General features: G+C 43.7%; 6 protein-coding genes across 14 annotated transcripts; 4 read left to right on the plus strand and 2 right to left on the minus strand.

The window, feature by feature from the left end:
• Positions 1–13,033: 13,033 nt before the first annotated feature.
• Positions 13,034–23,437, minus strand: LOC135261856 (uncharacterized). Its single transcript, XM_064348519.1, has 8 exons — positions 22,861–23,437; positions 21,334–21,541; positions 19,653–19,763; positions 19,313–19,381; positions 17,067–17,192; positions 15,111–15,227; positions 13,917–14,015; positions 13,034–13,581 (listed from the first exon to the last, which is right to left on the minus strand). Exons 2-7 carry the CDS (start codon positions 21,496–21,498, stop codon positions 13,917–13,919), a joined length of 687 nt encoding a protein of 228 aa, XP_064204589.1. The 5' UTR covers positions 21,499–21,541; positions 22,861–23,437; the 3' UTR covers positions 13,034–13,581.
• Positions 23,438–23,589: 152 nt separating this feature from the next.
• LOC135261853 (uncharacterized) lies at positions 23,590–27,590 on the plus strand. The gene is made up of 4 exons (XM_064348511.1): positions 23,590–24,552; positions 25,057–25,497; positions 26,004–26,100; positions 26,505–27,590. The coding sequence occupies exons 1-4, from the start codon at positions 24,144–24,146 to the stop codon at positions 26,740–26,742; spliced, it is 1,185 nt and encodes a 394-aa protein (XP_064204581.1). The 5' UTR covers positions 23,590–24,143; the 3' UTR covers positions 26,743–27,590.
• A 157-nt stretch (positions 27,591–27,747) lies between these two features.
• LOC135261852 (protein rapunzel-like) lies at positions 27,748–30,881 on the plus strand. Its single transcript, XM_064348510.1, has 2 exons — positions 27,748–28,043; positions 29,074–30,881. The coding sequence occupies exon 2, from the start codon at positions 29,119–29,121 to the stop codon at positions 30,319–30,321; it is 1,203 nt and encodes a 400-aa protein (XP_064204580.1). The 5' UTR covers positions 27,748–28,043; positions 29,074–29,118; the 3' UTR covers positions 30,322–30,881.
• Positions 30,882–31,533: 652 nt separating this feature from the next.
• si:dkey-266f7.9 (uncharacterized protein LOC100006223 homolog) lies at positions 31,534–38,511 on the minus strand. 5 transcript variants are annotated; one of them, XM_064348515.1, is made up of 5 exons: positions 38,293–38,511; positions 37,030–37,077; positions 34,531–34,633; positions 33,080–33,653; positions 31,534–32,370 (listed from the first exon to the last, which is right to left on the minus strand). In XM_064348515.1, exons 3-5 carry the CDS (start codon positions 34,596–34,598, stop codon positions 32,104–32,106), a joined length of 909 nt encoding a protein of 302 aa, XP_064204585.1. In that variant the 5' UTR covers positions 34,599–34,633; positions 37,030–37,077; positions 38,293–38,511; the 3' UTR covers positions 31,534–32,103. The 5 variants fall into 5 exon arrangements, with proteins under 5 accessions (XP_064204585.1, XP_064204582.1, XP_064204586.1 ...); XM_064348512.1 differs by lacking the exon at positions 38,293–38,511 and adding an exon at positions 37,634–37,832; XM_064348516.1 differs by lacking the exon at positions 37,030–37,077 and having other exon boundaries at positions 38,293–38,510.
• LOC135261855 (protein rapunzel-like) lies at positions 37,939–40,556 on the plus strand. Its single transcript, XM_064348517.1, has 2 exons — positions 37,939–38,092; positions 38,937–40,556. Exon 2 carries the CDS (start codon positions 38,996–38,998, stop codon positions 39,692–39,694), a length of 699 nt encoding a protein of 232 aa, XP_064204587.1. The 5' UTR covers positions 37,939–38,092; positions 38,937–38,995; the 3' UTR covers positions 39,695–40,556.
• A 9,942-nt stretch (positions 40,557–50,498) lies between these two features.
• LOC135261857 (trichohyalin-like) lies at positions 50,499–67,800 on the plus strand. Of its 5 annotated transcripts, none has more exons than XM_064348524.1 (6): positions 50,499–50,669; positions 60,133–60,255; positions 61,171–61,246; positions 61,431–61,653; positions 65,550–66,504; positions 66,541–67,800. In XM_064348524.1, the coding sequence occupies exons 3-6, from the start codon at positions 61,181–61,183 to the stop codon at positions 66,851–66,853; spliced, it is 1,557 nt and encodes a 518-aa protein (XP_064204594.1). In that variant the 5' UTR covers positions 50,499–50,669; positions 60,133–60,255; positions 61,171–61,180; the 3' UTR covers positions 66,854–67,800. The 5 variants fall into 5 exon arrangements, with proteins under 5 accessions (XP_064204594.1, XP_064204593.1, XP_064204590.1 ...); XM_064348522.1 differs by lacking the exon at positions 50,499–50,669 and adding exons at positions 57,286–57,940; positions 58,077–58,472 and having other exon boundaries at positions 65,550–67,800; XM_064348520.1 differs by having other exon boundaries at positions 50,500–50,669; positions 65,550–67,800.
• The last annotated feature ends 1,288 nt before the right edge of the window (positions 67,801–69,088 follow it).

Below are 69,088 nucleotides of genomic sequence, written 5' to 3' on the forward strand. Positions count from 1 at the left end.
TGGGAAGTAGGCCGAGTGCACTGGGCATTATTTGAAGTTTTTTCACATAATACAAGTGTCTTGGATGACAAAAAACAGTGAAAATATTTTTAAGAATATTGTCTAATTTATCCTTTTTGAATGTCCCTTGAAGTGTAGGTTTTAGGATAGTAGGATATGAATTGAGATTAAGACCAGAGTCTCCTGTCCCTGTCCCTGTATAGGTGACAAAAATGCTGGGAAGCAAGAATTGCTGGGAAGATATCTGTCGCTTCGCATTAGCAGATTCTATGATTATCCTTTAAAACACTATCATGCTTTACTTTGCTGTAATTCATAGTAAGATACAGCAAAAAATATGACTTGATTAAATATTATCTGAAAGTAAACTTTTGAATAATAAAAACTCGTACAGACATACAACTTTCAAACAATATAAGACAGTTGCAGTGCAGTATGTACCATTTCACAACAGCTACATGGATCTACATGTATCCATACGTTTGAACAACTTGTGAAAGCTTGGAAACTTCCACCCTCCGAAACGTGGAAACAAAATGGCGTCTACAGAGGGAAAGCCAGAGGAAACATCAGTATAATTTTCTTAAATGTTTTTAATGTTTTATTTGCATCCGTTTGCCTGTTTGGCCATCCTGTTGGAGCTGAGCAGTATTTGCTGAGTTTCATTTTGTATTAAAAATCGAAAAAGGGGCCCCTTTGCGTGCTTTATAGCAGGACCCCGACCTGTGTCAATTACGCCAAGTGCACGTCAGACGAGATCCCCCACTACCCCCCCCCCCAAAATGGAGAAAAGAGGACCGTCTGTCACGCCTAAGTGCCCTTGTCTCATAATTGGGTTCAAGGCCAAGTGACCTGATCCAGGGCTGAGGTCGCGGTGTCAGGGGGAAAAGGCCATTTAATCACGGAGAGAGGAAAGAAATCAAGCCCCAGGCCTCAGCTGTCCAGGTAGGCCGGACTGGGGGGGTGTTGGCTGGTGGGGGTCGACACGGTTTGGTCGCCAGGCGATGCACACTGAAGCCAAGGTCAGGCCGGCTTTTAACTTCGGGGGCGGCGAATCGTTGCGGTCGGAGACGTGGCTAACACTCGGGGGCGCAGACGGGGTCGTCCGCTGAGAGGCACTCTTTTTGTTTTGGTTGTTTTTTGTTTGTTTTTTCCGGAGAGGGAGAGAGATCACAGGCCACTTCGAGGTCACTCTGAGGTCACAGGGGGCTTGTAATTGAAATGCAGAGGAACTGACGCCTCGAGTGTTAAACCGGACTGACAGCTGATCAGCAGTACCCCCCCCCACCGGCCCAAACCCAACTCAGAGGACCCCTATCAGTTTGAGATGGGACAGCTCTAACCCAGGATCTCATCTTCTACAGGCTTTCCAAAAATCACCAACTGCCCTCCCCGCCTTCCCTCCCTCTTGTCCCATCGAGACAACAGTTGATTTTTGGCTTCATGTTACGATTCTGTGGGCCATTTCTGTTTTGCCAGACCAAAAATTAATCAGTGCCTGAGCCCTGGTATTCCATCTAAAAATGTCCTTAGCGTTGACTTACAGGTAAACACACGCCACTCATTTTTACACTTGCCAAACTGTTATTATTAAGGAAAACAAATCATTCTTGCCTTTTATTGTCAGTCACAGTTAAGGACGAATGTTGATTGAATGTCAGCATCAACAGTGTTCAGGAGTAGGACTGGATATTGTTTTTTTTATTTTCAGTGTTTTCCAAAACTGGTTCCAAACTGGTTATTTTTTCTGTTTTTTCAGTTATTTTTTCAATTCCCACTGTAAAAAGGGACCAATTTAATTCTGATTTATTTATTGATAATGCATTGATTCATTTTTTTTATACCATCTAAGACTCCACTCCTCATCTACTTTATGTAAAGGATCCCTTCTGATTTTGTCATATAGATGGGATCTCAGACGCATCGAGAGTATGTGCTTTGTGCATGCAAGTCACCTTTTTTTTTTAACGTTGAAAATATTTTCTTACATGCACCATTGCATTTCATTACAGGCGTTTGGCGGACGCTCTCGTCCGGAGCGACGTACATAGCGTTTACACTGCATCCATTCATACAGCTGAATATATACTGATGCAATGCAGGTTAAGTACCTTGCTCAAGGGTACAACGGGGCAGTGCCCTACCGGGGTATCAAACCTGTGACCTTTAGGTTACAAGCCTAGCTCCTTACCCATTATACTACACTGCCGCCCCATTCTCAGTGGTTCCACCTCACATGTCCTATCCCCTTTGATTCCATCTGACAAATATGATCCTTTATCATAGCTCCACTTCCCCTCCCCTTGTAAATATGGCCCCTCTGTCCTTCAGCTGCTGCAAGAGGCCTCTCTTCTACCCTTGACCCCGACGTCATAAATCTTCTCAGTCACAAGCCCCGCCCACAATTCCTTATCAGGTTTCTTTGTGTGCAAGAAAAAAAAGTTAGAAAAACATTTGATTTTCAGGGACACCGAAGGATGTTGGCTGAAAAAATGACCCTGAAGTTACCGTTAAACGTGTAACACCTAATGGGAGACAAGACTCCCATTAAGGTTTTCAACACAAAGCGAAATGTGCTGAACACCAGCGAATGTGTGTTTTGAATGGGCAAACACTGGCCAACTCAGTATATGCTTTTAACTTTGACTCAACATTAAATGCAAATGTTCATTAAAAACACACACACACACACACACACAGTTTGACAGTGACCAAAATTAACCTGCAAACTCGAGTGTCTGGAAAAATAAGGGTCAAAGTTAAGGATAAGACGTTGATTGTTGGCTGGACAGCACTTACAATTGAACCATTTTAAGGTGCAAGATCACAATGTGATTAACTGAACATTCTAGTGCGGAGGTAACAATCTCTACTGGTGACTGAAAGCAATGGAGTTCTAGAACACTGGCTTCAGAGGGTTAGGTAAACTCACTCTTCAGAGAGTTAAGTGTTATCTTTGTATGTACAGGAAAAGTCCCTTACACCGGGTTTGGTTTTCCCAGCATTCTCCATAGAGACGCTCTCTATTAACAAAACGCCAACACAACACCAATAAAAGATGTTCAGTCACTTCCTCACCAAATCTATGTAGCAGCCATCATCGAATGACTGTTTTCTAAATGCTACACATTACCTACGGGCTTTTCTGTCTTTACTCGTTTGTAAAATCTCTCTCTTTCACTGTCTCCGTTGCCGCTCTCTCTCTTCTCTCCATCCACTCCATTCCCATCTTCTCCCTCCAATTTATTAGCTGCCATCTTTGACCTAAAAAGTGACCCCCGTCCCAAGAGCGTATCGATGAAGCTGAAGGATTTATGCCGCCGATAAATCACAGCTGGCGTTCACTGCAGAGACAAGGTCAAAGTCACAGAATGGATTAAATAAAAAATATAATTGTAAAGATGGGTGAGCCCAGATCACAGGTTGCAGCATTAGAATCGCGAGCATCCATTTTGTGTGATGATGTCACCACCACAGCTGTGCTTCAGTAAATGGTTGTCAGTTTACAAAAGTGTGGAATGTTATTAGTGGTTCTATAGAGGTTGCAGGTTCAAATTACAAGGGGGCATTGCAGTTGTGTCCTTCAAATGTACTTAACCTGAATTGCTTCAGAAAAAATATTTTAAATAAAAATGGCATGTACAAAAATAAAAGTGGTATTTGCTATACAAACAGTTGATGTTAAGTAATATCACTAAAAGACAAATGCAGTAAGAGTGGACTGGTGCACTGTGGAGCAAACAGGGTTATTTCATTTGGACAGGCCGAGGTTTGTCTGGACTGATTTTGTTTTATACTGCAGAACGTGTCGCTGCTTCTGTAGCACCAATCACACTTGGCCGGCAAAAAAATGAATGGATAATAAAATCACTGTTATTTGTGCTTATTCTGTTCAGCAGGCAGTTATACAGGGAAACGTATGTCACTCATATTTTGCTGTACAGTTCCTGTGTGTGGGTGCTTCCTGGATGCACAGACGACTCTCCCCCCCGCCCAGACAGGAATCAAACTTACAACCATTCCATTTCCCAAAGCCCATCCGTCCGTCCCCCATTTCACTGTAATGGGCTCTAAGAATGTGAAATGTGCTGCATGAATACAATCTATTATTATTATTCAAACTCTTGAAAGTCACCGGAGTGAAAAGTTCCAACAAATACATGTGCACCTACCTGGCAGGGCTCTCTAGGCGGCAGTGTAGTATAATGGCTAAGGAGTTGGTCTTGTAACCCAAAGGTCGCAGGTTTGATTCCCTGGTAGGACACTGCCATTGTACCCTTGAGCAAGGTACTGAACCTGCATTGCTCCAGTATGTATCCAGCTGTATAACTGGATACAATGTAAGTCGCTCTGGATAAGAGCGTCTGCTATAAATGCCTGTAAACTCCCTAGCATAAACAAGACTTGAGCTCTCCAGGATAAACATCCATACTCTTTTTTAAAATTTTTTACTCAGATAAATACGCAGTTGTATAAATCTGTTGACTGGTGGCATGAACTTAACGGCTTTTCCTATCGGCTATGAACCCATGATTAATTCACCGACAACGGAATGCTCCTTTTAAAGAATCTACTGTTAATTACTTGTTTGTGAGGGGTGCCCTCACAAGAAAAATTCACATGTGATCAGGCTAACACACCACCAGCTTCTTATAGGAATGCCTTCAGGGCCGAGTCCTACGGAGAGCCAATCACTCTTTTGTGTTTATTACACAGAACGGGCAATTTAACTGGGGGTGGGGTTATGAACAGATGAACACATGCAAACCTATTTTGTACACATCTGGATGGAGGAAAGTTCAACGGAGGTTAATTGGGTTTGTGTCTGCCCATTTGGCCAACTGGACAACACAGCTGTGACCTCTGAACTCCTTGCTTTCCGATTGGCTGCGTTGGGGGGCCCCACTTTCCCTTAACCCGAGATCCCTGAATAGTAATTCTATTTGGGGGGAGGAAGGACAGGAAGGGTACCGTTTTTCTTCTTTTTTATGGTTTTACACCAATTTCAAAAAATATTCTTCCACTTCATGTTTAGTAGCCTGTGCAGCAGTGTTTCATAGTTCTGATTAATTTGTTTATCGTCATTCTGGGGATAAATGAAAATTTTCTTGAAATGTTTGACCATTTATTGCAGTCAAACAGTCCTTCAAATCCAGCAATCAGCAAAAAGCCCCATGCATACATCTCATGCATACATTTATATCTAAACAGGAACATATGGCAATTAAAAAGCTGTCTGTATTTGAATGAATGAAAATAGTACTGCCGACGGTGACCCAAACTGGCCCAGTAAAAACTGTGAAAATAGGGAATGCAAGACTCAGTCCAGAGGGAGAGATGGGACCTTTTCAAACCCAGCCAAAGACAGAGCTGCGGGATTATCCATGCCTCCTGTCCTGTAGCTGACCCCAAATCTCAGTCCAGGTGCAACACAAAGATGACACTTCTCATTAGTATTACTTCTGCCCGGTCACTTAAAATAAACATCCACTTGTCACACTACAACTGCTTTGTAATTATGATAGGGCCAAGTAGTGGAACTTGGGGAACACCTCTGACTATTGGACAGTTTCCCTTCCCGACAGATCTTATCAAGCGCATCGACCCTTACGATGGTAACGGGAGGGCGTGGCCGAAAGGGTCATTGGTGGGGGTGGAGCTTCTGTCTGACTCAGCCCTGCCAGAGACATGTAGATCCTTTAAAAGCTCTTTCCAGATGACCGGTCTGATTAACTGCTGTCCCGCGATTACTGAAAGGAAAATATCACCTAAAAGAACTGCACTGATGGATGCGTGTGCCCGCACGCATTCCAAAGGGAAGGCCGAAGGGTCGACGCGATAACATTTGGAGACGAGATTCCTCTGCGCTTCGCTTTCCGCCCCCTTCTGCACTCTCCCACTGAATCCCTCCAGGGGTTTCCAATATGGACCCATAGAAGCATACGCCAAAAAAAAGAGGAGAAAAGCCCTAAATTGTGGTTTCAGCTATTCAGTGTTTTCATTTGCGACTCGCACGCCCGCGTCTCACTGCGCCCTTATTCTTTGGTCGTCCGATAGAGCAGATAAAAAAGCAGTGTTCCAAACCGCTTTTATCGCGGGCAAGTCGCCTTGAGGACTGTATCAGTTGTCAGCAGGGAATCGTTTGTTGCGAAATCGGCCCCGGGAGGTTATCCACAAGCACGATAATCACGCAACGTGTGGCGTAATGGGCTCTGGGCCTGACAACCATTGGGCTTGTAATCGCACGTGGGACCCTGCTGTCCTTCCCTTGAGCTTCATACTTTTTCCTCAGTTGCCCCAGTTCGGAAAAATGTAAAAAAAAAAAAAAGTTATTGTGTGGGATGAAAATATGCGAGAACTGAAAATTACCTTGGCAGTTGGGCATTCATGAATATGTTTCTATATTGGGGGATTGGGCAAAGAAGACAATATCTGCATCTGAAGTTCATGATGGCTTCTGTTTCTGAATATTTAACTTGCCCAGTCATTGCCCAATCCGTTGACATTTTTTGTTAAATGTCTTCATAAGGTCATGAAGGATGGCTGAGAACTGGTTTGGAGATTCCAGAACCAAACAGAAAAACGAATTTCTCTGGCCGGCTTCGGGTCCGGTTGAGCAACGCTCTTTAAGAGCGTGTGTGGTCCCGTTCAAACCAAAATACAGAAACCACGGCAGGCAGGCCCAGTTTAAAAACCAGAAGGCCCAAAATTCTAAAGACTATTTATTTATTTATTTATTTTATATATATATTTTTTTGTCTCTTAAATTTTTTAATTTAACTCTTCCATGCATGCTCTGTTCACTGGCCTGACTTAGAACATTTGTGTAAGTACACAACAACAAACAAGGCGAATAAGGATACATTATATTACATTTATTTGGCAGACGATTTATCCAAAGTGATGGACAATAAATGCATAACGAAAGTCATTGGAACAACTACAAAATACTGGTCTGATACAATACTCATTTTGTAACAGTAATTCATAGCCATGAATACTTTAAGTCCAGTTCACAAAGTAAGCATAGGCTAGGTCAGAGTGCAATATTAAGTCAAACTAGGTGGCATGAAAACAAGGTCCAGTACAACATCAAGATAACGATACAAGTTGAATATAAGTGCTGGATGGAGGTACATGTAATATGAAAGTGGTACAGGAAGTACATGTGTGACATGAAAGTGCTACAGGAACAAAGTAGAAGGATATAAGTGATGAGTGGAATATGAACTTGATAGAATATATGAAATATGAACTTGTTACTCTGCCTCAGCGTGAAGTTCTTAATCAAAACTGTGGACTGGTCCTATCGCCGAAGCATCCTCTGTCACCTTCAGGAAAGCTGTACGCCAGTACGCGAGTCACGCCCACCAGCTGAGCCACGTGTCACAGTTACTGCGCAGCTGCTGCATGCAGAGCGCAGGTGTCCGAACGGCCAGAGGGGGCGCAATTTCCTAAATGAGGTGGGGAAATTCCTGCGGACGAAAACCCTCCCACCGTTCCTGGACAACATTCCATCTCAGCTGGGTCAGGTCCCCAGGAGCCCGTACTCCGCCGCTTAACAAAACTAAAGGAAGCGGCCTTGCCTTGCTGTCATCCCTCTCCACTCCTCTTTTCTCCATCTGTCCTCCATCTGTCTCTGCCATCACCTTCCTCACCTTCCTCCTCCCGTCCTCCATGTTTTTACTGCTGCTGTCTATTCACACATCTCCACACGTCTATTGTACCCGCCCACTTCACGCCCTCCATCTTGTTTTTCCATCCTCACGCTATTCCCCATTCACCTCTCTGTCTCTCTCTCTTTCTCTCTGTCTCTCTCTCTCTCTGTCTCTCCGCCCCCGCGTCCCACTCAGGGCAAACTGTCAGGGCTGTAGGGGCCCAGTGATCTGTGAAATCGCACAAATTGCAGCTGGCGGAGGTCTCGTCCGGTGGAAAAGGGGGGAGGGGGAAGCGATAGAGAGAGAGAGTGAAAGAGAGAGAGAGAGGAGGGAGATTTCATGCTTCATCACTTTGCTTCTGAACCCCTCGATTGGCACCCTTTCACTTCAGTGAACGGGTCACTTCCCACAGCACCTCAGTCATAAGAGTGTCAGACCTGAAATAGCCCCTATGTAGTATACACACTGGTCCCTGCTCCCTTACCATTTCAGTCTAAAACACTCACAGCCACAGCATGCATTTCAGTATTCTCATCTAAAACCACAGCATTAATTTCAGTATTCACATCCACAACCACAGCAAGTATTTCAGTATTCACATCTACAACCACAGCATGTATTTCAATATTCACATCCACAACCACAGCAAGCATTTCAGTATTCACATCTACAACCACAGCATGCATTACAGTATTCACATTCACAACCACAGCATGCATTTCAGTATTCACATCCACAAAGACAGCAGGCATTTCAGCATTTATATTCACAACCACAGCAAGCATTTCAGTATTCATATCTACAACTAGAACATGCATTTCAGTATTCACACCCAGAACCGCGATGTATTTCATGCATGTGAATTCAAGTTCCAGGATTTCCAGAAAATGTTATTTGCTTCCGCATGTATAACAGCGCAACATCTAAAAGACTGACCTAAAGACAGCATGTTGTCAGTTTGCTTTTGTTTTGTATTAGTAAATATTGAGGCCCAGTTGCATGCATGCACCTTCAGATGTTTCTCAGTGTCTTGGACCATCTCTGTGACCAAACAGGCATCCTATGAAGTGCAATGGCATGTCAGACCTGTCCCGTATAAGCACATTACAAAGGAACTAATGCCCCCTGATGGATGCTGACATTTTTCAACTCTAGATTCATCGTCGCTTTCATCTTGCATTTTTATAACCGTACATTGCCCCCTTGTGGTGGGATATCAGAGTGGCGGCTTAGTCCAGGACAGTTTTTTACTTGACGTAAATGGTTAGGAAAGAGGGCCGTATCTTTTTGTGACTCCCATGTTAATGAACTTAAATTTATGCCAACTGACATTTTAGCTGCAATTCTTGGCTAGCCCACCAATGACAGCGCATGACTGTTCTCGTGTCTCCATGTGAAACATTTTTACTGCAGTCAAATCTACAAGTCAGGAAGTGTACACAGCTAAATGAACCAAGGCAACTGGCGAAAGCAAAGTCCTGTACTGGCCAGGTTTGGGAAGCCCTGCACTCACAGACTTTAGTAAGTATCAAAAAAGAGTAAAGATAATGACAAAGCGCAGACTCTGCCAGCACAGCTCGGCCACTGGCCGGTGGGGCCAACAGACCCGGCTTCCCAGAGAGGACAGGCTGTGCTCAAACAGCATTGAGCAAGACGCTGAGAGGGAGCGGACCTTAATTCTCAGCTGTCATAAATATTATGAAAGCCAGAAGCACAAGGTTCCCAGAAACGAGAGGAACCTTCCCAAACAGCCCCATATTTTCAGGCACTGACAAATTTCCAGCCCCCCCCCCCCCCTCCCCCAACTATAACCCAAACCCTAACCCCCCCTCCCACCACCAGTAATACGGTGACACTTGTGTGATACTGTGTCAACATGATTCATAATTGTACATTTTACTGCTTACTGCTTAAGTACCTTTTTTTTTTTTTTTTTTTACTTAAATAGCTTTTACACGTAAGCTATTACTTGGCCTACTTTAGGTTATGTGTGTACACGAACAGACACAAAATCAAATCATGTTTTTTACTCATTTTTATTAAATACATGTTTATTACATCTATTACATACATATTACTAAATAGCAAATACACTGTAATGTAACTTCAATGTGATATAGATAACATACACATCACACAACATGTAGAGAGCCTTCAAAAAGCACTGAAATCCTTTACCATTTTTGGTGCACCTTCATATTTTAATACGTTGTAATAATTTCCCCTTCATCAACACAATACATTCAATACATTAATGAAGTAAAATATTATTTTTGTTCATCAGCATTTTTCTTATAGCCTTACTTACTTACTCTTATTTAGCCCCGGAGTCAATGCAGATGGGCATTCGGCAGCAATCGGCTCAGACCAAGTCTTCTTCGGGAAGTTTGCGCTTCGCACATTTAGATTTTTTAATTTATTCCCAAATATTGCTCCATGCTAATTTTTTTTTCCAATTCTGCATTGCGAGGAGACAGTGGCAGAAATTTTCGGGACACGCCACAAATTTTAAATGGGATTTTAAGCCTCGGCTTTGTCTGGGCCATTCCAGAATACTGGACCTTGCTTTCAAGCCATTCCTTTTGTAGTTTCTGCAGGGTGCTTTGAGACACTGTCCTGTTGGAACATGAATCTTCACTCTGAAAACGAGACCTCTTATCGAGAATGCTCTTGTATTTGGCTCTATCTATCTATCTGCTCAATCCCATTGGCTGAAAACAATCTGCAGCATGGTGGCGTTACCCGGACGACGGGTTGTGTTTGGTTTATGCCAAATGTTTTCAGTCCGAAAAAAATTTAATCTCCTTGGAACCATAAAAGCTTCCTCCAGAAGGTCTCAGGGTTTGTTTCATAGCTTCTGTCAAAGTCCAGGCACAAAGTAATGTTGGTCTTTCTCAGAAGTACTTTCCATCAAGCCACTCATACAAAGATACCAAGACTTTCAAAAGGCACTGTATGTATATATAGTATAAAATGGCCTTTACATTGCTCAAAGCTGCGTTCAACAAGGTGGATGTGCCAAGTTATATTCATTGCTCAGTAACAGTGTTCATTGAACTATTTTAAAATAACAACTTTACTTTTCCATTAACACATTTTAAATAGTGTTAAATTCGAATAAACTGAGGGTCATTTTTGTAGCAGCAATATTCTAACACTTTATAGAACCCCAATAAATAAAAAAACATATAGCAGGCTATAAAGCCAGAAGGCCGAGCTACAGCCTTGTTGAGGTTATCAATAACTAGCTAGCATGGCATTGTTACACTGATCAACAGCTAGCTACAAAGTAAACAAGTAGCCAGCTAACTAATATACAGAATTGATGTAGCCAGTTTTAGTGTTGCAGCAATCCTAAAAAAAACATGAGAATTGGCTATATAGCTATCTGAAGAACTAACTAATACTTAAATGACAATCGACTTACCTGTTTCTTTACTTTCCCTGGCTAGCCCCAGCCTTTTCCGTTCATGGCACACTACATTTTCGGACTGTTGGCAAACATTGGTGTCGATCAAAAGCTAACAGGAAAATTTTTAATAAGTTTGCACTTCTGTCTTTTTGAACGCAGCTCTGAAATAAAGGAGCAGAAACCACACTTACACTGAAAGATAACTTTACAACAGTTGTTAAATTGTAATAAAATGTCTACCGACGTGAAGACATCAAGAAACTAGTAGGCCTATCTTTCTCTAGACTAAAAAAAAGCAGTCACTTTTTTGCAAAAGGGCACTTCCCAAATAAATACTTCCAGCAAAAAAATGCACAAATATAAATTTTCATATCTCATAATGTTGTTTCATTTAAGTCTATTTAATTTAATACAAGAGGATATATAGCGAAATATATTTTTATGTCAATAAAAACCATATAAAATTCTAGATAGTAACTGGGACCTGTAATTTTTGCCTTGCAACAGGAAAGTGACTCTTCAGTGGAGTTTGCAGGTGTACTCCAATAAGAGCATTAACAATGAACACAAAAACTGCATTGGAATATTTAAAATTGAAAACAGTTTTTTTTTGTGACACCAGCACACGCTAGTAGTTTCAAAGATCCTGGACATCTTGACAGATCATATAGAAAAATACTACTGTTTCGAAAAGTGTAATACTAGTGGTAATACAATCTAAAAAGTGCCAAAAACGATTATATAAATACAACAATAAAGTGCAAAAAAAAGAAGAAAAAAAGAAACATTCTCAGTCTTACTACACAGTGCATTACAGCTGGATCAGCTCTGATTCGGGTAAAAAGGGGATGGGTAAGCTGATATTACCAATACAATTATAGGGAAAATTGAGCTTACATCAACAGCACATATAGGCCAAAAAGAGGTAGGCTGAGAACCAGGCTACTGTAATACCACATAGCGGCACAGGCTAGGACAGTACCACAGGCTACGGTAGTGCCACAGGCTATGACAGTACCACAGGGTACAGTAGTGCAACAGGCTATGGTAGTACTACAGGCCATGGTAGTACCACAGGCTAGGACAGTACCAGGTGCTATGGTAGTACCACAGGCTAGAACAGTACCACAGGCTATGATAGTGCCACAGGCTAGGACAGTACCAGGTGCTATGGTAGTACCACAGGCTAGAACAGTACCACAGGCTATGATAGTGCCACAGGCCATGGTAGTACCACAGGCTATGGTAGTACCACAGGCTATGATAGTGCCACAGGCCATGGTAGTACCACAGGCTAGGACAGTGCCACAGGCCATGGTAGTACCACAGGCTAGGACAGTGCCAGAGGCTATGGTAGTACCACAGGCTAGAACAGTACCACAGGCTATGATAGTGCCACAGGCTATGGTAGTACCACAGGCTAGGACAGTGCAACAGGCTATGGTAGTACAACAGGCTATGGTAGTACCACAGGCTAGGACAGTACCACAGGCTATGGTAGTACCACAGGCTAGGACAGTACCATAGGCTATGATAGTGCCACAGGCTATGGTAGTACCACAGGCTAGGACAGTGCCACAGGCTATGGTAGTATCACAGGCTAGGACAGTACCACAGGCTATGGTAGTACCACAGGCTAGGACAGTGCCACAGGCATGGTAGTCCACAGGCTGGACAGTGCCACAGGCATGGTAGTACCACAGGCGTACCACAGGCTCAGGACTAGTGACCACAGGCTAGGACAGTACCACAGGCTAAGGTAGTGCCACAGGCTACAGTCGTACCAGAGGCTATGGTAGTACTACAGGCTAGGACAGTACCACAGGCTCCGGTAGTACTACAGGCTAGGACAGTACCACAGGCTATGATAGTGCCACAGGCTAGGCAGTACCAGCTAGAAGTGCCACAGGCTATGAGTAGTACCCAGCAGGACAGTGCCACAGGCAGTTACTCAGGCTGGAAGTGCCACAGGCTATGGTAGTACCACAGGCTAGGACAGTGCCACAGGCTATGGTAGTACCACAGGCTATGGCAGTGTCATAGGGCAGAAAATGAAAACTGGGGGAAACGGTGCAGAGCTTTTCTCCTCACCTGTTCTAGCTGCACTCCTCTCATTGGCCAATGCTGCCCTATTGAGTAGGATCATTGGCTGAGAGACACAGTGATTTTTTTGTGAATGAAACATCACCCCCTACCCCCTCCATTCTCTTCTCCATTCAGTGAAAGAAGAGAAAAAAGCCTGAGAAGTGAAAGGTGTAGCCACCGTTTTGTAAGCCTCGATGTCGTCCTACATATTGCCCTCACCACGCTAGATTACACTATTCTGATTAACAGTCCTGAACTGACTTGGAGGGTCGCCCAGGAGTCCAAGTGTATTTAGTGGCAGGCAGTGAAATGGCCGCCAGCTTAAGAAATAAATGATTAAAAAAACGAGGGAATTCTGGGAAATTCGGGTTGGGCCTAAACCACCAGAGGAAGGCAGAGACGTCGCAGTTGTCATCTTTAATGGGTCTATAAAAGGAAACAGAAAAAATCAGAGGTTAACAAATGCAGGTGGTTTACTTACACCAGTAAGCACTGATGTAATCCCTCACATCAGAAAGAAGCAAGATGTACAAGGGTGAGCTGCACCAGGCATTTGGAAAACTCATGAAATCTCAGCGAATCTATCTGGATAGACAGTGCGCCGAGTGAAAACACAGCTTTATTTAATTTCTGGCTAAACTGTCCCTTTAATGTGAGAACACACTTTGTTTTTGCTGTCGGTAATCTGCAGGAACTTTACTGTTTGTACTTTGCGCTGAGTTTGGCCCAGGTCTAGCACGGGTCAACCAGTAGAGACCAACCTAAGGACTGATGGAGGAAGAGGTGGCCTTCAGAGGCTTCCCGTTGCCGTCCCCCCTCTCTCCATCCCTCCATCCTTCTCGACTGAAGGCCACAAGGTCCTGTTCAAACCAGAGAAGGGGGGGGGGGGGGTGGAAATAAAAAATGCTTCTGTAGATCAGCGGTAACCAACTCTGTTCCTGGAGGTCTACCATCCTGTAGGTTTTCCACTACCACCCTGACAAAGCTCTCCACGTTCAACAGCTGGAGATCTTGTAGAGCTGCTATTCAGTAGAATCAGGCATGCCAAATTAGGGTTCAAATGAAATGCCTACAGGAACAGGGTTGGTTACCACTGCCCTAGCCTAACCCCTGACAAAAAATAAACAAAATAAAATAAAATAAATTCAAGAACTTTAAAGTGTCCCTGGGGTGGGGTGGAGTGAACTGACCCAAACCCTGCGGTCTATGATCAAAATATGGATATACCCATTCTTGGGGAGCGAGAGAAGTCAAACATCACTGTCTGGTTTTTTTATTTTAAACAACTAAGACGTTATTTTACTTTTGTTGCCCTCAGTGGCTGACAGTGGCTGTTATTTTTATATTTGGACCTTTGCCTTTTTTCAGGCTGCTTGGTAAAACTGAAAGGAAGTACCAGAATATGACCAGCTGTTAACTGTCAAAAGATGGCATTTTGCTCATGGCTATTTCTTGTTGCTATGAAATGGGCAGAGGGATAGAAATCTGTGAGTTCCAATGCACCATAACTCACTACCAAGTGCCACAGGAAATAGATTTTTTTTTTGCTCATTCATTGTTGGGCTGATCTTTTATTGGGCAGGCTTGGTTTTGTGGCATTTCCATAAAATCTTTGATACACAGCCACCCAGAAAAAGGAGATGCTAAATTAAGAGACCATTGGTGTTTGTTTTTTTACTCAATAAAGAAAAAATCAGGTCCTGGATTACTGTGATGGGACTGATTGATCATTTTTGAATTGAGGGTCAGCATTTTGACTTTTTCTGTTTTTGGACAAATTCATCCTCTCGGATACTGAGTGTTAGTCATCTATACGTCCATCCTTGTAAGGGACCTTAATTAAAAAATGTTTTAAAGCCAACAGTAAAAGCGGCAATAGCTATGCAGCCATTGTTTCCATTGCCGTGGAAACCTCTCACTCAGACTGCTGCGTTCCGAGTGGTTTGATCTCTCACCGGGTCCTCCGTGTCTTTGAGGTGATTCCAGCCGAAAACGGTCGTCATGACGGCGAACCCCAGCTCCAAGACGGACAGGGCCAGCAGGATTATCAAGGCTGCCGTCGGGTTTTTGTCCTATGCGGCATCGCCATGGAGACAGTGCAGTCAGGGTAGGCTAGATGGGTGAAGGGCATCAACGCCTATGTAACCTTTCTGAATGACCTTACCTACTTCCCTCATTTCAGAGCAATTATGCCATATCAGTCTATCTAGTATCACAGATGGTATGCTAATGGCAAAGGCCAATAGGAAAGGCCTACTTCTCTGGTTTCAGTTGTAGGGGAGCCCTATCCACTGCCTTTCTAACCCCTTCCAATACACAGTTAAATTTTTTTGCGCCGCGACACAATGTTTGTTGTTTTGGTTCTATACTCCAGCACACTGAAATAAAACACTTACTATAAGATTAAAGTGCAGACTGTGAGCTTTAGAATTCAAATATTTATTCAAATATATCAGTATCGGGTGAACCATGTAGGAAACAGCAAAACTTGTGTCCAACTAATTACAGACTACACTATATGCACGTATGTTTACACTACATTAAAACACACATACACTACATTGTTCATCAACATTACAGGTTGATGAACAATCATACACAATTTATACATTTTTAGATTAAACAAAAGATTTTTTTAAATACCCTGCACAGGACATTAAATTAAATGAAACCCCAGTGAAATATATTTATCTCTTAATACTATGACTATGGGCTTCTGTGGGTTATCATATTAAAGCGAAAGAAAACAGGCAAGGCTGAAGCTGGGCGGCAGTGCAGTATAATGGGTAAGGAACTGGTCTTGTAACCTGAAGGTCACATGTTTGATTCTCGAGTAGGACACTGCTGTTGTACCGGTGAGCAAGGTACATTTCTCCAGTATGCATCCAGCTGTATAATTGGATATAATGTAAACGCTATGTAGAATGCTGTGTTAGTCGCTCTGGAAAACAGCATCTGCTAAATGCCTGCAAATGTAATGTAACGAAGCTAGCTTTGCACTTGTCCGTTAACCAAAGTAAAATCTGCATGCAGAATCTGTGACCGGAGTCCGAGTGTGTTTGGATCCTTATGTATGCGCAGTAGTGTTCAGATCTTTACGTATGCGCAGTAGTGTTCGGATCCTTACGTATGTGCAGTAGTGTTCAGGTCCTTACATATGTGCAGTAATGTTCGGGTCCTTACATATGTGCGGTAGTGCTCAGGTCCTTACATATGTGCAGTAGTGTTTGGGTCCTTACATATGCGCAGTAGTGTTCAGGTCCTTACATATGCGCAGTAGTGTTCAGATCTTTACGTATGTGCGGTAGTGTTCAGATCTTTACGTATGCGCAGTAGTGTTCAGATCTTTACGTATGCGCAGTAGTGTTCAGATCTTTACGTATGTGCGGTAGTGTTCAGGTCCTTATGTATGTGCAGTAGTGTTCGGATCCTTACATATGTGCGGTAGTGCTCAGGTCCTTACGTATGTGCAGTAGTGTTTGGATCCTTACGTATGTGCAGTAGTGTTCGGATCCTTACATATGTGCAGTAGTGTTCAGGTCCTTACATATGTGCAGTAGTGTTCGGGTCCTTACATATGTGCGGTAGTGTTCGGGTCCTTACATATGTGCGGTAGTGTTCGGGTCCTTACATATGTGCGGTAGTGTTCGGATCCTTACGTATGTGCAGTAGTGTTCGGGTCCTTACGTATGCGCAGTAGTGTTCGGGTCCTTACATATGTGCAGTAATGTTCGGGTCCTTACATATGCGCAGTAGTGTTCAGGTCCTTACGTATGCGCAGTAGTGTTCAGGTCCTTACGTATGTGCAGTAGTGTTCAGGTCCTTACATATGTGCAGTAGTGTTCAGGTCCTTACGTATGTGCAGTAATGTTCGGGTCCTTACGTATGCGCAGTAGTGTTCAGGTCCTTACGTATGTGCAGTAGTAGTTGCTGTTGCAGGACTCCAAGCGCCACATTCTGAAACTCAGGCAGTAGATGATGATGCTGACGAGGGCCACCAGCACCCCCACAGTGTTTGTGATCACAGTGGCTCGGATCTGCAGCCAGGACACACAACACAAACCAGCGCAGTTTCAATTCATTACTCATTCATCCCAAACAGCGAACCTGTCTACAGCACATGTCTGTCAGTCTATTTGTCTGTATATCTCACAGTGATTGGCCAACCAAACTAGTGTGAAGCAGGAAGTAGCCCATGCAATTACACCTTATTGGGCCATTGTTTATCACTGATGCCACGCTATTGAAATTCGACAGAAAGACAAGTTGAAGCACAACTGATAAATAAAATAATCTGTTAAAGTCAACAGTGCTTGAGATAAAGAAGTGCTAGAAAAAAAGATTTAGAAAAGAGGCCAAAGACTGCTGGACTGGAGGCTTTTTAAACAATAAGACTAAAATAATGTACTGGAAGTAATGCCGTCAAATAGAAAAGGATTAAGTACTGAAAATCTTAAAATGTGTCTACTTTGACATCACTTTCCAAGTTATGTACATGTTCTTCTGTACATTGCACATACAGTGCCTTCAGAAATTATTCAGACCCGTTCACTTTTTCCACATTTTGTTAAGTTACAGCCTTATTCTAAAATTGATTAAATTCATTTTTTTCTCATCAATCTACACACAATACACCAATACCCTATTTTTGAAAATTTATTAAAAATAAAAAACTGAAATATCACATTTACATAAGTGTTCAGACCCTTTGCTATGACACAAATTTGAGCTCAGGCGTATCCTGTTTCCATTGATCATACTTGAGATGTTTCTACAACTTGATTGGAGTCCACCCGCGGTAAATTTAATTAATTGGACATTATTTGGAAAGGCACAGACCTGTCTAGTTGACAGTGCGTGTCAGAGCAAAAACCAAGCCAAGAAGTCAAAGGAATTGTCCGTAGACCTGCAAGACAGGATTGTGTCATGGTCCTCCATCATTCTTAAATGGAAAAAGTTTGGAACCACCAGGACTCTTCTTCGAGGTGGCCGCCCGGCCAAACTGAACAACTGAGGGAGAAGGGCCTTGGTCAGGGAGGTGACCAAGAACCTGATGGCCACTCTGACAGAGCTCCAGAGGTCCTCTGTGGAGATAGGAGAACATTCCAGAAGGACAACCATCTCTGCAGCCCTCCACCAATCAGGACTTTATGGTAGAGTGGCCAGACGGAAGCCACTTCTCAGTAAAAGGCACATGACAGCCAGCTTGGAGTTTACCAAAAGGCACCTAAAGGACTCTCAGACCATGAAAAATAAGATTCTCTGGTCCGATGAAACCAGGATTGAACTCTTTGGCCACAATGCCAAGCATCATGTCTGAAGGAAACCAGGCACCACTCATCACCTGGTCAATACCATCCCTACGGTGATGCATGGTGGTGGCAGCATCATGATGTGGGGATGTTTTTCAGCGGCAGGACCTGGGAGACTAGTCAGGATCGAGGGAAAAGATGAACAGAGCAAAGTACAGAGAGATCCTTGATGAAAACCTGCGCCAGAGCGCTCAGGACCTCAGACTAGGGCGAAGCTTCACCTTCCAACAGGACAACGACCCTAGGCACACAGCCAAGACAACACGCAGGAGTGGATTTGGGAAAAGTCCGTGAATGTCCTTGAGTGGCCCAGCCAGAGCCCGAACTTGAACCCAATCGAACATCTTTGGAGAGACCTAAAAATAGCTGTGCAGCAACGCTCCCCATACAACCTGACAGAGCTTGAGAGGATCTGCAGAGAAGAATGGGAGAAATACCCCAAATACAGGTGTGCCAAGCTTGTAGCATCATACCCAAGAAGACTCAAGGCTGTAATTGCTGCCAAAGGTACCTTAACAAAGTACCAAGTAAAGAGTCTGAATACTTACAGTATGTAAACTTGATATTTCCGTTTTTTATTTTTAATAAATTTGCAAAAATTTCTAAACCTGTTTTTTTAGCTTTGTCATTATGGGGTATTGTGTGTAGATTGATAAGAATAAAAATGAATTTAATCCATTTTATAATAAGGCTGTAATGTAACAAAATGTGGAAAAAGTGAAGGGGTCTGAACACTTTTCGAAGGCACTGTACCACTAGAAATACCCAGAACTCTTGAGTGTCAATCAAGAATAAGTAGGCGGGGCAAGATATATGCTGTAGGTACACAACATTTTCAGACTCACCACCACACGACGACGCTTCACTCTTGCCCATCTCCATCGCGAACAAGACGCGACCCCGTTAGTGATGTACTGAAAAACATAAAATCGGTTTCTAGTTTCTGAACCACACGTTTGTTTCATTACAAACTCGGGGTGTTATCGAGTATATGTAATTATTAGTTACACTTTAATCTACATTTGACTCTTTGAGAAATCTTTGTAAATGCTCCAAAGCACCATTTTTAATAATCCACATAGTTCAGACAGTAAGCCCAAGGAATTTTGAACAGGAAATAACACAAATCTTATTTGTTCAAGAACACATCTTCTACAAACTCTCAGCGCACCACGCAGGACTCACCACAAAACTAGAGGTCACTGACAACACAATAAGGGGGAGAGTCAGTTCGCTGGCTAGAACTGTAATCAGGAACGTTACGAGAATGCCCAGACCGAGTGAAATCTGGAAACACTGCAAGACAGAAGAAAAAAAGAAATCAACATCACACGAAGAAGCCCCAGAATGAGGAAGATAAACATGTCAATCTTTTTTTTTTACTTTGTGAACATATTTGAATTATTAAAATGACACGCACACACACAAACCTGGTTCACCCTCTCATTAAAATAGTACGTGTTAAAAGCGCCAACACTAATGAACTGCAGTTCACTTTGTCATTCAGGTCAAACTGCATTTCGCTTATGACTAATTCTTCTCAGGAGACTTTCAGCGGCCAGTCACCGCATTGGGATCAGGCAGGGCCAAGAAGAGATACAGGAAAATTAAATAATGCAGGAGTCCATTTCCCTTTCCACAGGCAGTGAGACGGAATTAGAGGGACTGGCTGATGAAACTACAAGGCCAATAGATGAATGAATGAATGAATCACTGCATTTATATAGCACTTTTCAGAACGCTCAAAGTGCTTTTACAGTGATGAGTGGGAACTCCGCTCACCCACGACCAATGTGTAGCACCCACCTGGATGATGCACGGCAGCCGTTTTGCGCCAGAATGCTCTTCACACATTAGTAAAGATGGAGAAGGAGAGAACATTTTTTTTTTGGTCAATTAAATTAGGGAATGATTAGGTGGCAATTTGGAGAGAGCCAGATTGGGAATTTAGCCAGGAGGGGAACCCCCTGCTCTTTGCAACAAGCGTCATGGGGTCTTTAATGACCACAGTGAGTCAGGACCACGGTTTAACATCTCATCCGAAAAGACGGCATCTCCTAAAATACAGTGTCCCTGTCACACTGCACTGGGGCATTGGGGTTTATTTTGACCAGAGGGAAGATTAGCCCCCTGCTAATCCACCAACACCACTTCCAGCAGCAACTCAGTATTCCCTGGTGGTCCAAGTATCCAAGTACTAACCAAGCTCACACTTGCTTAGCTTCAGCCATTCAGCAGGAGCAGGGCGCATGGTGGTATGGCAGCTGGCCATGATGTCACACTGTTTTGTTTTTGTTTTACGATATATACAATTAAATGTTAAAGTAGTGGGACAATGACATTGCACCAAAACTGCACCAGAACCACAGGAAGAACTCAATGCAACTGGAGAGAAACCAGTTTCCCTGACTACAGTGAAATGGCGACTACAGTCTGCTGGTCTAAAAGGACTGCCCAGTGGCAAGTACATGTTGTTTGAAGTACAGTAGTCATACACTTTGATGGAGAGTGGGCTGATTTTTTTGCGATAGGGTTGATCAGTTTCAATTCCCGTCCTTTTGAAGCTTTCGGCAAATACAATCATTTCACTTTAAAACATGGCTTTTTGTGATTAATACATACAGTATATTTCGGGAGGCCAGTACTGTCCATTACCACCCCCAACATTCAAACAATATGGTCGGATTGAACATGTGCAGTTTGAATAGTTGGAGGCTCTCATCTCCTCCCAGTGCTCTCGGCCTTCCGTTATGCTTTCGATACCAGACCACGCACTCAAGCGATTCCTTAAAACGCCGCGCCGCCCTGAAGCGCCGCCATGACCGCGCGCGCCTTTGGGAAGCAGTAACGTGCCGCAAGCTCTCACCCCGATCGCCTGGTTAGTCCCTTTGGCGAATATCCCTGGCACCTCCGACTCCTGCTCCTCCCTCCGTTGCCGGGTTACGGTGCGCGTGGGCGGTGGGTAATACAGCTGCGGGTACACCTGGCTGGTGATCATGGCGGAGATGGCGGCCGCAGCATTGCTGGACATTTTGAACCCCCGGGGGCCCCCCTGCCCCGAACCGCTGCGGGAACTTGAGACAAAGTGACAACACACCAGCTTACACACTGCAGGCTAAGGGGAGGGATATGACCGAGTTTTTAAACGGACAAAACGGGGTTTAAAAAGTGAGACAGTGACTGAATTCCGTCTGTCGAACGAGGGGGCATTGTGACTGAAACTCCCACCTCTTCCATAAAATTCTGCACTTACGTCAGGAAGATTTTTCTTTTCTTTTTTTAATTTTGTTAACAGAGAGATGATGGCAATGCATGGAACAGCTTTCCATGTCAAAAAAGGAAGCAGAGTCGGGAAAGCGAACGGAAGTTACCGTGACAACGCTCTGACGACTCAACTCTCAGATTTAAAAAATAACGACGTTGCCCTTGGCTGACTGGCAACGCGTTTGCCAATGAAACAAATGGCATGTGGGGCCCGGGTTCAAGTTAAGAAAAATTTGCCACCCTTTCTGCCTCCCAAGGCAAGTTTGCGAACCGACGGGGACGATGCTGGACAGTGATTGTGGGCAGCCATTTGGTGCCGCCCCCCAGACGGATGGAGACCCATGTTGTCTATGCCTGACACAACACTGTAAAGTCCCCGGCTTCACGCAGTACACTTCTGGATATTTTTTCAGACGGTAAATGATGTCCCTATACGGGGTTAACAATGGCCTGTTCTTGGCATTACATTTTCATCTGGTTTACAGGCTACAGTTACAGTTGTGTGGTTTAACTGACCGTACCCCTTTCGATCTAGAACTGGATTCGAGCGCTACTCTCGAATCCTGGGGTGAGTGGTCACCTTCGCGGGAGGTGACCTACATCACCTAAAAAAAAAAAAAAAATTTTAAAGGGGGGGGGGTACTGGTGTATAAATTCGCCACACAAATCCAACAAAGGGGGGCTACTCTCGACGTGCTGGCGAGTTTAACGGCTGCAGGGGCAAAAAAATATTTGACAGGAATTACAATGCGATGACGATTCAGCTCCAGCATTTCTATCCGGAATGTAAGGAACGTGGATGTATTTCATTCTGCGTTGTTCGCTACTTGCTTTCTACCACTCTGACCAAAGGCCTCCCCCACCAAACAAGCTAATAGAATTTAGTTTCTTTCTCCCTGGGAAAAAAATGGCTGCGAGGATTCGGAGATGAGCGAGTCTCCCGATATATGGAATACATCTGTCAGACCCCCAAGGCATTCCCAATATCATTTTTGCACTTTCTATGATTTTGCGCCCGTTGACTAACGATATAACTGTGGTAGCAGTTGTGATAACGTGACTGGAATAATGCAAACCGTGATACCTTCAAAAACTTGCACAAAAAAACAAATAAATTATTTTTACTTACTGGATGTTGTGCGAATCCGTATACTGTGGAGTGCGCGCGCCCTGCTGACTTAAAATGGCACGTCCGTTCAATACCAAAATATTTCGAGCTGCCTCTGTCCTTTTAAAGGCGTAGGCTTCTACAACATCTAGCTAAGCTGCGCGTAATTGTTGTTCAAAGATCCAACCCCTCTCCCCAGCCCCAACAATCTTTAATATAATTAACATTGTGATTTTGGTACGGTGCTATATCAGTGATCCAATGTTGTCCTGTAAACAAAATTATGAGATCAACGCTTAGACAAGTTTAATGAAAGGTTCATAAAATGAGTTGTTCGCTTCTACCAAGCCAAACAGGGCTATTTGAGCGCACAGAAATAAACGAGTGAGCGCAATGGGAAGCTTCTTTCGTTTCTGCATAAATAGAGAGACATTGGGTGATGGAACCTTTTTCTAAAAATAAATATAATCTTTGCGCTGAATTTCTTTTCATTGTTATTATGTATTATTACTTTTGGCGTAGTCAAGCTGGGAAATAATACATCTCCACAAAACCAAAACAAATATATGAAATTGTTGTATAAAGATATGTAGACTGATAATTTGGCTAAACATGATAACTCAAACTTGCAGGAGGCCTTTTTTTTTGCTCAGTGACATTATTATTATTATTATTAGTAGTAGTAGTAGTAGTAGTTGTTGTTGTAGTAGTAGTAGTATCCCAATAGTATTTAATTATTCAATAATTGTAATTTCTGTTACTGTAGCAGTATAGTAGTATTCGTGTTATAACCCTATTTAACGAATGTATAGACCTAATTCATCGTGTGAACTTTTTGTGACTAAAGTTAGATCTCAGCGGCAAGCAACGAGTATTACGTTTTCGTAACGACGACAGTTTATAGACGTCATGATGAAATAACTTTGCTCCTCTAACGGGGGCGCTACACCCAAAATACAACACAATATTGTGGAGAAGTCGGTCACCACCTCGGAAGCACAAGCAACCCGGAAAGATACAGTATTTGTCAAATTGATACAGTCTACAGGCAATGTTAATGTTATTACTGGTACTGCAATTACACATTTATTTTTGCAATTTAAAATCGAATGGCACTGTCATCATGAATGCACCAGCTCGCTAAACCGATACGGATACGTAACGGTTTAAAATATACCTAGCTGGCTGAATCTGAATACTAGCTACCCGAATAGCAAGCCACTGCAACTTTTGTTATCAAAACAGCTGGGATCCTAAAAACCACTGTGCATTCCAGGAAAAGTCCGGTACGATCTGGCGTGCAAATGACTACACACGAAAGCTGTATGGACTCATTTCTGTCGGATGAAGAGGACGCCCGCGCGATTGAAGACGCGATTAAGGCAGCAATAAAAGCTGTCATGTATGTTTTGTGCAACATAAACAACAACAAAATACGTGCGTATGAAATGATGGTGGCCCAGAGGGACAGAGAGAACGAAAGACTGAGAATGCAAATGAAGTCCGCTGAGATGGAATTGATATCACTGCGGCGATACAGACGGACAATGGGACAGGGGGGTCTTGTGGATTCTGTTTGCAGCCTTGACTCCGGGATTTCGTCGGAAGAAAACAGCAAACAGGATTTGTGCGCTAAATCAGGGTCGTGCGACGCCGAGGAAGACATGCGCGGCCAACCCCTGTGGAGCAAGGAGTTTGCCACTGAGTGTACCGGTAAGAGTCCTTAACTTGCAATGTACTGAAAAAAAAACTACTGTTTTCTTTTTCTTGGGGCCCCAAATCCCTGGGAGCACTTCTGATTACAATAATAAAAAATCGATATCAGTAAGGCCATATATTTCAGATCTGAAATAAAAAATGGCAGAACTGGCATTTTACTGTCATTTATTTAGTTTAGTAATTGAAAGTAATTTACGAGTAGTTGACACCAGCTGAGTAAGGACACATGTAGGCACAATGGGACTCATTCATGAAGCATGCTTACGATCGTATTTGATCGTAAACTGCGTGTAAGAACGTTTCCACGAACAATTCGGCATTCATCTTTTTTTTATTATCAATTTATTCATGGCCGTTTCCTTATGTTAATCACATGAACGGGATTGCGCATAAAATCTACAAACAGCCAGCATTCATCATCTCATACACCTGGGATAAGCACAAAAACACTGCTGCCCTGACCTGGCCTGAGATTCTGTGTCTGGCCTCATTTTACAGGTCCCTGTGCAAGTGCGGCTGACCAGGCGGAGCGTGAAGGTTGGGGGACGACGGTTGACCCTTCCCTGGTCGCATTCGGCGAAGGTCTTCGCTGCAGGTCACGGGGGGAGTGGACCAACGGCGGCCCGCTGAAATCGGACGGTGACAGCGGGCACCCCGCAGCCGCTGCGGAGGGCCCCGTCCCGGTGAAGGAGGAACCCCCCGATTTTGAAACCGTATGCGTGAAGTGGGAAGTCTGCGATCGCGGTGTTCCGGTGGGTGGCGGCGCTCGCCCCGCGCCTAAAAACGGCACCGCGTCGACGTGGTCCAGAGACGGAGCTCTCCCTTGTGGCGAGAGGCAGAAGCACAGCTTCGGTTTCCCCGGTCTTCCAGGAGAGAGGACAACGCTTCCCCCGACCTGCCAAAAAAGCGCATGCTCGGTTTGGCCGGATTTGGAGATGAGTATGTGGAGGCTGGGATTCCCTGTCGTAATGTACTACACATGTAATGAATCATATTCAGCTCAGAGAACGATTTTTAAAAATCTTTATTTAAAAAGAAGCTACTGTATTGGAATTTAAACAGAGCAACAATGAGTACAACTGAATACATGGCCTATAGACACATAATGAACATCCATCTGTCCATAACACTATACGCCAGTGTGCATACGGTCGTACGTGAATCGTGCGTCCGTACAACCAATATAAGTACATATTTATCTGTGAGTTGAAAACTGGGGGGCATAGAATTCCAGACGAAATGCCATACGTCGTGTCAGCCTGAATGCTGACGTGAACATAAATATTTTTGTTAATATCGACAAAGTTGTCCCTGCTCCAGGTTTTCCAGAGGGAATGTCCAACAGGGAAAAGCTGTGTTCGTATTTCGTGTCAGCTGAAATGCCGACGCAAATGTAAATTTTATTTTTAATATTGACAAAGTTGTCCCTGCTTCGGTTTTTCCAGAGAGAATGTCCAACAGGGAAAAGCTGCAACGCTACAGAGCCAGGATACGGGCGGACCCAGACAAGTACCGGGTGTACCGGGAAATGGACCGTCGTAGGTAAGCAACGGAGACTGCCGTGCGTTTTTTTGGGCTTCAACCGCGGGTTATACTAACCGACTCGCTCGCGTCCGCTGGAACACTGCGTCTGACCACTGTCGAGAATCTACACGTCCGTTATCTGTACCCGCTTATTCCTGGTCAGGGTCACGGGGGTGCCAGAGGCCGTTGCCCTCATACAGTGATTGTAAATCCGGCACACAGTAGCAGCCTGTTAGTAGACAGCATCACTCTGCACCAAAATTACTTGGAAATAGTTCTACTAAATAAATGGTATTGTCATAACCGTTCTGTAACAGCAATACGGCACTCGGCACCCCTGACTGTGGTTGTGATACAGCATGGCCTTGAGTGGCCTATTGCTTAATTATGACAGCGGCCTTATCCGGTGCCTTTTGTCTTAGGTACCAGATGAGGAAAAAGTCCATAAAAGATCTTCCCGAGCACTGTCAGAAGCTGAAGCGGGAGGCGTGGAGAGAGGCGGCCAGGCGACACCGCGCGCGGAAGAAGTCCTGCCCTCCGATTGGCCCTCACGTCGACCTTGCGCTAAACGTGGAGGTGCCATTGGACCCCACCGAAATTCTCCAGAGCTGGGATCCCACAATGTGCACTGGCCAAGGAAACCAAGTCCCATTGGATTGATGGGCGATTTTGTACCTGTTAAGACTGGAAGTTATTAAATTTGGCACCCCCTTTTGGTGGTTTGTATGTATACAGAGTATTATTCTTACTGTGTATAATCCATTTATAAAGGTTGATATTTAACTTTTGGCTGTTTAGGTCAAGTACTTCACTCTTGAGCACAAGGGCTGTGCCCGCACTCTGGTTTCGAACCTGCAACTCTCTGACTCTAAGGGTAGCTTTCTAAGCACTGTGCTGTCACAGCACTCTAACCGAGGTTAAATTACTGCTGTTCTTACATGTTTATTCAGAATATATTTTACCTGAATTTATTTATTTTTTTAGTTTGGTCATATGCATATGAACATGAAGATAAATATGACAGATTATTTTGTCGATTGAGTCAATTTTTCAGTTGAGGGATTTTTGGTCTAATTGCAAGGACTGGCAGGCCATTAAAGTCAACAGCAGGTTAAGGCATTATTTATTTCAACACCCAAATGAGGCAAAACAAAAATTACTGGCAGAGATGACATCATGTGTGTTATTTCCGCTGTCTTTTGGCGTAGGGGAAACACATTGTGGGACTCTTTGTGTTCTGCGTGTGCAAATGTAGTGTTATGGACTCCAGAGCCAAGGGTCCTCACTCCTACTGTGTGTATTCAGCTGCAAATGCAGTTCTGTATTTGTCACTGCTGACATTATGACCTGCTGATATTATAACCTGAAATCATTTGAAGTGAAAATGCCAGCTGTGACAGTGCAGATTTTGATGTGGTATAGCCTCATGGAGCATGTAGTGTTTTATGGTTATTGTAATAACTTGTAATAATTCAATTTTTTGGATTAAAACTACGCTTGGCAAATGTCTTGTGGGTAAAGTCCCTCGATTTCATTAAAACAGCAGTCTGAATCCCACTGTGCACAATGATTTAAAAAAATTTTTTATCTCATATTGTAATGTGTTTGGCCATGCATTCAAACAGATGTCCAGTGAATAACGTAATAATTTAGTTAACACTTGTTAGATTACATGTTATGTTTCGTTTAAAAAATGTCTGTTTGGGAAGGCCTTCTGAATAGCCCCCGCATCAAAGTAAAGTCAACGGCGATTTCTCCGTTAGCGTCGTGATTGGTGTCGCCCAGTGAAAGTGCAGAGCAGTTTCGCTTCCGCTGTGATCAGGCCACTCCCTTCTTCAACAGGAAGTGTATCATGAGCCATCAGGAAGCGGAAACCAAAACATCCAGTCAGTTGGTTTAAATTAGCTCTTTAGAAAGGGGCAACAAGCAACGCAGCCAGGATTAAGAAAACAACATTTGAGGTAAAAAAAAAACCTCTACTTTTACTTTTTAAAGCTGAAGAATAACCCTTATATGAATGAGTGACCTTTAAGTGAGCTCCTTTTTTTTGTCAAACGTTTTCAAGAAATAGATTAAACTTGCTAAATATTTTTACCCTTCAGCCATGGATAAGTCAAAAGCTGAAAGTGTTAAGATGGACATCTTTACATACTTAAATATCTAGGCTATACCAGTGTTCATAAGTTGAGCAACTTGTTTTTTAATTAATTTTTTTTATAGTTTTTGGTAGATCATTTGTGTGTCTAACTGGTCAGGAATTAGGCAATACTTCAGTTATGCTTTCTGTTGTGATGGAAAGTCAATAACGTTAAGTAATAGAAGGCCTACAGTAGTTAATATTAAACTTCAAGACTGTCCAAAGATAATAGAGCTTCATGTACATGCCAGGTAGAAATTCACTTTCAGTCAGTCAACACTGGTGAGATACAAACTGTTTGACTGCTTGAACCTGTTTTTAAAGGTAACAGGCTCACTGGTGTCAATATGGATTGAAATTCAGGGCAGTTTAGGCTAGAGGTGAATTCCTTGCCTAGAGGGTATTTAACCCATTTCATATTTGTATTGTATACATATGAATAATGTATGTATTGTATTAAAATGTCACAGCTTTAAGCATTTATATGCAATGCATACATGTGAATAATGTATATATTGCATAAAAATGTCACTGCTTTAAGCATTTACACACAAACACACACACATGTGTAAGTATGTATGTATATATATATATAATGTTTGGAATAAAGAGATGTTTTTTCTTGACTTGGCTCTGTACTCCACAATTTTAAATTTATAATCAGACTATTCACATGTGGTTATAGTGCACATTCTCAGCTTGTATTTAAGGGTATTTTCTGTACACTTCGGTTTCACCACACTGAAATGTGGAGCTCACTGTATGTATATATATATATATATATATATATGTGTGTGTGTGTGTGTATATATATATTCACACACCAGCTGATGGTAATAATATCATTATCTCAGGAATCAGTGGAGCCTCCTGTTTTCTGTGACATCATTGATACAGTGATGTCGGTCGGCGAGGCGACAGTGGCCTCCAGGCTGAAAAAGCAGCTGGCCGACAAGAAGGAATCGGTGGAAGCCTTCATGGAGATGCTGGAGAAAGGGGCGGAGCTTCTGGCGGAGACGGTGGGCGAGATGCTGCCCATCTTCTCCATTGTGGCCCCTGTGGTGCAGCTGGCCCTGGACAACGTGGAGAGCAAGGAGGCGGAGTTCATGAAGGCGCAGTTCCAGAAGGTGCGAGAGCGGCTGGAGGTCGTCTCCGAGGAGATCCGCCGCGTCGACCAGGAGATCAGGAAGAGCGGGGCGGACGCAGCCTACTTCTCGGTGGAGGAGAACCTGAGCAATCAGTTCCGCAAGTTCATGGACGTCCTAAACGCCAAGCCCAATTTCCGGGAGGTCAAGAAGGAGATCTTTCTGGAGCACTTTGCAAAGACCGGGGGCGACAAGAACCTGCACACCCTGTACGGCGCTGTGACAGGGGACAACTTCTCTGGGGAGTCGGTGCTGGAGATCACCCTCAACTACCACGAAAAGAGTCGCCGGGCCGTGGAGGAATTCTGCGCCCGTCTGAAGAACCTCTTCTGCCTGGGGCTCATCGCCCTGGTGGGCCAGGCGGCTCTGAAGGGGACCGGTGAGGAAGAGGACGTCCTGAAGGACTGGGGGGAGAGGATGAGGCTCATGGAGGAGAAGATGAAGGCGGCGGTCGAGGTCTGCAAGGCCGGCTTCGCCGAGCAGGCCAAGCTGGACGTGGGGAAGCGGCTGAAGGAGTGGAGCGCCGAAACCCCGGTTGACCTCGCCAGCAACGTCGCAAAGTTCCTGAACCGAAAGTATGACTGGGTGTCCTGGTTGGTCAGGGCCTACACCCCCACGAGGGGCTGCTTCGGCGGCCTGGCGCGTGGGGGCAAGGACGAGGCCGTGTGCGGGGGAAACCACTTCACCTTCGAGGGCTCGGTTCGGGTGGTGGTGTCCTACAGCCCGAATCCCGTCGGCTTGGACGAGGGCGGCCTTCGCAGGCTGATCGAGGGCCAGGGGCGGAGGACGCGGGACCTGGAGAAACTGGCGAGCAGGATTCACGCCGGCCTGCCGCATTGCCTTGTGCACGTGGTCCACCGCCGGTGGGAGGTGGCTGTCGATTCCAGCAGCTTCCCCGGTGACTGTCAGTATTGCCAGCAGTACAGGAACGCCCGTATCTACATACACGCAGAGTGACTTGCCAACGTTACCCACGGCACAGGACAAACCCGTCTTTACATACAGTTGACTGAAGGGATCACTCACATCTCCATACAGTTTGACTGACTGGGGACGTCTTGTTGACTGACTGGGGATTCTTTTATTAATTTTTAAATGTCTTCATGGTCTTGCCCCACTTTACCTCAGTGATATGACTGTAAAGTATATTCTGGCTAGGTCACTTAGATCATCTGACAGCAATATGCTGGTCATTCCTAGAACCCAGTTGAAAAGTGAGGAATCTGCTTTTAGTTCCTATGGCCCCAAACTCTGGAATTCTCTCACAGAAAACCTTAGAGCCATCAACACTGTCAGCAGTTTTAAAAAGAAACTTAAAACACATCTATTTACTGTTGCTTTTAACTGTTGCTTTTAACTTTTTTATATATATTATTATATTATTGTTTTTTAATATAATTTAAACCGATTCTGGTTTTGCTATTTTGCTATCTTTTTTACTATTTTCTGTAAAGCACTTTGTAAACTTTGTTTTAAAATATTTGCTATACAAATAAAGTTTATTATTATTATAGTTCCAGGTCTGTGTGATCTGAGACATTGCATGGACAGTGCATGATCATCATGGAGGGTCTCCCATGTAAAAACCACATGTAAAAAATAATTACCAGAATATATGGCTTTTCAGTTTTAACGGTGTGCTTGTGTCGTCATATTGGACACGTATTACTTTAAAATGTGGTATTACTATCAGGAGATTCTAGTTGAACTAGTGTGGGAAAACTGATAAGCAGAGAGTGTGTGTCTTTATCAGTAAGGACAGAGGAGAATAAACACTTGCAGGTGCACAACACATCAACCTTGAAAGCCATTTGGCATTACAGGCAGTTATAGCTGACGATCTTATCCAGAGCGACTTACACATTGCATCCATTTATACAGCTGGATATCTACTGAAGCAATGCAGGTTAAATACCCTGCTCAAGGGCACAAGGGTAGTGTCCCAACTAGGAATTGAACCTGCAACCTTCAGAATACAAGATCAGTTCCTTACCCATTATACTATACTATACCGCCCCTGGCAGTAATTTCGCTTTTTTGATGTGGTGCCAAACACGAATGCCGAAATCTATCTAAAAAAAAAAAGCTTGGCAGCTCTCTTACGATGAAACATTTAGAAAAACAAATCTCATTCTAAATGAATTTCTGAAATGAAACATACGCAACTCATTTTGAAATGCAGAAAGAATGCTTTTATTTTAAGCTGGTGATCGTCAAGGCTGTTGCTGAAAAAAGTGTATGTTGATGCTGTTGGTTTGACACCATGTGGCAATGCACTTTCTTGCAAACAGTAAACACTGAACTATTACATAGAGTATAATTGAAAAATCTAAATGAAATCATAATTGTCCAGGTGTCACAAATGGTCTAGGAATTTCGCTGTGTTCTGGTTTTGAACGAAGGATCATACCTTGCCATTTGGCAAGGCTAAATTGACATAATCCTGTGATTATGTCATAGTAGCCTCTGTCTCTGTTTTTAGGGGGCTAAGTCAGTGACTTATTCCTTTTAAATGTGTCCCAAATTCAAAATGGCTAAGGATTATACCGGCGTGGTGTCAGGTCGACTAATTTAATTCCAATTTAACGACAGCATTGAAAATGTATTGCTCACTATGTACTGAACCTATGTTAATTTTGAATGCCTCCACGAACCAAAATGTAAATAAATTTAGGACAAAATATATTTTTCTTGTTTTGGGGCTAATGGGGGATGGGAGATTGTTGGGCCGAGGCCTGTTCAGTTGAAGTCGATGATCATTTTGAGGAGGGGCGCGGCGGGGAAGTCCATAGTGACGATGCCCAGGCGCTCGGGGAGCCCCACCATGTCGGACAGGTGCTTGTGCAGTCGGGCGTTGATCCGCTGCGCCACGGCGTTCGGGTAGGCGAAGATTCCCGCCCCGCTGGCGAAGGTCAGGAAGACGCGGGCCTTGTTCCCCGCGGCCGCCGCCGCCAGGTGCTCACGGACGCTCTGCCACTTCTCCGAAACATGTAGGAGGGTCGGGACCTGAGGGGGAACGGGGATGGGCGTTGAACAGAACAAAGGGTGCCTTTGACCCTTAAAGAACGGCTTGGTTGCCCCATAATCATATGTGATCAACAGCTTCTTTATATGGATGACGAGTTCTGAATTTTTTTGTATTCTTGTTCATGCATTAGAAAAAAATTGTTACTCAAGCTCAGCTAGCACTTATCTCAGATTATTCACATTTTTCCTCACCTGTCCCTCCTTTCTCTTTTCCGTGCTCTTCCTTGCCCTCTCCCATCCTTCTCACTTCCCTACTTCTCACTTCCTTTTCCCATTGTTTTACAGTCTTTGTGACTGACGCTCCTGCCATCTGTGTCCCAATAGCAATTTCCACATCCTCCTTCCCTACTCCTCACTTCCTCTTCCTTATTTTCACTTCCTCTTTCCCTACTTCTCACTTCATCTTCCCCATTTTCACTTCCTCTTTCCCTACTTCTCACTTCCTCTTCCCCTATTTCCCACTTCCTGTTTCCCTATTTTCCACTTCCTCTTTCCCTATTTCCCACTCCCTATGTTTCCCTATTTTCCATTTCCTCTTGCCCTATTTTCAATTCCTCTTTCCCCATTTCCCACTTTCTCTTTCCCCATTTCCACTTCCCCTTTCCCTATTTCCCTATTCCCTACTTCTACCCCCCATCTGCCTCCTCCGGCCCCGACTCGACCCCAACCTCCCATGAGGGTCCCTCACCTTCCAGTCGTCCGCGATGTCCAGGGATCCGTAGCGCATCCCCAGGTCGGGGCCGGAGAAGTCCTGCAGGATGACCAGCTTCCCCCTGGCCTGACCCATGGTGGGGGTGAGCCGGCTGTGCCACAGCAGGTCCCAGTGCGCGTGCCGGTGGACGTAGCCCACCACCGCCGCGTAGATGTCGTTGGTCTCGCTGAACTCCTCCTTCAGACGCATCAGCACCGTCTCGGAGGGCCACTCCAGCAGGAAGCGGGCCACGCCCTCCAGCACCTCGCCGAAGTGCGCCCGCTGGTACACCACCCCGTGGTGGATGGTGAGGTTGCCCTTGACGTGGCGCACCCTCACGTCCAGGAAGCGCACGCCGGCCCGCAGCTGCAGGTCCAGCGGCCAGGACTGGCACTCGGTCAGGGCGCCGCCGTAGAGGGCCATGGTGTTGTGGGTGCCCGGGAGGGTCACCTCCGACAGGGACCGGCTGTCTGGGACTGACGCCATCCAGGACGGGTTGAGGAATTCGGGGGCGCTGGTGTCGTCGTAGTCAGGCCTCTGGATCTTTCCCTTGCAGGTCACGGCCAAGACCCTGAGATGAGCACCAACAAAAATGGAGTTTGGGGTGAGGGTCGGAATGGGTGGCACTTCACGTGCATGTATTTTAAATATGCATTTACATGTATGTGTTTCACATGGGTGTAGTTATTTGGAAGGTAATTTGTATTTTGTAACAAGATGAATTCAAATTCAATTTTTCCCATCCTTGGAGGAAACTCCCCACACAGTAAAATGTCAATTGTTAATTCAACTCCAATAGAAAACATGAGTTCATCTGAGACCAGATGTACCCTGTAAGAGTTGATTTAACACTGAACGTTCTACTGTGCAGGGGTCAAATTTGACAGCACAGAGAAACAAGGGCTTTTTGCGCTGTAAGACACTGCATTCAAACCCACATGCAGCTGAACACCCATTAATGACCTCCACGATTAACCAGCATTGTCATTCGAAACTGCTTTTAAAATGACCTCTCTGCAATTAGGATTAATTTAGTCACCCCTTGTTTTGAAAATCTATCTTTGGGGGGAAAGAGGGTCATGCCCTCTCTTCCTCTCCAAAAGTTTTCTGTTTGTTGGATTTGAGGGACCACCACTCCCGTCACAGTGATCAAATGCCCATGCACATCACAGAAGTAGACTCTGAGCTGGAGATTCTAGCCTGTGTGTAGCGAACAGCTAGGCAGCTTTAATAACAGGTGTCTCTGGATGTCGTGTATCACACAATCTCAGAAAAACGCGAGTTATTTGGCTTGTATTCACAGGTCAACCCTTTTTTCAGTTCTTTACGGCACCCTCTGTGGTAGGTGGGTTTTTTCTCCAAAGGAGACGCCCAAGCAGCCTTTCGGAAACCCCCTCTCTTTCCTGAGAGTGTCCACGAGAGCGGCTCAATTTGAGGACAGATCTTACCCTAGAAAGACCACCATCTCCGCCAGTGTCCTCTGAGCAGCGGCCACACTTCTCCTGCTCCTCCCCATTCCGGAATCTTCAACGCTTCCAAAAGTGACCGAATCTGTGCGGCAGTTCATTGATGCGTAAAAGCAACCGTGGCAGCTGTTAGCAATCATTAGCATGAATCGTAAAACTTTAATTATTGATATTAAGCACCAAAATGCATCCTCTGTACAACAGAAGGTGAGTTCCTGTTGCCATCCATGCCCCATTGTAGCATTCATTTAATAATTATGAACATATATGAATCATATCCATAACCACATAAAAGAAGTAATGACCTGTCCGTAAAACAACATTGTTTTAAATGTGCATTCCTCTGCCACCCTACTCAAGGTTGTTATCTTCGCACGACCAACTAACTTTTGCATATTGAATTTGCATTTCCATCGTCCTCTTTCACTAAATCACCTTTTACTTCTGACGAGTACAGCACAAGAGCCGGACGCATTTCACACGGAGGAGAGCCTGAACGTTGCTAACCGCCAGTTACAGCCACAGTTATCAAAAGGGTATAATTCTGAGCTGTTTAAAAAATATAGGACAGTGCCCGGACTGGCACACATCGCACTTACGGACTATATTATTACACAGCACATCATTACAAAGTACCATCAGGCAGGTCAGTCAGGATGAAAAAATCTACACAACTAAAACATACAGTGCTAAAAGTGCAAAAACATTGTTTATTTGTGCATTTGTCCATTGATTTTTCATACCTTTTTTACTTTCCCATGTTGAAGTTCATTCTACTTATTGCAGATCGCAACGAATGGCACTGAATGATGCTAATTCTGTAACATCTCCGGTGTGTAAAAAGCATGTAGAAAAGAAATGTAATGCGCAAAGAGAAAGAGGCAGGAAGGAATTAAAGGTGATAAAATAAGAACCAGCCAAACAGCTGACTTCAATGGGAACAAGCTGACAGGTCTGTCCTGATAGCTCTTTCGATTCTAACCACTAAAACCTTGCACTGAAACGCCAGCGACCTCAAATGTAAACTGCCCTGAGCTGTCCCGGGGATCGATGGCGGCCGTGTGTGGAATCAACGGGAATGCCGCGGTGTTGTATTCACCTGACTGCAAAGGGTGGAGCTGCCAGCGGCCGGATCCTGTGAGCGAGCGAGCGAGCCAGGGAATGAGTGAAGAGAGAGAGGGAGGTGCGGGGAAAAAGGCCATGTTGACCTAGCTGATCCCACAAAGAGCCCCCCCCCCCCCCACCCCCCCACCCCTGCCCCCGAGGCAGAGAGAGGGAGGGGTGTGACGCGCACGTCACCACGTATACAGAGGGAGGCCCTGACTGATCACGCCACCATTACAGACCCTCTGTTCAGTGCAGTTACTTCCACACACACACACACACACATACACACAGGCACACACACACACACACGCATAGACACACACATATGCACGCACGCACAGGCACACACACACACATACACATACACACACACACACACACATAATTAATTCTTCAGGTGAGCCTTGTGCACATAGATAATTGATCCGGGAACTGTGTAGCAGATTGGTCCACCACCACTTGTTGTCCATCTGTCTCTCTCTCTCTCGCTCTCTTGCTCTCTCTCTCTCTATTATAATGAACAGACAAAAGAAGGAAACTGACCCTTTAAAAACTGCTGGCAAGTGAGCACACATTAGCAGTGAATTAAACTGAAATGAATTTATTGGCATCCTTTGCAGGAAATTACTGTGCATCCAGTGGTACAGGTTGTCATTTACATTCATGAACAGTGTGTAAATAGATGTACATATATATATGTATTTATGTATACAGTGAAATACAGGAAACAGGAAGCGTCTGTTGGACACCACATCTCCTCCAGGATCAGTAACACTGTACATCACTTGTGAAATGGTATGTAAGCCAACACCATGGGTCCACTGTCATGTTCAAGATGCATTAAAAATGCATGTTCAGACACAGGAGCAGGTGTAAAATGTGAGAATTTACAAGGAAACATCTCACTGGTCAAGCGTACATACCTTAATATGAAATAACTTTTTTTTCTTCTTCTGGATATCTATGAAAATAGATGGTTCCTTTAACATGGTCAGTAAACTGGAATATTCCCTTTTTTTGGTGTCCAAAGGGCTAATTAGCAACTCTTTGGCCTGTGCTGGCAGGCTCCACTGCAGCATGTGCATTATCTCAGATTCAGACCTGTCATTAACTATTTAATTTGGGGGCGCCACCCTGATGATAGATCTCCCTCAGTGGCCAGTCCTCCCCTACTCCCCTTTTGAGGAGTCAGAATTTATCATTAGTCAGGTTGGAGTTATTAGGCATATAATTAGAGTTCCAGGCATAACCCATGTCCACTCTGAGGTGTCTTCAGTTTGCTGCCGTGATGGGGGTGAAAGTGAAAATAACTGATCTAGTAAGTTTGAGATTGTTACAGCTATTTGTCAGATGTTAATTTCCTTTGTCACTCACCTAGCAGATCATTGAATATGCAGTGTTGTTTTGCGTCTATATTTGCCTCTTAAAAGAAAAGAACATTTAGGGGTTAGATAATTCATGTTGCACGATAATATTTTCCTTAGGTTTTCTCCCTAAGACACACAATACTATTAAGTCAAAATTGGATTTGAGAGACGAGGCATTTGCAAATAAAGTGTGCTGCCCACCTGTTCTGGTCCAGAAGTTTTCAGAATTTTAATAATATAGGTCACCAACTGGAGCAATGACCACAATGGGTGAGAATAATTGAGAATCAGTTATGTAAAAATACAGGATGCCCAAAGGTAATTAATTGATACTTGTTGCATGCAAGTGAGGAAATCTGATACAGGTACATACCTGAAACTCAGTAGCTTACTCTGGCTCTATATACCGTATATGTGCATTTATTTGAAACTTGATAGCCTACTGAACAAATAGCACAGAACTCTGCTCATATTAAAATAATTGTTTTCAATAACCATCAAATTCATAACTGTAAATTGAAAACCATGCACGCCAGGTAGGCTTTTAAAAATACCCACACAAACCGTGATGGGATATATAACTTAATACTTTTGCCGTAAGAATGCATTACCTAGATGCAAAACATCATCCTTTAAATATGTAAAGCTGTACTGCGGTGGACTCTTGGCACAGCAGTTCGTAGCGCAATCGCGTTTATGAATCACCGTCTTGTGTTTCGCCTCCATAATGTAATTACTTCTGAAGTAATGAAAGTTTTCTGATAAACCATTGTATTGGTGTCCCATTTCACGGACGCGCATGATAAACACAAGCACACACACTCAGACAATGATCATTCAACATTTGACACCAGAAAATATGCTGTCACGGATACATCGGCCAATCAAACCGAGCTTTTGTTAATCTAAACCAATCAAAATTACTCATGAGTGAGTCATTCATGACGTCCCACCCTTACGGCAGAGAGTTCCGTGTTATAAAGGGAAGAATTTGGGGTGCGTAATGGTCTTCGGTCGCTCAAAATAAACGATTGCAACGGTTGTTGGGACTGAATAGTGACAACTGTTAGGTAAGCTGACAAGAAAAATATTTTTCGTGAGGATATATCTGTTTGAAATGGATCTTATGGTCAGACATTTTGTGACAGGGAGTCTGGCAGTTTCTTTAATGTGCCTAATTTGTGCCTGCAGACACGCCATAAACACAACACATCCTCCAATTAATACAATTAGCATTGTTTGAATGGAGATAACTTGGCTATCTGCTTACCGCATAGTTCATATTATAGTCGCCGGCGATAGTCTCTCTAATAAGGTTAAAGGTTTTAAAAATGCGTGGATTAGAAGAGTCACTCCCTTTTCCCTTTCCGGTTTTATTTACTGCAATGCAGCCTCGCGCCCGTGCCGTGTGTCCTAGAATGTCGGTTTAAAATAATTATAAATTACGCCTGATCCAGGTGTGATCAACATATGTGTAAATATATTATTTTAAGCGATTCAGGAGGTGTCTAATTTAAAAATAAATAAATAAATGAACAACAGGGCGTTTACACTTGTGGTAACCGAAAAATAGTTTCGGGCGCGGATATTGTTTTGCAAAAACATTTACGCCGTACGAATCCTCCCATAAACTTCCGTAATTGTGTTCCTGGGAGCTAGCTGTGTTCAGTGCTACGACCACCTACATTGAGAAAGAGCAGCAATTTAAAGGGTAGACTGGTTTACATTGTTTAAGGCCCAGATTCAGCATGATCAGTACACCCTTTGACATTTGAACAATATCACAACTTAACAGTGAACTGCATGATGTGCATTAGTATGATTGAAGGTGCTATATAATAGAAACAGTAATAATAATAACTATTTTTATTATTATAACTTCCTGGCTCTGTGCATCTTTCCTCTTCTCCGTAGTGGGCTGAGCAAGAGGGACCCAGGCCAGATCAGGTGTGGCAGTGGTGGTGGCAGCAGCCATGGCTGATGCGGAGAAGATCAAGAAGACGACGGTGAAGGTCCTTGGCTACGTGGAGAAGGTCTCCTCCTTCGCCTCGTCCATCGACCCGCTGTTCGGCATCGTCAGCGCCCTGGTGGTCGTGGCCCGCAAGGGCCTGGAGGCGGGTGGTGAGAAGGCCCATGAGCTGGACGGGGACTTCCGGCAGGTCCACGGCAAGCTGGAGAGCATCTCTGAGCGGAACCGGCAGGTGCTGCGGCAGATCCGGATCGACGAGGTCAACGAGACCTTCGGCAAGTACGAGGAGTACATCAAGCACCAGTACACCGCCCTCGGCACCATGGTGGACCTGATTAAGAAGGACCCCGAGGGCACCAGCCGCCACATGGCCGAATTTGAGCGGGTCTACGAGCGGGACAAGTCCGACCTGAGCCTGGACGTCTACTACCGGGGCGTGATGGGAACAGGCTCCCTTTTCGGGCGACCCCTGCTGAGGGTCTACCTGGAGCACTGCCAGGGCAGCCGGGCGGTGATGGAGCGCCGCTGCTCGCACCTGGCTCACCTGTTCTACATCGGCCTGATGGCGCTCATGGCCTACACCGCCGTCACCGAGGACGACGAGGACGAGGTCCGCGAGAAGTGGGAGCAGCGGGTGCTGGACATCCAGGCCAAGATGGAGGAGGCCCTGAGCCAGTGTAACAGCGACGGGGCATCTGAGTAGGGGCAGCTGAGAGATATCTTCTGAGAGATAGCACGATAGCCACTTATCCATTTGAGACTACTGGACAGGCACTTAAGCAGGAACCTGATCAGCAGATGAAAACATTGTGTGCGTGTGTGTGTTAATGGCCTTTAGCACTAGCTCTGCTCGAGTTCAGGTTTCCGACAGTGGATATAAGGAGCTATTGTGTTGTCATATATACATTTCCGGGAGAGAACCCCCCCTTTCAGAGATGAGGTTCAGATGAACCAAAGAGAGAAGAAAGAATGAAACCAAAGACACTCAATTCTTGGGTGACTGATTCCATATTAATACAAGGTCCAAACTGTTGCAATTTTTCTGATATATTTATATATACATATATAGCACTTCTGTAAAATTTTAAGATCTGGTTTCACAGACACAGATTAAGTTTAGTCATGGAATAAACAGAGTTTTGTATGGAGAATCTCAAAATTGAATTTAGTCTGATTAGGCTTAATCTGTATCTGAAACTGGCCCTAAATTTCTGTTCCGATGCTGTGTTGCAGCACTGATTAGATGTTTTTCCTGTAAGTCAGTATACTGAATGTTATATTGTTATACGAATGTTATACGAATGTTATCGTTTATGACCTCTTTGGTTTTCGTTGTGTCTCTTCTGGTATCGACACTGTTGTTTGGAGTTTTCCCTCTTTTTGTATACGTAATAAACCAGAACGGAATACAGTGTCCTAAGGCTCCCTCTTGTTTGTTACATCGTGAAAATTAATTTTGTTTCAAAGACCTTTTTTTTGTGTGTGACCTTTTGTGTGAGCCTCACATATATTCCTGAAATACCCTGTATATAAGTGGATAAAAATAAAGATTTTAATGTGGTTCACTTCGTGTGAAAGAATAATGCATTTTAAGGTACTCCAGTAACACTTCTTATTCAAGAGTCGATCATTGAGAACAGTTTCAAATGAAAATTTTCACACATTTCCAAAAGGCTTGAATGAAATGGGAAGCTAGGTGGATATCTGGTTCGTCCACCATAAGCTGAGCATTTGTTGTCACACTGATATTCCATTCAATGTGTGTTCCTAGAGATCCATATGCAAATACCTTGGCTATTAACAACTAAAATAATTTATTAGTTGAATGATTCTGCCATTGTACCTGTTAATGTCACTGCAGCTAGAAGTATAAACAGAGCATTATAATTGTATTGATAAATCATTTATACAATCAGTGTTGGTAGCGAGGTTATTATCGTTAATGAAAACTGAAACTAAAATGAGCAAAATCAATTAAAAAATCAATTTGTTAATTAAAATAAAAACAAACTAAGCTTATGTGAAAAAATGAAAACTAAACTGAAATATAAAAATTGGCTTTAAAGATAAATAGAAATAGTATTATAACTGAAGCAAAATTGTATTCGTTTTAGTTTTTCTTTTAGTAAATTGAGTTTTTTCCCCCAATGTCACAATAGGCCAGCACACCTTTCCCCTTGTTCTGGTGGTTGAACGCAATGACCACTATGTGTGGATTATTTCGGATTAAGTAGCTAAGGAAGATGTTCCTTCTTGGCTTCTTCGAAGAGAAGAGCGCTTTCCATAATGGAGACAGCTACAAGCTCCCGAGTATCTGGTGGTCGTAAAAGAGAAAGTAGCATTTGGGAATAAAACTAAACTAAAATTAAAACTACAACTAATAATACTAAACTAAATAGAAATGGGTGTCCAAAAACTAAAACTGAAATAAAAATGGCCAGCAACTCATAAAACTAAACTGAAACTAAACTGAAATGGAAAGGAAAACTGTAAATAGAATAGAAATATAAACTGATTCAAAAAATTAAAACTAAAATCACCCTGGTTGGTAGTGTCCTCAGACTTTTGGTCCTCACACACTGTATGGTGACGCTTAGATTTAAAGGAGTACCATGGTGGTTGAACGTGACACTTCCCAGTTGTCTTCAGGCAACAACAAAACAAATGTGCATAATTTTTTTATTCTTCAGTCATTTCAATGTACTTTAAAACGTATTTTTCTAAGCCTAAATTTCCCACTATAAAAATTCACCCGAACCGTCTGGGCGTGGTAATGAGAACTGTCAGTTAGCTATGATTGACAGACCGTGCCCGGTTACCATAGCTACCCCCATGATACGCGCTCTCTTTGGGAGACTGAATTTTCACAAGCTAGCTAGCTTAGTAGTATATCAAGTATCGATAGATAGCTAAGGTAAGAACGTTGACTTATATCCAGTTATAATTTTTGCTGTCTAGCTAGCCAAGTTAAGATGAAAGCACAACTATAACGTCCTCATAAAAGCAAACTAGCAAGCTAACGTTATCGATAGCATTGCCTTATGAAAGCAAACCTCCTAGCTAGCTAACGTTAGCTAGCTAGCTAAATGAATATAACCAGAAATAATCTAAAGGCACTCTAATTTAAGTGAACCTAACGTTAGTCAAATATTTGCATTGTCTGAACAGCAGGACGGTGTGTCCTGTCAGATTTCTTTACGGGGCGTGGAAATAGGAGTGGTTACTGTATTCGTGACGTAGAAAAATGACAACTTTCTAAACCGGTTGAAAATAGGATGATGAATTTAAAACGCATATTTCTCCAAAAATACAGAACGGACATATTTAATACTTTGCTCATTGTGTTTCTTCAATGCCTCTTGTGCAAATAGCACATAAAACCGAGAAAGTGTGAAAATCACCATGGTACTCCTTTAAATAAAAACAAATTAGCCTAGCACTGTGAAATTTTACTTCCGGAACAAATTTTTACTTACTTGCAGTGCTCAAAAACAGTTTCTTTAGAAATATTCTCCAGGAAAGTTATCTAATTGCTCCGTTCTTGTGGCACACGATAGAAGGCTGAATTTTACTCAGGTGAACACGGTGCAAGATGGTGGCATTTCATGATGGTACATGGTCTGTTATTTAATGAAGTGGCCAGCCCCTTTCAGCACCTGTGGCAAAGGTGAACCTGATGAAGGAACTGTGAAACGTGTGGTTTGCATCGCATCCTATCTTGCAATTAAACAATACAAGTGTTGAATGTCAAAGTCGGATTTTTCTTCTTTTTTCAGCGTGTGGTCCAAGAAATACCAGCTATTGCTGGACCATAGTGAGCTCCATATTTCTTCTTGATTTGGCTCTGTACTACACAATTTTTGATTTGTAGTCAAACAATTCACATTTGATTTACATTATTAGGCTGAGATATAAGGAAAAAACTGTCAGAGACATAAACCAGACACTAGGCTTACCAAAATCAACCGTTTGGAACAACATTAAGAACAAAGAGAGCACTGGTGAGCTCAATAATTGCAAAGGGCCTGGTAGGCCAAGGAAGACCTCTACAGTTGATCATCTAATAATTCTCACTATAATGAAGGAAAACTCCCAATCACCTGTCTGAGAATCACTCTTAACAAGACAGGTGTGGATGTGCCAGTAACAACAGTCAGCAGAAGACTTCATGAACAGAACTACAGAGGCTACATTTCAACTGCACTTCAAAACAGGATGGCCGGTTTGCTAAGAAGTACCTAAAAGAGCCTGCAGTGTTCTGGAAAAAGGTCTTGTGGACAGATGAGATCAAGATTCACTTGTATCAGAGTGATGGCAGGCGTAAAGTGTAGAGGCCGAAAGGAACTGCCCTCATCTGTAAAATGTGGTAGGGATGTTTTGGTTTGGGCATGTATGGTTGCCTGAACTTGTCTTCATTGATGATGTAACTGCTGATAGCAGCAGCAGAATGAATTCTTAAGTGTACAGAAGCATCTTATCTGCTTAGGATTAAGCAAATGCCTCCCAATTTACTGGACGATTCTTCATCCTACTGCAAGACAATGATCCCAAACATACTGCTTTTTTTTACTGAGTTTTTCAAAACCAAAAGCTGGAATATTCTGGACTAGCCAAGTAATTTGCACAATCTAAATCTAATTGAGCATGCATTTCATGTGCTGAAGAGAAAACTTAAAACAACTAGCCAAAACAGGCAGGATCTAATGATGGCTGCAGTACAGGCCTGGCAGAGCATCACCAGAGAAGATACTCAGCACTTGGTGCCTGAGTCACAGACTTCAAGCAGTCATTGTGTCATGGTTATGTGTTTCTGTCTCTGTTTTTCCCTGTTGGGCCGCCAGATGGCGGCAGTTCTGTTTTGTGTCCTGCTCGTTCCCCTGTTGGTTAATTGTATTATTGCTTTCAATTACTTTATTATTGTTTCTGCTTGTGTCTCGTTGTTCCCGCCCTGTTCTGGTTTGATTGTTAATTGTGCCCTCCTGTGTCTTGTTGTTTTTGAGTCTATTTAAGTCCTTTGTCTCCCTGACTGGTGCTGGTTTCTTGTGTTTCTGAATGTGTTTGTTTCTGACTAGTATGTATCTGCTTGCCTGTGTTTGTGTTTCTGAATGTGTTTGTTTCTGACTAGTATGTATCTGCTTGCCTGTGTTTGTGTTTCTGAATGTGTTTGTTTCTGATTAGTATGTATCTGCTTGCCTGTGTTTGTGTTTCTGAATGTGTTTGTTTCTGACTAGTATGTATCTGCTTGCCTGTGTTTGTGTTTCTGTGTGTTTGTTTCTGACTGTATGTATCTGCTTGCCTGTGTTTGTGTTTCTGTGTGTTTGTTTCTGACTGTATGTATCTGCTTGCCTGTGTTTGTGTTTCTGTGTGTTTGTTTCTGACTGTATGTATCTGCCCGCGTTGGTCCTGTTTGTGTGTTTCTGTTTGTGTTTCTGCCTGCGTCCCTGCTTGTGTGTTTTCCGCCTACCCGTATTCTGTCCTGCCTGTGTTCCGCTCTGCCTGTGTTCTGTTTTGTTTTTTTCAGTTCTTAAGAATCTTTTTGCGTTTATGGTTTTTCGCTCAGCTCCCCGGAGGGGCCTGCTGCTTCGCTCAGCTCCCCGGAGGGGCCGCCTGCTCTCCCCGTTGTCCCGCAGGGGCCACCTGCTACGCTCTGTTGTTCAGCAGGGGCCGCCTGCCTCGCCCCCTAGTGTTCTCTCGCCCCCTAGTGTTGCCTCGCCCCCTAGTGCTCCTGAGCCATCGCTGCCCCGGCCCAAGTCCAGAGACCTCGGCCATCCAGCTGCCCTGGAGCATTCCAGCAGCCATGCCCTGGAGGGTCTTTCCCTTTGGGGATGGGGTCAGTCCGTTCCCCTAACTGTTCACCTGCCCCTTTATTTGTTTGCCTGCCTGCCTGTCTGCATGTCTGCCCGCGTGTTTGTCGGCCAGTGTGTTGGCCTGTCTGTCAGCCCCCCTGGCCATCGGCTAGTGTGTTTACCCGCCTGTCTACCTGTCTGTCTGTATGTAAGTCTGCCTGTCTATTGTCTTGTCTGCCCATCTGTCAGTCCATGTGCCAGTTTTGGGTTCCCCCCTCTCCTTCCCTGACTGTCTGCCCCTTTGTGTGTCTTTTGGTCTAGCTGTGAGCCTCCCCGCCTGCTTATCACTCTGTCTGTCCCATTGTTAATTCTCCTCGTCTTGTTCACAAGTCCGTGTCTGTCCGTTCTGTGTTTTGTCCAGTCTAGTCTTTGAGTCTGGTGTCTGTTTTTGTTCAGTTCCGTGTCCTGTCTCTGTCAGTCTGTTCCATGCCTGTGTCAGTCTGTTCCTTGTCTGTCAGTCTGTTCCTGTGTTGGAGTCTTATCCTGTTCCAGTGTAGTGTGATAGTCCATTCAGTGTCTGAGTTCAGTCCGGTGTCGTGTCTGTGAGTCCTGTTCCGTGTAGTGTCTGTCTTGAGTCCGCTCCTGTCCAGTCCAGTCCCATTCCTGTCTAGTCCAGTCCAGTCCTGTTCCGTTGCACACGGCTCCCCTCTGGCTTTCGCCCCTGTCCCTGTGCCCGGTCACGTTCGGGTTCCATCCTTGTTCCTGTCTTGTCTCGTCCCAGTCCTGTCTTGTCTGGTCCCGAGTCCTGTCTTGTCTCGTCCCAGTCCCGAGTCCTGTCTTGTCTCGTCCCAGTCCCGAGTCCTGTCTTGTCTCGTCCCAGTCCCGAGTCCTGTCTTGTCTCGTCCCAGTCCCGAGTCCTGTCTTGTCTCGTCTCAGTCCCCAGGGGGTGGGCAATTCTAGTCCTGGAGGGCTGGTGTGTCTGCAGGTTTTTGTTTCCACCAATTACTCTGGCTAAATGAACTAATTGGCTGTAATGCACCAACACTGGTTTATTGGTAGATTAGATCACAGTAAAACGTCTCGTATACGGACACAAGGACAGTCTTCGGCTGTCATTCATGCGCTTATCAAGAAATGTGGCTAAAATGCCAGATGACGTAAATGTTAGGGGTAATTAAGTAATTCAGGCCAGAAGTTGGCACGGAAACCAGAAACCGATACGGCCCTCATTGCCCACCCCTGCCTTAGACGGAAGGGTCACTGCAAATAAAAAATAAAAATTTATTCTTGAGTGCTCATCTTTATCCTGTGATGAAACATTTCTATCCTGATGGGAGTGGTCTCTTCCTGGATGACAATACCCCCATCCACAGTGCACAAAAGGTCACTGAATGGTTTAATTGTGTGACAATCATATGCTACAGCCTTCGCAGTCACCAGATCACAACCAAATTGAACACTTATGGGAGATTTTGGACCAATGTGTTAGACAGCATTCTCCACCACCATCATCGAAACACCAAATGAGGGAATATCTTTTGGAAGAATGGTGTTCCATCCCTACTGTAGAGTTCCAGAGACTTGTAGAATCTATGCCAAGGTGCACTGAAGCTGTTCTGACTGGCCCAACACCATACTAAGACACTTCATGTTGTTTTTTCCTTGAATTTGTGACTCGTCTGTACATTCTAGCTCGGAGAAACACATAGGCATAGGCTCAGTCATTTTTCCTTTACCGTGAATTACAAATAAATGAAAGTGTTTGTGTAACCGGAATGGCATTCGGGCACTGCTTACCACACTAACAATCAGAGAATGTCTCTCCGTACTTCAATCATGGCACCTCCTTCATTCATTATTGTGCACTCGTGTTTGCATCAAAAGCAACGCCCAGCTAGAGCCCACCGTGTGCTTGAAACCTTTCCTTGTATCTGAAAGCTATTTTTTAAATTGGGTAACGTGTAGACTTTCCTGGCAGCTAAGCTAGCACTGGTTTGTGTTTGCCAGTGGCTGTTTGCACCATTTAGAAACACTTGGCTGTGTGTAATTTCCGTCTAAGGCTGGCTCAGGTGAGCCAGTTTAAGAGTGCCAGCGTGGCGAATGCATTCGCCGACATGAGCAATTGTTTTATCGCTCTTGCTTAACAGCGATAATTATAATTATCATACTTACACCACTTACACAGTATTAAAACAGTACTGTTCACTTACACAGTATTAAAATAGTATTGTTCACCTACACAGTATTAAAACTGTACTGTTCACTTATACAGTATTAAAACAGTATTGTGCACCTACACAGTATTAAAACTGTACTGTTCACTTACACAGTAGTAAAACAGTATTGTGCACCTACACAGTATTAAAACAGTACTGTTTACTTACACAGAATTAAAACAGTACTGTGCTCCAACACAGTATTAAAACTGTACTGTTCACTTACACAGTATTAAAACAGTATTGTTCACTTACATGGTATTAAAACTGTTCTGTTCACTTACACAGTATTAAAACAGTATTGTGCACCTACACAGTATTAAAACCGTACTGTTCACTTACACAGTATTAAAACAGTATTGTGCACCTACACAGTATTAAAACTGTACTGTTTACTTACACAGAATTAAAACAGTACTGTGCTCCAACACAGTATTAAAACTGTACTGTTCACTTACACAGTAGTAAAACAGTATTGTGCACCTACACAGGATTAAAACAGTACTGTGCTCCAGCACAGTATTAAAATAGTACTGTGCACTTACACAGTATCAAAACAGTACTGTGAACCTACATAGTATTAAAATTGTACTGCACACCTACACAGTATTAAAACAGTACTGTGCCCATACACAGTATTAAAACAGCACTGTGCTCCAACACAGTATTAAAACTGTAGTGTGCACCTACACAGTATTAAAACAGCACTGTGCTCCAACACAGTATTAGCACTGTACTGTGCACCTACACAGTATTAAAACAGTACGTGAACTGGTAAACAGAGGAATAAACACAGAAGATGGGCCCGGTCTGCTTGGATTTGCACCAGATATTCTACGTGGTCAAAAGTATGTGGACTCCCGAACACCACACCTATATGTGCCTGTTCCAAAACCATGGGGATTAATATGGAGTCGGACATCCCTTTGCTGCTATAACAGCCACCAGTCCTCCGGGATGGCTTCCCAGCAGATTTTGGAACATGGCAGCAGGGATTTTCTTACATTCAGGCATAAGAGCATTAGTGAGGTTGGGCACTGATGCTAGGTGATAAGGCTTGGCTCAGAGTGAGCATTCCATGGATTCTGCATGGAATTATGGGTTATAAAATTATGACAGGCACCGACTATGAAGATAAAGAGTGTAAAACTTAAATGTCAAATCATGATTTTGGCTGTATTACAACTTTGATCCACTAAATAGTTATAACATCCACACCAATAAAGGAACAAATTCATAAGAAACTGTCCCACATTGCAAAATAATTCGTTCATAAAAAAGCCTATAGATTATGTTATTATCATCAACCGTTCTGTCTTTTGCTAATTATTTAGTAAGATAACTCATGCCACTTATAACCTCAAGGACCTGGAGAGCTTCACAAAAGAGGAGTGGTCCAAAATCCCAGTGGAGACGTGCAAAAAGCTTGTTGGCAATTATAAGAACCGTTATAAGACTGCTGTGATGGCAAATAAAGGCTTTGCCATTGATTACTGAGAAAGGGTATGAATAATTTTGGGCGTGGCATTTCGTAAAAATGTTTTAATTTTTTTTATTTTTAACATTAATTAAAAATGTTACCTATTTCTATATCTCTAACACAATGTCTTATCTTTTGTCACCTTCTTATGTCATTTCCAGCCAGAAGAAACCTATTAGTCGAAAAAAAATTCACTATAACTCAAAATTTGGCATGGGTATGAATAATTTTGGGATTAACTGTATATAGCAGTATGCTACACGCATTGTTTAATTTGATCTATCTTGTATATACTTGTTGCTAATCAGCATGGAAAACTAATCCATGTGGTGTAGTAGCTTTGATATAAGTATGTTCTTTGAATGAAAATTCATCAAAACTCAGCTATCAGCTTGAAAAATATGGGTTCACCTTGAGATCTGACAGCCTTTAATGAACATCACGTGGTTTAATGAGAAATGCACCCTGGATTTTTGAATAATTTCAGTGAGTCTGATTGGGCACCCACGATATAAGATATTTTTTATGCTGACATTTCTTTAGTCCACTGCAGGGGCTTTATGTCCCTCTTCCTGGAGAATCGAAAGATCTTCTGGACTCTGTTAAGCTGCACTCAATGGATCGGTTTAAGCCGTTAACCATTCCGTAAACTAGCCTCACCTGGTTTTGTGGGTCTCGGTCAGTAGCCCCAAAAGCCAGAAGGCCCTGCAGCTCTGTAGCTCAGACCAAGGTTACAGTCTTCATCTACATGGTCTGGTTTCCACTGCCATCAATGAAGATCCCTCTGAGCCCTAACTGTAAGATACTGTGCATAACTCAATCATGCAACACTTTCTACACAGAACTGTGTGAAATGACCTGATCAGAACGTATCAGTGCATAGTGGTGGTGGAGGTGAAGCACAATGGTTGGTAACTAGCTTCGCAACCCTAAGGTTGTGAGTCCCAGCTCCAGTGATTACATTGAGTTGTTGAACAAGGCATTTTACCTGATTTACTTCATGGAAAATAACCATGTATATGAATGAGTTGCATGCAGAAAATAAAAATACAAATTTAACCTCAGTAAGACATTCAGGATAAGAGTGTCTGCTAAATGCAATGTACTGTATAATCCTCTTAATATAAATATGTGGTTGGGGGAAAAATCAAACAGTTGCTGTACAGTGAAACATTTTGTACATTGTAAATGTGCTTATGTGTACTTTCACAGTGCAAAAACAAAATTTCTGTTTGTGGAGTAGTTATTTCCTTTTCATTCCCTTACACTGGCGGACTCAGGGGTGGGTGGCCCCCCTGGTGCCCCCATGGTTGAAAAAGCCTCGCCAAAGTGCCCTTAGAGTGGCGAAAGCGAGAGGAAGTGCCCTATTGGCTGCCCTTCACATGGGAAAAAAATAACTGAATGCCCTCTAGGGTGCCCCTTCATGCAGTAAATTATGATGTGCCCTCTAGAGCAAGAAAATTCGATAACGTGTCTTAATGAGTGCTCTTCCAGTGGAGAAAACGTGATGCAGTGCCCTATAAGGTGCCCTTACAATGGTCTAAACTTGACGTTCCCTACAGGTGCCCTTCCAATGGAAAAGGGTGCCATCGCCCCTACATGGCAGTGTCCCAAAGGGTGCCCTTTCCAGTAGAGAAAATGGAATGCAGTGCTGTATAGGGTACTCCTACAGGTGAGAAAACAACATGAAGTGTCCAATTAGGTGCTCCTCTAATGGAGAAGTGCTCCTCTAGTGGATAAAATGCGATGTAGTGTAAAGGGTGTCCCTACATGGGTGAGAATGTGGGGAAGTTTCCTAATGGATGCCCCTCCAGTGGAGAAAATGTGATGTGGTGCCATATAGGTGCCCTTACAATGGGATAAACTTGAGGTTCCCTTCAGGTGCCTTTCTGATGAAAAAAACTCATGAAGTGCCCTCTTAGATGCCCTTTCAAGTGAGAAAACACAACGCATCACAACTTTTTGCGCGCTGGTGGGGCCCCATGTCGTGCAGTAGGTGCCTTTTTAAAATGTTTTCGCCCCTGCCCTTCAAACTGCCGGAGTCTGCCACTGTTCCCTTATATAACCGGGGAAGGTCTTTGACTTGGAATGTGGGAGGAGAGAGGTCCCACTACAAAAACAGCACTTTCCGGTCAAAGTCAGAACATTGAGAAACCATGTTTGCTGCTTCTTGAGAAATGACTAACAAGAAAATGGGTGAGTTATATCGCCAGCGTAATTGTTCTAAAATACAATGTACTACTGAGACTAAATGCAGTGTAGACAGCCTTAATAACGTGCGAGAGGATATTGGAAAAATGTGGCAAGCAGGGTAAAATGCGCTGCAATAAAAAGCCAGGCTTTCTGACTACGGTAAAGTTGGTTACTGCGGTAATGACTAAGGTGGTTTATATTGGGATATTGGGATTCCGGCTTCAATAGCTCGCTAGCGAAACGTAAAATAATCAGACCACGAATTCTGAATGCGGGCATAAAATACTACGAGCTACAACCTTAGTATTTACCAAAGTCATTCCTATATTAGGGAGGAGAAACCCTTTTTGGCTATTTCTAAAAACATGTTTTGACAGTTTATTTTTCATATATAAGGTAATACGTGCTCGCGTATAATGAAATAACAACATATAAATCGCTAACCTGCCAGAAAATAACGTTTTTTTTTGTTTTTTTTTTAAAGTAGCCGCTTTCTTTTCCGTGAAATCACTCGTTTGTGGGAAACGCATCGTCGCATGTGCGACTTTGAGGGTGGGTTATAGCTATACCCACGACAAATGCTGTGTCACTGGTAAGCTTAATGCATTTGCATTTCAATGGTCAGAACAATAATGTTAATAAGGGAGAAAATCATTCCAAATCCAACCATGTAGGTCATATACAGCCAGGGTAGATTAGCGGGTCTGTCAGCGCCAGCATGAAAGATATCGTTTATAAAGTTTTGGTTAGCTAACGCTAACGTTAGGAAGGGCTGGATCAGCAGGTAGCTAGCTAGCTGTCAAAGTCAGGTTTATTTGTCATTACAAACCATATGCTGTACAGTACACGATGTAACGAAACTTTGTTTCGCAAGGCTTCGGTGTAACATAGACTTTCAGTCTGCTCCAAGCACTTAGAAAGGAACACGCCCAGCTAGTCCTGAGTCTGCTATATTAAGAAATTCAGGTTTTACATCAAAGCAGGTTTTTTATCTTTTAAAAGTCTAATAGGTAGAAAAAAATACATATATATTGTAATTTAGTAACTAAAAGAACAAAAAATGTGAGAAAAGGGAGGCTGCACAGGGACTTTAAATAACTCATTGTTTATCCTGGTTCCTACATCTTGTTTCTCTGTTCACCTCAGTAGCCTACATCTCATAACAATTTGGCATTATCTTTTTATTTTGGGGCATATGCTGTGTTTTTCATGGATCAAACAAGCCTAGACGATTGTTCAGTTATTTACCGGCTACGATATTGAAAAGCCATATGGATTCAATGGGAGCTCTTCTGTGCTTACTGGCCTGTGTTCTTTAAAACAACGGACAGGTTTGCTAATGATATTTCATGCATTGCATAAATATGTCATGGTGCTGCACTAACAAAGTCACAGACTGGTAAACCTCCGACTGAAGGATTGAATCCCGCCTCGCTCTTAGGCAGATACTTTCCTCTTTTACACTAACACTTTCTTACGCTTATATTTGCTTTACCAAAACTCACTCACGGCCACCCATATGCATTTCATGACGGCAAATGTATTCCTTTTATTAAAAAGTTACACCAGTTCACCACTCTGCCATTTCTACTAACTATATTTTTTCACCTGGCTACCGTACAAAACCTTATCAGCAAACGTTTCTACATTCATGTCACCTCGCCCTGTTCTCTATCTAGCCATATACAATTACTACATATGAACGTTCTGCAACTCCCCATTAAAACATTACATTTAAAATCACGACTCACTTATAATTATAACTACTAATACTGAACATGAGAAAAGCACACCAGTGCAGCAGACTTCACATTACTTAACCCTCCACTTCAACGGACAATGTGTTATAGGGACTGTTATATATACCGTTCGATAAGGATACTAAGCTCGCTCGTGGTCACTTCATTTACTTTGCACTATAGTCTGTGATCATGTCAACCCTCACCTACATGCCCAGTCTGCTAAAAACATATTGTTTCAACTATGCGATTTCATACTTTCATCCTAATTTCTCTCACACTGTTGTTATTTTCTCATATGCAAAGCCTGCTGGGACATATGCATCTGCTCCTATTCTCCACTATAATGTTTTCCGGTTCTAGCTTAGCAAAAAAGCGAAGAGGATGCCCACCTGCAGATAAGCCTATCAAAATGCCTTATAAACCTTACAAACACTAAAAGTGCATCTCCGCAAAATAACAGACAACGGAGCAGGACGGCAGGGTACACAAGTTGCGACCTAGGGAGCTCTAATTCTACGGGTTTGCTCATTCTCTTGTCAATCAAGGCTAGTTGGATGGCCGTCAAATCCGTGAGTACATACACTGGCCATATGTCACCTGCGTTTCTCATGCGTTTACACTTACGCCATCGCACCCTTTGTCACAGCCAGTGTTTTACATATATAGCAAACCAAAACTGCTAAACGGTACACGCTCATCAGACTGTACAAATTCACACAGGGATAGCCGTAATCCACAACCGTTTCTTACAGGGTCACTTCGCATTTCTCACTCTCACAATAAAACGCTTTGCAAAAAGAAATGATATCTCATAAAAAACACATTTTCAAAGTACAGAAATGCCAAGTTACTCACACATACAAGACATACCCCGTCTATAACTCATTCATTCAGACTGCCAAAATCCAGGCCTGCGATTAAAAGTATTGATATCAAAATGACGCCAAGTTACGGTACTACAAACAATATAGGCTATCTTGCCTCACCAAAATTGCATAAGATGTATTCGAAAGCAATGCTACCCAATATTTCCACTTTATACACTTTTCTCAGACAGGCATAAACATTTTCACACTTTTCTCTCTTGTTTAAACACTCTCAAAGTTCAAACCTTCGTAGAAAAATAAGTACAGTATTATAGAATGAAACCAAAGATCAAAACCTGTTTTCAGGCCCAAACATTTGTTTGAGAAATAAAAATATAAACGTTTTCCTATAAATAATAATGATGGATTTTAGAACGAACAAATTTAATTTTAAAGATCAACCTACGAGGTTGGACACATAAGAACGCATTCTGTACTGTACAGGAGACACGGCACGGAGGAGATTGATTGACAATGGTCTACAGCCAATCAGGACGCAGAACACAATGCGCTGTAAAAAAAAAAAAAAAAGCATGCAAAATTGCACTAAAAAAATCCGCGAAACTGCGAGGCCGCGAAAGGTGAACCGCGTTATAGCGAGGGACCACTGTATTCTGACGACACATTTGCGTGAAAGGCTTGATTTGTATGACAGAAGCTGCGTTCGCTTTACGTATATGCTTGAGTAAGAGGCTTAATTTGCATGGCAGAAGCTGCGCTTGCATTATATGTTTGTTTTTATTGCATGTGTTTTTGGTGTGACAAAAGCTGCGTTTGCATTTCGTGTTTGTTATTACTGCATGTGTTTTTGGTGTGCTTACTGCTACAGGTTGTTAATCTTATGGCTCAGGTCGACCTTTGTCCGCTCTGTGCACACTTCCTTTGCTGGTCATATAATTCATCATGGAGTTGGCGGCTGGTGCTCTCGAATACATTCCTTTCCCGTATATCCCGTATACATTTCCCGTATCCTTTTCCCGTATACACCGTATCACACTGCCCAAATTCACAGGCCTCCAGTGCATTGTTCTACTTGGAATACAGTCACTCTTGTCTCAGGCATGTCTTGAGTGGGGAAGGCTGGGCCTTGGGTTCTTCACTGGGGCAACAGGCCATGTGTGGGAGCTGAAAGGATATGAAATTGGACCAAGTAAGAAAAATAAATGGAGTAAATAATTTATTAACAGTAATAAATTTAGCAGGCTAAAATTGTAATTGTGTTTTGACAATGACAAACAGTCAATGAGCAAAGAGCTGTTTCCATATAATATCCATACTACCTTTGCTCTGATCTTGTGCTCTAGTTTCCATTTGAGCTGTTGCGCCAAATGTAGAGAACTCTGCAAAAGAAAATCAATTGAAGTCAGTATTTGGTGAAAATATAGAGAAATACGTCATTAACATTCATTCCACAATGCACTGGCGCAAAGCCAACGCCATTTTATTTATTTATTTTATTTTTTAAGGCCACGATAACACCAGGTGTAGAGTAATAGTGCTAGAGGACTTGAGGGAAAAAAACGTTGAGTTTTTGCATTCCTAATGTAAATAATGTTTAGCTAAATGCTTTCAAAAGAGCGCCACATAGCTTTTAAACGAGGAGCCAACAATGCTAGCTTGAAAAGGCTTGCTAGCACCAGTTTGTCAAAATGAACACCATACAACTATTTTATATCATATTTACGATACATATTTTTACCAGCATGTTGATCTCTCATTAGGACATGGACAAGGTTCTTGTCCGCCAGCTGCGTCTTCGGTGGCGAGTGGTTGGTAAGGCGCGAGTCGGTCTTGGTGGAGCACCACCAGGCGCCCTCGATTTGGCATGCGCATGCGATACGTCACCTCACTCAGCCGCTTCAAGATCTCGCCAGGCCCGCGCCAATAAGACTGCAGCTTAGGGGACAGGCCCTTCTTGCGCACTGGGCAGTGGACCCACACTTTATCACCTGGCTTGAAGGCCTGCCCCTTGCAGTGCTGGTCATAGGTGCGCTTCTGCCGCAGTCCCGCAGTGTCCTGGGCCTGGCGAGAGAAGTCGTGTGCCACTCGCAGTCGTTCCAGCAGCTGGCGGAAGTAGCATGCCTCTGTACGGGCTGGTTCCCTGTGTTCGGGCGGGGCTCCGAACACCAAGTCCACAGGCGTCCGGAGCTCCCGCCCGAACATCAGGGCGGCGGGCGTGCAGAGGCTGGACTCCTGTACGGCAGTTCTGTAAGACCACAGGACCAGGGGCAGGTGGCGGTCCCAGTCTCGTTGGTGCTGGCTGGCGAGGATGGCGAGTTGTGCAGTCAGGGTCTTGTTGAAACGTTCAACCAGTCCGTTGCTTAGGGGGTGGAGTGGAGTTGTGCGGGTCTTGGCTACTCCGAGCCGACTGCAGACCTCAGCCAGCACCCGCGATTCAAAATTTCGCTGTGGAGTTGGGCGGGGACCCCAAAATGGGCAAATATCTCCTCGACCAGCTTCCCCGCTGTTGTTGCAGCACTTTGGTCTGGCACCACGTACACCTCGGGCTATTTCGTAAAGTAGTCCATAGCCACAAGAACGTAGCGGTTACCGGCCTCAGTGACAGGGAAGGGGCCGAGGACGTCCACCCCCACTCGCTCCATCGGGGCCCCCACCACGTAGCATTGCAGACGGGCGCGGGAGCGCTTGGTAGGCCCCTTGCATGCCGTACAGAAGTCACAGCAGTGGACATGCAGCTCCACGTCCCGGCGGCACCCAGGCCAGTAAAAGCGCCCCCTCAATCGTCGCAAGGTCTTGCTGTTCCCGAAATGGCCCGCCCCCACCGAGCCATGGACCAACCCGAGTACTTGGGGGCGGAGCGCTCGGGGAACGAGGAGTTGGAGGAGGTCGCTTCCAAGCCCGTGTGCCTGCCACCGCCGATACAGCAGCCCGTCTCGCAGCTCAAGGTTCCTCCTTTGCCCGTAGTAGGTCTTGAGCTTGGGCCCCTCAGCCAAGACCTCAGCCCATTGCGGCGGTGTTTCTGCCTCCTGCCAGCCCCTCACCTTTCTTAGCATGCTGTCGGCCTCCTGGCCTTCCCGCAGCTGCTCCTGCGACACTGGCAGCCACTCCGCCTCGCTGATGTTAGTGGTAGCCACCGCTAGCTCCACCTGGCTCTTATCTTCCTGTCGCTGGCAGTGCTGACAATCTAGCTCAGCACAGGAATGGCGGGACAAGGCGTCAGCGTTGGTGTGATGCCGCCCCGCCCTATGCTCGATCTGGAAATCGCACTCTGGTAGCTCTTCCAGCCACCGTGCGACTTGGCCCTCCGGGTGCTTGAAATTTAGGAGCCAGGTGAGCGAAGCGTGGTCAGTGTGGAGGCGGAAGTGGCTACCTTGGAGATAGGGTCGGAAGTGCCTCAGTGCCTTGACTACAGCCAGCAGCTCTCGGCAGGTCACGCAGTAGTTTCGCTCTGCCCGGCTCAGGGCACCGCTGTAGTAGGCGACAACTCTCTATCCGTCGCTGTCCTCCAGAGAGAGGACGGCTCCCACCCCCACATTACTGGCGTCGGTGTCGACGATGAATGGGCGGTGCACGTTGGGATACGCCAGTACGGGGGCCTCCGTGAGAGCTGTTCTGAACCGGGCAAAGGCTTCTGCGCATTCAGTGGTCCAGACGAACGGCTGGTACTTGTCGGTGAGGCGATGGAGGGGACTGGCAATGGAGGCGAAACCCCACGCGAACCGCCGATAGTAACTCGCCAACCCCAGGAAGCTGCGCAGCTCGCCTATGTTTGCTGGAGTCGGACAATCCCGCACAGCAGTCACTTTAGCTGGGTCGGTGGCTACCCCTCGCTCACTCACAACGTGCCCCAGGAAGGCCGTCTCCCTCCGGAGCAGCTGGCACTTCCGGGGATTCAACCGTAGCCCAGCCCGGCAAATCGCAGTGAGCACGTCGTGGAGGTTAGCGAGGGCGTGCTCAAAGCTACTGGCATGTACTAGGAGGTCGTCCAGGTACACTAGACCGCAGCTTCGGGGGACGGCCGACAACACCCTTTCCATCAGCCACTCGAACGTGGCAGGGGCATTGCACAGTCCGAATGGCATCATGCGGAACTGCCACAACCCTTGCCTGATGGTGAAAGCGGTTTTAGCCTTAGCATCCTCGGTCATTTTGACCTGCCAGTAGCCACTCCGGAGGTCCAGCGAGCAGAACCAACTGGACCCCGCGATGTGGTCTAGCGCCTCGTCAATGCGGGGGAGAGGGTAGGCATCTTTGCGCATTACGGCGTTGAGGCGCCGATAGTCCACGCCAAAAATGCCACTCTCCGTTCTTCTTCAGGGTGGGCTGAGGCTGCTTGGCGACGGATCCTCCTGGACCTGCGTTTCCTCTTGGGGGTGGCGTGAAGAGCAAGGGTGGTGGCACCGATGGAGAGCCTGGTGTTGGCGATGTCCACCGTGGCACCCCAGTGGACCAGCAGATCCAGGCCGATTATGCATGCGTCGCTGTCGGCCAGCCAGAACTCGTGCGTCACCACCTCTCGGTTTCCGACCTCCATGCTCACCATCTTCTTGCCCCGCATGCCGAGCCTCTGCCCCGTCACTGACTGCAGCTGAGTGGTTGTTGGGGACCAGGCAGTGTTGGGGAGCGTTCCTGGTCGCACCAGGGAGATGGTGGCCCCCGTGTCGACCAGTGCCCAGCAGGATTGCCCATCCAGCCTACAATGCAGGTATAACCCACCCGCCTCCCCCGGTCGGCCCACTCGCTGTTGGATGGTTTGCTCTTCCGCCCTCAGAAGGGCAGGCTGGAATTTGCTTTTGGCTCTCGTAATGGAAGGACTTTGCTCGGTTCCCACCTTCACAAAGGCAGATGGAATATTTGCTTTCGCGAGTGGGACCGAACTGGTTTCAGGCGCAGCAGGCTGCTCCTGATTGAGGAGGATGGGTTCCTGGGACAGCGGTTTCCTCACAGCGCCTGCCCCTGCGTCGTTTCCCGGCGGCCGTGGCGATCGGGGCTTGGGCGCTGGTGCTGGGCAGTTGCAGGCCAGGTGCCCTGGCTCATCGCAGCGATAGCAGCGGCCGCGTCATGCTGGTGGTGGGCGCTGTCGTCACTGTTGTGGGGGTGAGCATGCCCAGCGGACTTCCTCCTCCTCCTCCTCGTAGCAGTCGCTTTCGCGGACGCGGGGCCAGGTTGTCTGCCCTGGAGCCGAGCAGAGGACGTCCTCAGCCGCAGTGACGGGCAGCCAGCTGCAGCTGGACTAGGTACGTCTCCCACTGTGCTGCTCCGCTGAACCGGGCTAGCTTTGGCTGTGTGCTGGCTGGCATGCTAGCTGGCGTGCTGGTTGTCATGCTAGCGCTAGCTGGCATGCTAGCGCTGGCTGGCGTGCTAGCGCTAGCTTCCCTTGGGCGCGTAGGTCGAACAGCACTGGCTCCGTCTGGTTGTCTGCGGGCCTTCTCTCGTTGCACCACCGAGCTCTGCAGGTCGGCGCCCGTCGCCGTCTCTGCTGCCTCGGTCTTCCGCCGCCTCGGTACCCCCAGTCTCTCTTCCAGCTCTCGGATCGCCTTCTCCACTTCAGCTAGCTGAATCCCACTTCCGGACACCAATGTGGTGTTTTCGCAAGGAAGCAGAGATGGAGACGGGCTTGGCTGCTTTCGAATCGCTCCCGGGGAGCTTCGCTTTATTTGTGACATCTCTTCCAAACAGCAATTCGTAGACTGACCAAGATAGCTGGGCGAAACCTGCTTTTGTCAAAACCCCATTCGCCGTGATTGGCTACCAAGGCACAGCAGGACAAACCAATCACGCAGCCTTAACGTCACACCACACAAAGGTCGGATAATTTGCATACAGTGGGAAACAAACAGCGGGAATACAGCAGCACGAGACACACACAAAACAGTGAAAACAGGGGAGACAGGCAGGGGACACAACACAGGCAAGATCGCCACACAAATAATGCCGAATTGTGGTGAGTGAGAGCGATGCCAGGTGATCACGTCAGAGGATGTACGTGGCTTTACCCCAAAGTCAAGACGGTGTCTAGTCACCTAGGTCCTGCAGCCCCTAGTTTTACCACACCAGATTAGCAAAAGCAAGAAAAATACTAATATTTTTTTATATTAGGCTACATGGCTTTTTGGTTGGGCTTTAACCGCCCATGTAACCCCCCTGTCCTTAGACTGCCTGGTCTTTTGACTTTGAAAATGAAAATGCAAGGGATGGATTGTATGTTCAATTAGAATTTTGGCAAGGTTTTGCATGACCACGCAAACATGATACTACAAATAAGCAATGCCATTGAATTTTATTTATGGAACCCTCTTGCCACAAAAATTTGAAAATAAAACTGAATTGAAATGTGGTTTTTCATTTTCTTTAGAATTATGACAGGGTTATGTACGGGCTGAGCAAAATTAAATATGAAATGGACTTTGCATTTAAATGATCAAATTGTCAGATGAAGTGCATACATTAACTTGAAAATGAAAATGTGAAGTGGGTTTACGCATTTTTATTTGATTAACGTCATGGTTTTTGCGCACATTGAATGAAAACAATTCTATTGTGCATATAGTGATGGTGTGTTTGGAGCTAACATGTAACTTGCATTGTGAATGATATGTGAAAATTATTACTTCTATTGATAATTGCATAACCATGTTGGTCCGATTTTGAATTCTGCAAAAAAAAAAAGAAAAAAAAAGATCAAGTTCACTGCATTTGGAGATCTTTTGCATCGACGGTTTAAAAACCAAGTTAGTTAACATGATTGATGACACTGGTGTTGTCCTTTAAACAGAGTACTTCTACAGATTCATGTTATTACAGACACAGGTTTAGTCACTGTAAGCTACAATTCTGCTCTGCACTATTAGAAAGTGTTTGCCTTTCAGATGACTTTTTCTTGTGTTTTAAATGCAGTGGGGTACTGCCACTCATCATAGCCAGAAGAGGGCGCCAACTGCCCACTGGAATGCAGTGCTGGAACACAGAACCCCTTTGCTTATATAAGGCAACAGATTATACACCACAGGAGGACTTGTGGTATGTGGGATACGGCTGAGCAGTATCCTAACAGCGGGGTTGTCAACTATTAATCAGAGTTTGGGGGGACAAAGCACATCTGTCCAAAAAAGCAGCCAGGATATAAACTTAATTGTATAATCTATACATTTTTCATTGTCTGAAGTTGAGCGACACAGTTAAAAATGTCACATCAAGGTGACAATAAACAGAGAGTTTTTCAATGTGCAAACTTTATAATTTTTTTTTTTGTTGTTAAAATCGATACATTCATAGGCTTAATTTATTCTGGCAACATGTCCCCATGACTTTTTAGGAAATTAGGGGGGAAAATATTAGTCCTCAGTGCTTTTGTCAAACTGAAACTGCACTATTGGTGTAAGAGAGGATCACAAAGGTCCCAGGTGCAAAAAATAAAATAAAAATCCCACTGAGAAACTGTTAAGGGGGGTAAATACTTTTTTACTCCATAATTATTTGTCATTTGAATTTTATAACTTCAGTTTTTATACTTTCATTGCACCTCTTTCTCATTCCATTATTTCATTTTCATTTCACTTTATTAACATAGAGTGCTTTGCATAGTCCTCATGTAAAATGCCCAGTAAGTGTAGTTGAATACCTTTTTGAAGCCCAGCAAAATATTCAAAAATACAGAGTGTGCATATAGCCTATTAATTTCCACAATGTAATGTGGGTTCTGACACGTGCTGAGCACATCTGTGAATGAGAGGTTGCTTTCAGCCTGCTTGAGCCCCTTGAAATAAATAAAGTGATTATTTTTCACCTTTGAGGTTCTGCAGTCTCTTGTAATGCTTTATGTTTATTCCTGAACAGAGTATTTCTTGTTATGTTTGTGCTCTGACTGTGTGTGTTTGCCCTTTTAGTTCTGTCGGTGAAGGCTTGATGAACTAAAGCTTCCTTTCTGTGTTCCAGATCTTGAACCATGGGGGGCGGGTACTCGGTCACTGTGAAGAACAAGACCCCGTACACTTGGCATTACTCGGATGAGGTCACTCTCGATTTTCTAAACTTTTTTAGACTTGTTTGCCAGATTTTCTAAAACCTTTCAGTAATCGATTCCCCAATGCATCATTAAGTTACCATGTGATTTACTCACTCATTTGAATGAATCTATCAAAATAATGTGTGACAAAATTACAGAAATATATTAAATTACAATTTTTTTCCCTCAGGAAAGGGGCAGACTGAGTGCCTGGGAATCTAAACAGTTTAAGGAGGGCGTATTCAATGAATCAAAGCTATATCTGACATATGGAGATCAGAGAGAAGTGTCTTTATCTCTGCATACTGGAGGCGGCCGCGACACCACATTCACCATAAAAGAAAGCTGGGACCGATCTCTATTTGAGCTGCATTGTAGTGTATGTGGTGAAGTTAGGACTTGCCCCAACTATGGTAAGTTTTTCCTTTTTAAAGATACTGTCAATTGGCTGTAACCAGTGCCAAAATATGGTGAATAGCGCAGTTATCTGTGCAGTGCTGTACTTTTAAATGGGTGGTTGGCTGAATTATTAGTTAGAGGTCACCTGAACAGACAGTTTCTGTTTTAATTCCACTAAGTGTCCAAGGGAAAGGACACCCTGCATATAAGGAGCATCAGCTGTAGACAAGGCAGTGCAGAGGGAAGTAGGGAGCTCTGGATATACGGCAGAGTACAGGAACTAGGTATACAGTAGAATACAGGAACTAGATATGCAGTAGAATAGGGGTCACTGGATATACAGTAGAATACAGGAACTGGATATACAGTAGAATAGGGGGAACTGGATATACAGTAGAATACAGGAACTACATATACAAAAGTGTACAGGAACTGGATTGAATAGGGGACGCTGGATATAAAGTAGAATAGGGGGAACTTAATATACTGTAAAACACCGGAACTGGATTTACAGTAGAATAGGGGTCACTGAATATACAGTAGGGCTGTCAAAAATATTAGTTGAAACATCTGTTAAAATCTTCTTTAAGTGAACTAAATTAGATCAAATAGTTTGATCCGTAGTTCTTTGAAATAACTATTCACTTCATTATGCGAACAATCCTGTTCATTTCTTGCTAAGTATTCGTCACTCAAATATTGAAAACGAACGGTGAAAATGGCAGCAGAGCAGCATCGGAGGAGTTGGTCCCACTAGCTGGTCCTAGCTGTTCGGGAATTTTCGGCTTCTTGGCCATAAATGGCGAGGTCAAGGACAAGAAAAGAGTTACGTGCAAGCTTCGCAGAGCAAGTCTGGTGTATCCGTTTGAATAGTTTTTGTGTTAAGAAATAAACAGGAATTTCCTATAAATAATTTCCCTATTATTGCGATTAATAAATGCCGAGTTGTGGCAAATTACACCCACGAGAAAGTGCTTTGTTCATTTGCGCATTAGGCTATAGAAACTTTAGGGGGCTCATTTATAAAATGAAATAGCGTGCATACGTCAAGTGAAGACCTGACGTAGAGCCACAACCGTTCCCACGGTCAAATCGAGTCATGTTGAAAGTTTATAAATCACTGCTTTTACGTGATTTTCTACGTACGCGCCACACAGTTGATCTAAAATACGTTTTATAAATGAGGCCCCAGATGTAATAACCTAGTATGAAAGTTCACTGATGTCCTCTATTCTACTGCCGGCTTGTGGAAAATAACAGGCCAGTTTAAAGGGAGCGTCACGTGCATATTGCGCCCGACAATAAGAAGCTTATTTTTGTGAATTATAGGCAAATGATATTCAAATATTCGAAGGCTAACTAATTACAAAAGCTAATATTCGAACTCAATTTCATGGCACTTGACAGCCTTAATGTACAGAATAGACAATACGCAGGTCAGCTGGATATACAGTAGAATAGGGCGTAAGTGTAATGGACATAAGAAGTATTTGGATATAGGGCAGAAATAATGTAAATATTGAAGGTGCGTAACTGGATTGATCAACCTATGCTTTAATTGAGTGCATTCCTATTTCATTTGACCCATTGACACCTTCAATGCTACGTAATAGGGGTAACTGGATACAGTGTGAATGTAACCCACTCCCTGAAAAAAAAGGCCGAAAAGTAATGAAGGGTGGTTGTTGTAACCTTTTTTGAGTGCATATTTATTTGACCATTGAACTCATCCAATAATGGTCAGATGACACTCCCTGGCCGTTCTAGTGTTAATTATGAAGTTGTCTGGGAAAGCAGTGGTATTAGGAGCCTCTAGCTTGTTGTGCCAAGTACAGTGATGGGTTGCCAGGGATGTTATAAACAAAGCCGTCTAGCACATGTCAGTAGTCTTCACAAAATCAAGACAGAGCAACAGGCCTCAAGTTTATATTTACATATGTTTACATGTAAAGTTGAGGCCGAAAGTTTAAATACTGTCCCCGTAGCCTAAAGACATTCAAGCTCAATTTTTCACAACTCCACACATTTCATGTTACCACAGATTTCCTGTCTTGAGTCAATTAGGGTAACTACTTTATTTCCATAAGAGGTCATTACAAATTAATAGCAAAGAGACAGATGTATTTCAGCTTTTATGTACTATATCAGATTTTCAGTGAGTCAAAAGTTTACATACACTTAGTATTTGGTGCCATTGCATTTTAATTGCTTAACTTGATTCAAACACTTGGGGTAGCCTTCCACAAGCTTCTCACAATACTTTGCCAGAATTTTTTCTCATTTCTCCTGACAGAACTCAGTCATGTTTGTGGGCCTCCTTGCTCGGACATGCGCTTTCAGTTCCGTCCACAAATTTTCTGTTGGATTCAGGTCAGGGATTTGTGATGGCCACTCCGATACTTCGTTGTCTTTAAGCCATTTTGTTACAACTTAGGAGGTATGCGTAGGATCATTGTCCTGCTGGAAGAGTCAGACCCAGTTGCGACCAAGTTTTAACTTTCTAGCTGATGTCTTGAGGTGTTGCTTCAATATTTCTAGATAAACATCCTTCCTCATGAAGCCATCTATTTTCTGAAGCGCACCAGTCCCTTTTCCAGTAAAACACCCCCACAACATGATGCTTCCACCCCCATGCTTCACAGTTGGGATGGTGTTCTTTCAGATTAAAAGCTTCACCTTTTTTTCCTTCATACATAGTGCAGATCATTATGGCCAAACAGTTGAGTTTTTTGTTTCATCTGACCTGCAAACTTCATTCTGGCTTTTTTGGAGTAGTGCCAGTCTAGGAGTAGAGGCTTCTTCCTTGCACAACAGGCTTTCACGCCATGGTGATGTAGGATTCTCTTAATGGTGGATGTAGATACTTTGGTACCTGATGCCTCCAACTCCTTCACCAGTTCCTTTGTTGTTGTCTTGGGGTTCAGTTGAACCTTTCGGATCAAAGTTCGTTCAGCCCTGGGAGTTAATTTGTGCCTCCTTCCTGAACGATGCGGTGTCTGTGTGGTACCAAGATTTTTATATTTACATACAATTGTTTGTACATATGCTTGTGGTACCTTCAGTTGTTTGGAAATTGATCCAAATGAGGAACCGGACTTGTGGAGGTCCACAATTTTTTTCTGAGTTCTTGGCTGAGTTGCTTGGATTTTCTCATGATATCAAGGGCAAGAAGGCTATGGCTCTAAAGGTAGGCCCTTTAATACAGCCACAGGTGCCAATTAACTCCCAGTTAACTCTTAATTATGACAATTGACCGATCAGAAGCTTCTAAAAAGTCATTACATCAATTTCTGTTTAAAGAGACCCACTGGAATTCTGATATAGTGAATTAAAGCTGAACTAAATCTGCCTCTAATTGATTGTTTTAAAATGAACTCTAATGTGAACAAAGTAGATGCCCTAATTGACTTGCCAAAAGAAATGTATGGTAACATGAAATGTGCGGAACTGTGAATATATTAAGCCTAGGTACAGTATATTGTAAAACATTACATTTCTGGCTCATGAAATAATAAAGCTATATATATTTTTTTGTGTGTGTGTGTGAGGTGGCTACTATGTGGAAGACGCTGGTTACATTTACATGCAGCCAAATAGTCCTATTAATCTGGCTATTTGAAGCTTATTTCCAGTCAAAGCAAATTAACATAAACAGTCAATCTTCTCAGAATAAACTGACAATAAAAATAAAATTGAATCAAATCTCCCTCCCCAAAATCAGAAGTTGAATAAAATTGTCAGTTTTGATAATCAAATGCTGTTTGATTGAATTCTACAATTCTGTTGCATATTGCACTCACCTGCTCCAAAATCAGGTATTGCATTCACGTTAAAGATAATTCAAAGGAGACAATTGTAGGAGATTGTCCATATTTTTGTATTTTAAACTGCTTATTCCTTTTCCCAAAAGCAAAAATTGAGGAAGACCGCATTCGCCAACAGCAACAAGAGGAACAGAGACGTCAGGAGGCACTAAAAAGACAACAAGAAGAACAGAGACGTCAGGAGGCACTAAAAAGACAACAAGAGGAACAAAGACGTCAGGAGGCACTAAAAAGACAACAAGAGGAACAGAGACGTCAGGAGGCACTGAAAAGACTACAAGAGGAACAGAAACGTCAGGAGGCACTAAAAAGACAACAAGAGGAACAGAAACGTCAGGAGGCACTGAAAAGACAACAAGAGGAACAGAAACGTTGGGAGGCACTGAAAAGACAACAAGAGGAACAGAAACTATGGGAGGCACTGAAAAGACTACTAGAGGAACACAAACGACAAAAAGAGGAACAGAAACGTCAGGAGGCACTAAAAAGACAACAAGAGGAACAGAGACGTCAGGAGGCACTAAAAAGACAACAAGAAGAACAGAGACGTCAGGAGGCACTAAAAAGACAACAAGAGGAACAGAGACGTCAGGAGGCACTAAAAAGACAACAAGAGGAACAAAGACGTCAGGAGGCACTAAAAAGACAACAAGAGGAACAGAGACGTCAGGAGGCACTGAAAAGACTACAAGAGGAACAGAAACGTCAGGAGGCACTAAAAAGACAACAAGAGGAACAGAAACGTCAGGAGGCACTGAAAAGACAACAAGAGGAACAGAAACGTTGGGAGGCACTGAAAAGACAACAAGAGGAACAGAAACGTTGGGAGGCACTGAAAAGACAACAAGAGGAACAGAAACTACGGGAGGCACTGAAAAGACTACTAGAGGAACACAAACGACAAAAAGAGGAACAGAAACGTCAGGAGGCACTAAAAAGACAACAAGAGGAACAGAAACGTCAGGAGGCACTAAAAAGACAACAAGAGGAACAGAAACGATGGGAGGCACTGAAAAGACTACTACAGGAACAAAAACGACAGCAAGAGGAACAGAAACGTCAGGAGGCACTAAAAAGACAAGAGGAACAGAAACGTCAGGAGGCACTAAAAAGACAACAAGAGGAACAGAAACGAAATGAAGAGTTGCGCAGACAAGAGGAACTGCGGCGTTTAAAAAGACAGGAGCAGGAAAAGAGGATTGAGGAACAAATCAACAGAGAAAACGAGACCGCAAGAAGGAAGCTGTCAGAAGCATGGTCAAAGATAAATCTGAATCTAAGTCAAGGGGAGCAAGAGAGACATCATCAGCACACCCACGTGGTACAGCAAGTAATAGATGACCATTTCGCTGCTATAGAGTGGGATGAGGTACAGTATGCTGTTTTCTAGCCCAGATAAAATAAATTAAGATAAATTCATTATTTTTAATGCATCTCTTAAATATGATAGGCGTAAATATACTTTCAAGGTCATGGAATAATCTTTTGCAATCTTGAGCAGGTTGTGTTAATTTAGACTTAAACTAATTAATATGAAAAATACTTTTAACTGTTGATAGCCCATTTTAATTTGCTCCAGCAGGAGACCCAGCGCACACAGATATATTTGTCTTGCGTGCCCAACTGCTTCAATGGATACTGTGACATGCAAAATTTTAGTTTATATTTTTACAGTTCACACTTGTCACACTGCTGTTAAAATGTATTTGTCTTAACACTGAGCGTGGGGCTGGTGAACAAACTAGGATGGTGGCTTGTGGTCAAATGACAGTATGAGTTAAATTTACATTCATAAATGATGATGAATAGAATTTTCTGGTTAGGCTTTGAAGCTGAAAAAATATTACACTATTGTCAGACAGATTTTGAGCGCAGTCTATAATGTAATTCATGTTAAATTCAGGTATATATGCCTGCAATAAGCATGCAATAAAATAGTGGTTAATTTTGATTTTATTTAAGATAAATTGCTGCGGGTCTGCTGTTGGTGCCTAGTTCCTTGTTTATCAAAGACAATTAGATAGATAAATACTTTTACTTTTTAACATTCATGTTAAAACCCATGGGAACAAAAAACAATTATCATTTTGTTTACAAAGTTTGCATGAAAGCAGGTGAAATTATCTAAAAGTGCATTTGGAAATCTCCATCTAACCTGCACCATAGGGGTTCCTTTTGTTTTGCAAATGAGCAGATAGAAGTATAAATAGGACAGTAGCTTGGGCTCTTATAAAAGACTAATTCTTGGACCCCTGTAACCTGGGCACACATAGCTTGTTTGTTTCCCCAAAATGAACAATTTTAGAATAGAGTTTTCTAGATAAAAACAAATGAAAACTAACCGAACAACCAAAAAGTTTTGGTTAGAAAAAAATAAACAATAAATAGAGCAATAAATAAACACCCTCATTTAGAAAACACAAATGGCCATCAACAAATAAGAATCAGTTAAAAAATTAGAATCAAAGTTTGTTCACTGTAATTAAGTCCAACACATTAAAATAACACAAATATAGACAATAACACTTATAGTCAGTCTAAAGTCCAAAATGAAACTGAATCCATGTCTTTTTTAGTAGACCCATGTAGATACTGTACATAAGCACTCATTTTCAACTTATTTCACTCTATTAATTTAAAAAATAATCCTCTTAGCCTACACAATTTGTTGAATTGCATAGGTATCAAACATTTTTTATATAGCGCAAAGAAGCCCTGTGTTATCACTTGCACAATGTACTGTCTCTGTCTCTGTCTCTGTCTCTCATAGGCCGTGTGCAACAGTGCTGTGTTTATTATATCAAGAATTTAGAACTGAGCGTGCGTTTTTATGACGCTGGTGCATGTCCCAATTAGTACAGTCATTTGATGAACCGTGGACTTATTTATTATAAGTATAAATTTATCGACCTTCGGCCCGACCTCATATCTCTAGGTCAGCCCGTCAGTCCGTCACCAAATAAATCAAGATCCAAAGAGTGTTATATTATGCCATTTCCTGTTCTACTAATGACCTGCAAATGTGATAAATGCCCTCTTAATGGGACTCAGCAGTTGATACCTAAAATTTTCTGGTGCTCTTCAGGCGTGAATGGCCCTCACTTGTGTGCCATGGGGTGAAAAGGAGAGGGGTAGGGGGTGGAGTGCTCGCTTTAGTGGTCATTTGATCCCTTATATCCCGCTGTTATAGGCATATTGTTGATATTTCTTTTCCATTGAACATGCTCTCTGCTGTGGAGTTAAATTTGTTTTCACTGTCTTTGAGAAACTCCAACAAGTGATTTCTTTCAAGGCTTCATAATGCTGGGTCTTCTGTTTAGACTTAGGCATTGGAGAACAAATTTTTGTTGCAAAACAACAATCATCTTTGGCATAAAGTTGCAAGAACTTTTTTGCTGGTGCGTGACACTGTCAGCATGCTTACCAAAAAAAGTTATGGTTTGTTTACACAGGAGAAACAACGCGTGTCCTTTTATGCCAGCTGAAACAGCCTATACACCGGTAGAAATGTCATTTCATGGTCTAAAATGCTTTTCAGTCATCACTATTATAACTTAACATTGGCATCATAAAATAATTTAGAGATAGAACCTTGAGTTTTAACTTTCAAACAGTATGACCAGAT

The sequence above is a fragment of the Anguilla rostrata genome, chromosome 8 (assembly GCF_018555375.3).
Source record: "Anguilla rostrata isolate EN2019 chromosome 8, ASM1855537v3, whole genome shotgun sequence".
Classification (NCBI taxonomy): Eukaryota; Metazoa; Chordata; class Actinopteri; order Anguilliformes; family Anguillidae; genus Anguilla; species Anguilla rostrata.

What these genes read in the sequence shown, in the direction of transcription:
- LOC135261856 (XM_064348519.1), bottom strand. Translation starts at nt 21,498, where the DNA reads ATGTCCAGCAATGCTGCGGCCGCCATCTCCGCCATGATCACCAGCCAG. An exon ending in TGAAGCGTCGTCGTGTGGTG is followed by an intron (nt 17,193 to 19,312) that starts GTGAGTCTGAAA and finishes TCCTGGCTGCAG; the next exon opens with ATCCGAGCCACTGTGATCAC. An exon ending in TCAAAGACACGGAGGACCCG is followed by an intron (nt 14,016 to 15,110) that starts GTGAGAGATCAA and finishes TGGTTTGAACAG; the next exon opens with GACCTTGTGGCCTTCAGTCG.
- LOC135261853 (XM_064348511.1), top strand. Translation starts at nt 24,144, where the DNA reads ATGACTACACACGAAAGCTGTATGGACTCATTTCTGTCGGATGAAGAG. An exon ending in GTTTGCCACTGAGTGTACCG is followed by an intron (nt 24,553 to 25,056) that starts GTAAGAGTCCTT and finishes CTCATTTTACAG; the next exon opens with GTCCCTGTGCAAGTGCGGCT. An exon ending in CGGGAAATGGACCGTCGTAG is followed by an intron (nt 26,101 to 26,504) that starts GTAAGCAACGGA and finishes CTTTTGTCTTAG; the next exon opens with GTACCAGATGAGGAAAAAGT.
- LOC135261852 (XM_064348510.1), top strand. Translation starts at nt 29,119, where the DNA reads ATGTCGGTCGGCGAGGCGACAGTGGCCTCCAGGCTGAAAAAGCAGCTG.
- si:dkey-266f7.9 (XM_064348512.1), bottom strand. Translation starts at nt 37,823, where the DNA reads ATGCGCGTCCGTGAAATGGGACACCAATACAATGGTTTATCAGAAAAC. An exon ending in GGATGATGTTTTGCATCTAG is followed by an intron (nt 37,078 to 37,633) that starts GTAATGCATTCT and finishes TTTTCTTTTAAG; the next exon opens with AGGCAAATATAGACGCAAAA. An exon ending in ACATCGCGGACGACTGGAAG is followed by an intron (nt 32,371 to 33,079) that starts GTGAGGGACCCT and finishes GTTCCCCCTCAG; the next exon opens with GTCCCGACCCTCCTACATGT.
- LOC135261855 (XM_064348517.1), top strand. Translation starts at nt 38,996, where the DNA reads ATGGCTGATGCGGAGAAGATCAAGAAGACGACGGTGAAGGTCCTTGGC.
- LOC135261857 (XM_064348523.1), top strand. Translation starts at nt 61,181, where the DNA reads ATGGGGGGCGGGTACTCGGTCACTGTGAAGAACAAGACCCCGTACACT. An exon ending in CTTGGCATTACTCGGATGAG is followed by an intron (nt 61,247 to 61,430) that starts GTCACTCTCGAT and finishes TTTTTCCCTCAG; the next exon opens with GAAAGGGGCAGACTGAGTGC. An exon ending in TAGGACTTGCCCCAACTATG is followed by an intron (nt 61,654 to 65,549) that starts GTAAGTTTTTCC and finishes TTTTCCCAAAAG; the next exon opens with CAAAAATTGAGGAAGACCGC.